The sequence below is a fragment of the Callithrix jacchus genome, chromosome 5, assembly GCF_049354715.1.
Source record: "Callithrix jacchus isolate 240 chromosome 5, calJac240_pri, whole genome shotgun sequence".
NCBI classification, from domain to species: domain Eukaryota; kingdom Metazoa; phylum Chordata; class Mammalia; order Primates; family Cebidae; genus Callithrix; species Callithrix jacchus.
Window position 1 is genome coordinate 79,807,966 of NC_133506.1, and position 72,089 is coordinate 79,880,054.

Below are 72,089 nucleotides of genomic sequence, written 5' to 3' on the forward strand. Positions count from 1 at the left end.
TATCTCATATGGAACAGCTTTTGAAGATTCCTGTGAGCCACAGCTGGAAAATTCCTTCTTTGAAGTGCCCCATTTATTCATCTTTTGTCCGTGGCAGGTTCTTTATGCTCAGACATTTTACACTTTTCACAGTTATTTCAAAATCTATTTCATTTGACGTAGAGTCAATTTATCATTCTGCACACATTCCCATTTTTCTTTTCCCTCATTTCTCTCATTTTGGCATTCTTCTAAGTTCCTCCGAGCGCCTTTTTTTTTTTCCTTTCAAGCTGTATTTTGGAGCCTTGAAAGACACTGAAAGCTGCTGCTTCAAAATGTCCAAACCTGCAGTTTTTCCAGAGCATACCAACAATGACTAGGAAAAGCTGAAGACTGGAACTTAAGAATTTGCCTAATAACAAGACCAACTGCTCTCTGACATAAATTGAAAAGTGAGTAGTTCATTGAAAACTATCAACTTGACTCTATTTAGAATTAATGTGTTGCTGTGATTGGTTAGTCTGGGAGCTAGATATGGTTCCCCCAGGCTTTCTCAATGGACCAGTTCTACACATGGGCAAGATTTGCATCAAGTTATCTAGGAGTGAAATGAACCAAGATGATAATCCCATGGTTCTGAGACTATTTCAATTTAAGCACAGAGTATCTTCTAGCAACAGCTATACAGAAGGACTTTTTTTTTCTAAATTCATTTTAGCTGAGTATGACTATTATCATTGACTTAATCAGGAGAAAAGGCAATTTAGTATAATGGAAATCCAGATAGTTGATACCTTGGGATCATTCTCTTATTTGATATGATAGCAGACATAACATAAACTCTGCAAAAAATGCTTACCTACTAGCTGACTTCTAGCTACTAACATTACAAATAACATTTAAATTGGCATAAATCTTTGGAAGCAATTATTTCATTGTACATTATGCACATTAGAACTCTGAGGAATTTCTTTTCACTTTAGAAAAATTCTTGTAAGAGCTTTTTATAAAAGATTTTATTAACATGATATATGGTCGACTTTCATCCATGTTCTATAGATGCTTGAAATGCAATATAATCTTTATATATAAATTCAAAATATTAAAAAAATTTCGATTCTTAATTTTTTTACCGTGCTCATTTACTTTTGTCTAATTGATCTATCAAAGTCCAAAAAGACATTAAAAAGTTTCATTCAAATTGATTTTTATTAATTTCTCTGTGTTTGTTTTATAGTTATAGTGGTATCTGTAATTTGGCATCTAAATATTGATGACCACGTCTTCCATGTGGGTTATATTTTGATTAATTTTCTGAAATCAGCCTCTTTCCAGCACTTATTATTATTAACATTTGCCTCAGCTTTCTATTTTTGCCACATCAGAAGGCAGCTCCTGTACATGAGGTAGAAGATTAGCTAAGTTGATTCCTGGTTGGAACAGACATTGGGACAATGAGTTATGGAAGAATATCACCTTCAAGCCACTCTTTCATGTCCTTTCTAATTTTTTTATTTTTATTTTATTTTATTTATTTATTTATTTATTTATTTATTTTGAGACAGAGTCTTGCTCTCTTGTCCAGGCTAGAGTACAGTGGCCAGTCTCGGCTCACTGCAACCTCCGCCTCCCAGGTGCAAGCAATTCTCCTTACTCAGCCTCCCTAGTAGCTGGGACTACAGGTGCCTCCTGCCAGTGTGCCCAGCTAATTTTTGTATTTTTGGTAGAGATGGGATTTCACCGTCTTGGCCAGGCCGGTCTTGAACTCAAGACCTCACGATCTGCCCACCTTGGCCTTCCAAAGTGCTGGGATTACAGGTGTGAGCCACCACACCCAGCCTCCTCTCTGATTTATTAGAAATACTCTCTCCTGGTGGCCTTTGAAGTAGATCTGCATATTGTTTTCTCAACCCAGCTCCACTGATCTTAAACTTAGCAGAAGTTCCTCTAGAGTTGTGTCACTACCTTGCCTGCTGGGCATAGTTTTCAGTGTTGTCATGATTTTTCTTGGTTTATTATAACAGAAAATGTGTATATTCAAATAACACAAAGTATGGCTGTGGGATCAGGAATGAGAATAGTCGTATCAGGAAACAGCACCTAAATGCAGGAATTAAAGCCCTCTTAGAACTCAGTAGAAAGTATCTTTTTATCTTAAGAACCAAGGAAGTAATACATTTACTCTGTAGATGAAACATATTGGATAATTTTTTTTTTTGAGATGGAATCTGCTCTGTCCCCCAGGCTGGTGTACAGTGGCGTGATGTCTGCTCACTGCAACCTCTGCCTCCTGGGTTCAAGCAATTCTCCTGTCTCAGCCTCCTGAGTAGCTGGAATGACAGGTGTGAACCAAGACACCCAGCTACTTTTTGTATTTTTAGTAGAGATGGGGTTTCATCATGTTGGTTAGGCTAGTCTTGAACTCCTGACCTCGTGATCCACCTGGCTCAGCCTCCCAAAGTGCTGGGATTGCAGGCATGAGCCACTGCACCTGGACCACATTGGAATTTAAAAACTAGGTATGTGGGTTAAGCTTCCCTTACCAGTACCCTATAATTATGAAATTCCAAATTTCCAATTAGTATGGCAGTGAAATCCTAGGATTCCCTACCATAGCTAAAAAATGGTTTTGCTCTTAAGATCTAGGTGACAGTATTTGGGAAGAAAATGAAGAGGTCAGGTTGTTTCCCCCGAGTTGCATCAGATTGGTAGAGGATGGTGAAGGTTTATGAGGGGCTGCATTTTAATCATATACATCAGCACATAAATAATTCTGAATTCCATGAATTCCTTTTCCTTAGGCAAGAAAACTTGAAAAATTTTCTTCACTCCTATCCATGCTGCAAGCCTATTTTTAGGCCTGTTTCTGCCCAGAAATACTCTGATTTCTTTTTTCCAAGTCAGAACTTTGCAAAAGTAAAGTATCTATTAAAAGAACATCTGAGAGATCTGAGAGTAAAAAGTCTGTCCCTCGATCAAAGGGGAATCAACCAAAATTGGGAAGAAATGAAGCATGAGTATAAGTCTTATTTTAGATACCATCAGATCTAGATATAATCTGAAAGTTGGAATTTAAACTATTTGGGCAATTCCTCTTCCTTATCTTCATCATTTGCATGCTTGGATTGGAGGTCTGGCTGGCTTACCATCCGCACCAAAGGAAATCCCAGATCTTTGCAGTACTTTGAGAAAACAGTCATCATCTTGACATACTATTTGTTATAGTGGAAAGTCTTCGTATAACCATCTGTTTCTTATAAACGTGTGTATTTGCTCACCCTGGAGGAGCAGGACTTTGGCTAAGGAGTCTCCAGTGGCATAAGGAACGTCATGATTATCATCAGCATCTTCAAGGGCTGATGATGAAAGCCATGCTGTTTAGTTTCTTCATTGTGTAAATCAAGAGACATAGACCTTACTAAATGTTTGTTCAATGACTCATGTCGGTGTAGTCAATGTCTTCAAAATTTGATTTCAATCTCACAAAGATCCAAAGGTAAAGGCATGAATATTTTTTAGCGTAGTGAGTCTGTGTGCATTATCAAAATAACTAGTTTAAAAGTGAAAATTTATAAACATATGGCAAAGGGCAGGACATGAGGGAATGGTATTCTTAAACACTGTGTTGAGGACATTGAATTGGTTTGACATTTGTGGAAAGGAATCTAGCAATGTCTACCTAAAAAAGATATGTGTGTTCTCTGACCCAGCAATCTACCTAAGCAAATTTGGTGCACAGAAGTAAGACCTAGGATTAAATACATATGTAGGGAGCACCTATTGGGTGCCGTATCTGAGTTGGTGGTTTCACATCTATCTCATTTAATACATCTGGTATAGTCAGAAATGCATCAGTTGATTTCATCAGTTTTAGGTAGTTGCAAAGAACATTTGGAACATATGATGTCTTGAAATTTTAAAATTTGTATCTGTGAATTTCACAGAACAGTGCCCAAAAAACAAACAAACAAAAAAAAAAAAAAAAAAACAAGGGCAGGAAGAAGGAAAAAAGAACCCGAAGATAATTGGGAGCTGAGAAAACAGAATCAGTTCTCCCTAGAGACTCGTTTTTAAACATTCACATCGTTTTAATAAAATCTACTCTGAACGGAGCTGTTTGTGACATACTGCCAGCTGTCAGTTATTTCACTTGAGGAATTTCCATGTTCTTTACTTCCTTTTTATTCCTTCGACTCATGCATGCCCACCTCAAAGCAAGGTTCTTTTCCTGAAAACACACCCACCCCCACCACACACACACCCCACCTTTGTTGGTCTATAGTGATATGTTGGTCTATAATAACTACAGAATTTGCTTTCACTTGTGGACATGAATATATGATCTGCTTTAGATCATAATCTTCCTGGTTTGTGCCCAACACTGTCTCCATAACATAAGTCTGGCTGACTTGCCAAGTCAGTTTGTATTTCCAAAGCTCTAGTTTTAACTCCCCTGGCAGTAAGGGGACATAACCACCAGATCATGGGGTTCTAGAATCCAATGGGAAGAATCCAAACCTGAGAGTCAAACACTCAATGTTATATCTTGCCTTGACCAGGGACTTTCTGCAGTGCCTTTCCCTTTTGTTTGATTTTCTTTTTCTCCACAATAATAATCACTAAGTCCACTCCCCACACCCTAGATGGTCTGGGAACTCAAAATCTTTGTTGTCTGGATATTTTCAATCTTTGGTTTGCCCTTGTCTTCCTTCCCATTAACATTTAAATAGAAATGGCTTGGGATATGACAGCATTTTCCCCCAAATCTCTAGGGTTAGGCAAAGGGGTGGGTGTTCCATTTTCACATTCACTTTGTGAGTTTCTGCCTCTCTGAATTCCCAGTGCCCCTGCCTCCTTCCATCACAGTTCCCAGAGTTGAGATCTCACTTCTGCCCTGCTCTGTCCCACTCATGGGAACCTGTCTTCCTCTTTCCTACAGAGCCCCAGATGATGAGAGCTTTAATGATGTTTAGCAGATAGGTGGTGAGAATTGATTATATTACAGAGAAGAGAACAAGTTCTGATCTAATGTCAAACATTATAGTTTTATAAATGTATTAGCTACTTCCTAAAAGAGGGACCCTCTTATAGGTTGTATCCATCTATGGAACCTTCTGCTTCAGTCTCTTTATATCATGGTTCTCAGTCTTGGCTGTGTATTAGAATCACCTAGAGACATTCCAAAAATCCTGGTGCATAAGCCTTACCCCAAACCAGTTAAATCAGAAGCATCTGGGGTGGGATCATCAACATTTTTAAAATTACCCAGTTGATTCTAGTGTTCAGCCACATTTGAGAACTGCTGCTTGAGAGCTGTTTTACATCTCTCTCATATCTTTTCTCACACCCTTGAAGTCTTCTCTCTGAATTCCCAAGAAAACCAAAAATTTATCTTATTTTATTAAAGTGAATCTGAGATCTTTTAGGTATGTCTGTATGTCCGTTTATACTTTTGGTCTCATACTAACTCATTCATGCTGTGTGCACGGGTCTTCATTTTTTCCCCCATAGGTTGGGGTGGGGGAGCAAAAATAGGCTGAAACAAAAGAACTATTTACCCCAAAGATGAATTATGTCACTGGCCAAGAAAGCAGACACAGCTGCAGTCAGGTTTTGTTTAAATAGAATTTTTTTTTCTTAACAGTACACATGGAAAAATTTCTTTCAGCCCCCTGAAAATAAAGGGCTTTGCACATTTAAAAGCTCTTTCTGTTTGTACAATGCCCACCTCTGCCTCCCTGGGAGATCAGAATTTCCTTCTGCGCAAGCAGTGCGATCTCAAAGAGAGCTGTCCTCACCCCAGACACACAAAACCAGACCCTCCAAAGTGAGACCCAGGACATTCTTGCATTGGTGCCTGGGGCTGGATAAAATGAGCTGTTAGGTCTTTTTGATCTTTAACTCCTAAGATTCTGACTCATCTGCACGTGGGAGGAGAACCTGGAGTGAGCTGACCCACAGGTGTGAACTGAACCTGACTAACCTCTCCTCCTGACATGTGTTCTCTTTGCATTGGTGTTATTTGGCGTTTTAATGGACACTTTTATTGAGAACTGGACAGAAACAGATGCCAATGAGAAAGTATGCATTTCTATAGCTTCATCTCTCCAAGCTTGCTCCATCGCCCAAAATTTGGCCTTTCCAGAACAAACATTTTCAGCCTCTATATCCAGGTGCTTTGGAAGTCTCATAAAGATGCCAGTGAGTGCCTGTGGTTGTGTTTTTGGAAGCCTAATTACTAAAGCAGCTAGCAGCTATCCAAGACACAGGATTCCTTCAGTCAATGGGACACCTTGTGCCTTCCACGCGGACAATATAGGTGGTCTTCTGAAGTCTCAGAAGGAAATATTAGTTGTCTTTTTTAGAAACCACCAGTTCTCAGCTAGAAAGTTGCAAAACACTGTTGCCTGATGATAATCAACTGTTGGGTATTTCTGTAATAGTAATGATTTAGTGACAATATGTGCAAATAATTTACCTTTTTCATATGTTTGAGTAAGTTCAAGATTATTTCTATTAAGAAAATCTGTCTGTTACCTATATTCCAATATACTTCCTCCAACCTGAAAGAAAGGCACAAAGTTACAGTGAGATCTTGGGAGTCCGGCACAGCATAGTGTATGCACACAGTAATGGGTCACACATGCCATCCATCATGTGTGTAGGGGATAATTAATGGGGTAAGTGGCAGTTAGGTTCAAGAAGACCTCAGTGAAAATCACATGAATGATCACCTTCTTTGCACACAAGCTGTTTCTTTGCTTGGGGTAAGATTTCTACACCTAGGACGTTGTGTTCTTTGTCCTCTCCAATTTAACAGTAATTTATCCCCTGTTCTTTGAGATGTTATGTACTTCACTGGGGGGCTTGGGCAAGAACAAAATCACTGATCAAATTTTCACTGAGTTCAATTTATTACCAAGTAAATCTTTCCCAGTCTAAACTGTAGCCAATAGAAAAAGACTATATAATTATGACTAAATATTTCTTGATGGAATAAATGAATTTCTATGGCAGATGACATGGAAAATGTGACCTAGGGAGTTTACTATTTCCTGTGAGCCCAGTGCACTCCTTTTTTTTCCCATTTTTACCTCCCTACCATAGTACATTGCCTTACATTTCTCTTACTTTCAGAGAAGAAAGTAAGACCGCTTTGATAAACTGCTAAGCGAAATGGCAAAAAACAAATCTCTTCTCTTGAAGTGAGAAAAGTAGAGTGACCCCAGCCCCAGGCCCTGAAAGGGATAGGATCTGGTAGGGCCCCTTACGGGTCCTGGTTTCTGCATGCCGGAATGATGCTTGCATCGTGACTGTTCTTGCAAAGTCTGTTCTCCTTCTCCTACTCAATACAGATTGTATTCTTTGATCTCTTTTCAGTCTTGGAAACTACCAACCTTTTCCTCCTTCAACACACCTCTGTGAGTTTCATGACAGTATTCTCTTCCAGACATGTCAAGTCCTCTGTGCTTCATGTCTGCCTTTCAAATCCCACTGATTTCTTTCTCTCCCTGCTTCCAGCTCTCCCCTAGAAAGTCCCATAGAGTCTAATTATCAGCCCTCTGTTTATTAATTCATGTATTCCCCCTAAGAAAACTCATGGCATTTTTCATCATCTCTGTTTCTTATCTTGGTATCCCATACTACTACATTAGTATTAAGAGATCTCAACATCCTTGAGCATCAGTCCTTTATCTCCAAATGAATGCTTCTACCTGGAAGACCCACCATCATTTTAAGATCAACTTACCACGGAAGGAAATTACCACTCACACCTTAGACTGAGGGTATTACCCAGGCTTCTGTCAGAGCAGGAGAAACACAGGGGAGGGTATGGAAGGGGTTCATTGCAGAGATGTCACTTTACTCCTTTGATCCTGCCTCTAGTGTTTGAGCTTGAATTCAATAGAACAAGTAGTTGGGAAGAAATGATGGCTGTGCTGTGTAAGAAAGCAAGGGAAACTGAAACCCACATCTTTTTCTTGTTCCTCTAAGCAGCCAAATTCAGGGATGCAATGGATCTGTCTCAGCACTGTCTCAGGAGCTAAATATCCAACTAGCCCAGTAGTCATCTGAGAAACTGAAGGAGATGCGGCAGGAACTGGAATTACTCTGGGCTCATGCACCGGGCACCAAAAACAGCTGATCATGAACACAGCTGTGCTTCATTTTTGCCTTTCGAATCCCACACAGGAATCTCTTGAGGCCAACTCCAACCCGGAACCATGCAGAGAAGAGAGATCTGGGACCACAGCTACAGCTTAGTCATGCCGACACTGTGCACAGTCACCCCAACAAGTGCTGTCCCTGGCCCTCCACATCATGTTTCACCTTTGTACTAAGCTAATTATTTAATCACCATGTTATTTAAAAAAAAAAAAAAAAAGCAAGAATTTGGCGCTGGCTGCTGTGGTGCTTTTTTGTTGCAAGTGTGTTTTCTCTAGACCGATTTTCGGTGTTCTACAGGAGGCACCCTGCGGGTTCTGAGTAAAGAAATCTCTGGGCCCCTCCTCCCTTCTTCAACCAGGATAGTTTTTCCTTCTTCTGCTTTATGTGTTCAACTTCTCAGTGAGAGTTCATTTGTAGAAAATTTATCTGTTGGTGCTTACAGAAAAGAAATAGGGAGAGGAAAGAAGAAAGGAAGGGAGAGAAGGTAGGAAAAAAGAGGGGAGGGAAGAAAGGAGAGAAGGAAGGGAAGGAGGGAGGAATGGAAGGAAGGAAGCAAACTAGTACCCACAGAATTAAGTCTTAATTCTCCCACGTTAATCCTCTCATCTTAATCCTCCATAGTCACCCAACTTTGTCTCTTAATCTAACTCCAATGGGATTCTTCTGCTTTAGCCTGACTGGGTCTCTTTTTCATTTCTCAAAAGACTGTATTTGTTACCAATTTTACACTTTGACTCTCACACTTCTTTTTCTTCTTTTTTTGGACCTAGAATGTCCCCTCTCCCTTGACCTTTTCTAAGACAACTGTAGGCCGGTGCTATTTCTGGATCAAAGTAGAGAGGTCCAGTCTTATCCCTAGAAAGGAGATGAAGACGGCAGTGGGGTTTCATTTCATTTAAACACACACATGCACACATAAAAACAAACGCATGCACACACACACATACGTGTATATATACACGGATATATATGATAATTTTATATTAAAACTCTTCTGTAAATGACTTTATATCCATAAACGTATACATACATAATGTTATTTCGTAGAGGTAAATAAAGATTAAGAGATACCAGAAACCATTTAGAAGAAGAGAGGAGGAATGTTAATAGCATGTATTAAGTGCCTCGTAGGCCTTAGTCTCATGACTTTAACCGCATTTAATTTTGAAAGTAACCATAAGATGTTGGAGTCATGAGCCTCATATAACCAGTTTAATGAGGAATCTAAACTCTTTGTAGGACAAACGTGAAACAGTTTTATTTTTTCTAATTATCTTGTCAACCACATTCTCTATTCTGGGCAGCGGGGACGTTTAATGACATCTCAGCTTGATTCTCTGACTTTTCGGTCTCTTGGTTTTTTGATGTGTCTCATTTGGGTTCTTAAGAGTCAGTCCTGTTTATTTAAAACCTTCCATCGAATTCCTAATAACCTCTGTCTTTTCCCTTCTGCCTGGGTGGGCTAGGCCTGTGGCTATGGTGGCTTTGGGAGCAGAAGGGGTGGGCTGGGTGGTCTCCTCTGACAGGGAGCCTCCTTCCCTCCCTGTCTTCTGCCCTCCTTCCTCCCTTTCAGTTGTGGTTGGAAGGAGAGAGTGAAGACACTGCCTTTTTACTAAATCCTGTAAATTAGGTCACAGTTCTTGAATTGGAGGATTCTATATGCTGTTTTGACTTCTTTCTTTGGACTCTGCATTTATGAGCAGCAGCTCCTGCATGCCTTCTTGACAGGGAAGTCATCCCTGGCAACTCCCTTAGGCATTTACAGTTCCCTGTAAGATCTGTTCCCATTGCTCTGGTATGTGCACCTTTTTGTCCTCAGGTGAGACTGTCCCTAGTAAAATAGTTACAGTAAATCACATCTATCGTCCATATTTACTTAGAGTTACAAGTGTCCATCTTGCATACTTCACTGAATCTGAGAACTTGAAGGCGGCTGCTATTGACTGAATGTTTTTGTCTCTCCCACCCCTAACTTATATATTAAAACCTAATCACCAAGATGATGGTATTGAAGGTGGAGACTTTGGGAGGTGATTAGGCCATGGGGGTAGAGCCTTTATCAACAGAATGAGTGCCCTTATAACATTGACCCCAGACCGGTTAGGTGGCTCATGCCTGTAATCCCAGCATTTTGGGAGGCCAAGGCAGACGGATCATGAGGTCAGGAGTTTGAGATCATTCTGGCCAACATGGTGAAGCCCTATCTCTACTAAAATACAAAAAGTTAGCCAGATGTGATGTTGAGTGCCTGTAATCCTGGTGGCAGGGGAATCACTTGAACCCAGGAGGCGGAGGTTGCGGTGAGCCAAGATTGTGCCACTGCACTCCAGCCTGGTAACAGAGCAAGACTCTGTCTCAAAAAAAAAAAGAGAGAGACCCCAGAGAGCTTCCTTCCCCTTCCACCATGAGAGGATACAATGAGAAGAGAGCTGTTTATGAACCAGGAAACAGGCTCTCACTGGACACTGAACCTGCTAGCACCTCTGTCTTGGACTTCCAGCCTCCAGAACTGTGAGAGATAAATTTCTGGTTTTTGTAAGTTACACAGTCTATGATATTTTTGTTACAGGAGCCCAAACAAATTGTAGGAGCAGTTACAAATAATAAAGACAAGCATGTGTGACATTTCATTAAAAAAGGTAACAGTATCATGTCTAACTACCTAATCCCTCATCAAAATGCTTCTGCTTCTGATGAGAAAAAAGGGAAGGGGCATGAGGTATTGGTTTTTATTGCCTTCTGTAACTCCATACCACAGAATCAGTGATGGCGTTCCCTGAGTCATTTAGCAAATATTTACCAAACATGTATATGTAATGCACATCATTTTGATGTTGGGTATGGAAAACTCCATAAAGAGAACTTGACATATAGGTAGAAAGGTAGAAAAATTTCAAACTCCACTACTCCAAAGTACAAAAAATAGTCTAGCTTTTTTCTTTTCCTTTTTTTGAGACAGAGTCTTGCTCTGTCACCAGGCTGGAGTGCAGTGGTGTGATCTCAGCTCACTGCAACCTCTGCCTGCTGGGTTCAAGCGATTCTCCCGCCTCAGCCTCTCGACTAGCTGGGACTTCAGATGCGTGCTACCACACCCATATAATTTTTCTATGTTTAGTAGAGACGGGGTTTCACCGTGTTAGCCAGAATGATCTCAATCTCTTGATCTCATGATCGGCCCACCTTGGCCTCCCAAAGTGCTGGGATTACAGGCCATGAGCCACCATGCCTGGCCTGATATAACATATTTCTTATATGCCCTTATCCTGCTGTATGTTGACTAGTGGCAGGGAGTGCTATCTAACTTTCCAATTAATATATCAGTGTTTGGGGTTCTAAACTGACCTTTTATACTTATTAGACCTTTTTGCATAATGTTCAATCTAATAAAGTGTCACTGACCCAACTCACCCACTCCTATCCATACGTATGAGGGCCCTTAGGTGACCTCATGGCAGTGGGAGGGACCTCAGAGCCATGTGCTGACCACGCAGCTGGCTGGGCTGGGCTGCGCTGGGGGTGGAGTTTGACCCCATTGAGTTTGTAGGTACCCAGAGCTGTAATCCATGATCTTGGTTCTTTATCTCTGGTAGCTAATTCTCAACAGTCTCTGTCTCTATTTCAATTCCAAGAGGATATAAATACCCTGACCCTTTTAGCACCTTGACATTTCATCATTTGAGGTATACAAATTTCTGGCTCTCTTTCACACTGTAGTCAGGACATGAGCCACATTCAACAGTGTGAACTCAAGCTTATTTGTCTAATTCTCTCCATCTATCAATGCTGCACCATTGATGACCTCTTACCTAGAAACAAGCCTGTGGTCTTCTCGGGGCACAGTTGCGAAGGCAGTCACTAGTCTTGATTTTCCAGGGTTCCCCACACTATGGAAATCTCTACAACCTCTTCTTTTTGTGTATCAGCCCCGCATGTGTGGAGGACAGGATTTATATCCGATCTTCTTCTTCTACTCAGTCACTCTTTTTCTTCCCCATACTTTTCTAGGCTAGAAGCAGGCAGTCTCCTACTCCCTGTCAATTTGGATATCCTCAACCTGATTCTTTCTTCTTCCTAGGGACTCTACACCTCATGGATTAGCTTCCTGCCTCAGTGGAATGATGCAATGCAGGAAGAGACATAAGCTTCTGATAAAGAAAAGGGAACACATCAGGCGCAGTTATTAAAAATATTCTTCTTATTTTTCAGAATAAAGAACTTTTTATATTTCATCTCCATGGAAGGTTAATCAAACTTTTAAAAAATTCCAAGGAGTTTAATAAAAGAGACTTTAGAAGGATAAATAACTCTGAGCCTCTGTAAATCCTATTGCTCTAGCACTTCAGCCAACTATAAAGAAGACCTAATACCCCGAACCAATGAAACATGAAGTTAGCTGTACTGCCTCTTCCTGACACACAAATGCACAGTCGTTTACAGAGACTTAGGGCAGCAATCTATTATAAGATGCCTTTGATGTTGCATTTTCAAAGTTAACATTTACAGGTGGTTCAATGGGAATTCAAATCAAGTGCAAATTTCTGAGGAGTTCCTGAGGAATAAGAATTCAAAGCCTATCTTTAAGTAGTAAATGTTTAAGCAGATGCATAGTTTTCTTTCTGTGTATAAGAATGGGGTAGAAATTTCTTATTCGCACTGTACATGATTCCTGTGATACAATCTGTATTAAAACTGAGAGACATAAAATTTATTATTAAAAGTTTACACTATTTCTGTGGAACTACAGCTGCTTTAGGAGATCAAAAATAAGCTAGGTTTAACAAACTCCAGAAAAATTGTTATCTCAGTAAATGGATGTTTTAATGTTCATTACCTATAAAAAAGTGGTTTGCTTATGGCTGGTAAAAATTTAGTCAAGTTCTGAGATCAGCTTCCTTACAAACCATCAGTTTTAACTTTGAATGAATGTAAATTCTGTTTAGCTTTATTACGTATTTAATAGTATCTTCCATGTGTGATCGTAGTCCCTGTCCTCAGAGAATTTCTGACCTTAGGAAAGAGACATGCCATTCAACTAAGAAATCACATGCTTTGACTCATTCATGTCTCATTCTTATGGTTCTATGGGACTGGGCCATCAAGGGATTTCAAGCAGGTATCATCTTAGATCTATTAAGAGCAAAGTGGCCAGGCACGGTGGCTCACACCTGTAGTCCCAACACTTCAGGAGGCCGAGGAGGGCGGATCACGAGGTCAGGAGATCAAAATCATCTTGGTCAACATGGCGAAACCCCATCTCTACTACAATACAAAAAATTAGCTGGGTGTGGTGGTGGGTGCCTGTAGTCATGGCTACTTGGGAGGCTGAGGTAGGAGAATCGCTTGAACCCGAGAGGCGGAGGTTGCAGTGAGCCAAGATCACAGCACTGCACTCCATTCTGGTGACAGAGAGAGACTCCCTAAAAAGAAAAACAAAAACAAAAACCTGAGTGTTCAGCATTTATCAGTGAATGAAAGATGAGGAACATGTGAAGCCCCCCACCCATCCTCATGTGAGCCACGCAGTGGATGGGAACAGAGGAGAAAATTTCAAAGAACGGCGGGGCCCCAATCACAGTGGACGGTAGTGATGTGCCAGTGTAGAGAAGCTCTGAAGTTCAGAATAGTATGTATTATAACTTCTGCTTGACATACAAAATGTATTTTTGAAGAAAAAGAGTGTGGATCTGGTAATTATGCAGTTAGAAAGATGTTATTTAGGCTTTGTTGCATACAGATAACACCAATTTTCATGCCCAAAATTTTTTACCTACTCATTTTTTTTCTATTCCAGGCACTCTCTTGAGTTGAATGAAGAGCAAACTGGCAGGCATGGTGGCTCATGCCTGTAATTCCAGCACTTTGGGAGGCCAAGATAGGTGGATCACCTGAGGATAGGAGCTCAAGACCAGCCTGGCCAACATGGTGAAACCCTCATCTCTACTAAAAATACAAAAATTAGCCAGGCATTTTTAGCGTGCCTGTAATCTCAGATACTCTGGAGGCTGAGGCAAGAGAATCGCTTGAACTTGGGAGGTGGAGGTCGCAGTGAGCCCAGATGGGACCAGTGCACTTCCACCAGGCAACATGGTGAGACTCCATCTAAAACAAAACAAGACTGTCCCAAACGGGTCCCAAAGTATAGACACTTAGGTAGGAATCTTATGCAGTTCTCACCAGGACACATGACTGTTGTGAGACAGTTTGATAGCAGCTGAGATGGACTGGGAGGCATCACAAAGGCAGAGTGTTGGGTCTTAGGAGGCAGAGAGTATATGGGGGGATAAAGAAAGGATATAGATTTTTTTAAAAACACTCAGGTTTTTAAATTTTATAAAAGGTACAGACAAAATTAACGTCGTGGGACAGATTTTATGGGAAGGAGTTGACTTATGCTGAAACACGTTCTCTATGAAGTGATGTCAAAGTTAAGTTGAGATATCTGTTGAAGGCATGGGGTCATGAAGACTGCAGAAAGAGATTTGGGACCTAAGTTGAAGAATGGCCCCCAAACTGCTTGCATCCTGATTCTCTGAACCTGTGAATGTCACCTTATGTGGCAAAAGGGAAATTGCGATGTGATGAACTTAAGGATCTTGAGATAAGAAGATTATCTTGCATTATCCTAGTGTGCCTGATGAATCACAGGGGTTCTTATAAAAGGAATAAGAGAGATCAGAGGTAAGTAAGCGGTAAAATGATGGAGGCAGGAGTTGAGTGATGTGTGGAAGGGGTCATGAGCTAAGGAACATGGGCAACCTCCAGAAAAAAACAGCCCAGCTGACACCTTGACTTTGGCTCTGTGAAACTGATTTCAAGCTTCCAACCTCCTGAACTGTAAGATAATCAGTGTGTGTTGTTTTGAGCCACCAAGTTTGTGGTAATTTGTCACAGCAGCCATGGGATATGAACCAAGGGCCTAGTGAACACTGAAAAGAGATCCTCATTTGCTGTAACTTAAACACATCCAACATTTGGAGGGCTTTTCAGTTCTGTTTCAATAGGCTGCAACAGAGTGGGGAGTGACAAAATTCCACTCAGGTCACTCAGAAATTCAGGATCATACACAGGCTCCATGAGAACACAGATGATCTGTTGCGCTATATTCCCTCTCTCTTTTTGGTGGAGAGGGAAATCCCGAATGAGCTTTGTAGACCCAGGGCCTGTTTCTGATATGTGGTAGGTAATTAAAGTACATCAGGCTGGGCATGGTTACACCTGTAACCCTAACGCTTTGGGAGGCTGAAGTGGGAATATCACTTCAGGCCAGAGTTTGAGACCAGCGGGGGCAACATAGCAAAATCCCATCTATTCAAAAAAATATATATATCTATAATTTCTCAAACTAAAGAGAAATATATATCTATAATTTCTCAAACTAAAGAGAATTTCAAAATTTTATGTTTTTTAGTTCTATGGAAATATTTTTCCCAGCATAAAATTAAATTGACTTACATTTTACATTGAACATTTTGCATTATAGGACATTTTCACAAAAATCAGACATCCAGTTCTTCAGCCAGTGTTTCTAAAGCAAATGTCCCTGTATCCTGTTTGTGGGGGGTGGATCTGTGGATATATTCTTGGAATTTTAAAGACATTTATAAATTACTGAAGTTTGAGGGACACTGAAATACACACATGTTGAAGGAGCAAAGGGATAAGGAATACATGCTTCAAGAAAACGCAATTCAGTAGTTAATTCAGTGGGAAAAAATGTAAAGCAAGTCGCTTTGTGGTGTGGAAATCAAATAACTAATTGGCGTGCTAAATTATTTTGCATTTCACACTGGAACAATCACGCAGGCATGGCCTTGCACCACTTCTTCCCTCACCGCTTGTTTTCTCTTTTACAATCCTAAGCATACTACAACAGTGAGAACTAATAGCACCAGAATACATCTTGCACCTATTATCTGTCCTGACAGTAAAAAGTTAATGGCAGCATCCCCCTTTGGACCCCTAATAGATGGCACATCATTGTTTCAGAACACCTGAAAGAATGTCTGGGTGCACCTCCCCAAGCACCTGACAAGGGAGAGGTGGGGGCCCAAGAGTAATTGCCATGTCATTGCCATGTGATTTATTGCAATGCTTAATTATGTCTACCAGGCACCATCTGGAGACCTAATTTGTGTGCTTTATGAGCAAAAATTGCAGTCAAAATGTTCCTTCTTCTGAACATAACTGGGTCCCACTTTGGACTTCTTGCACCTTATGCTTGATCCCAACACTATGTCCTAATTATTTTAGTTTAGAGCGTCCCAGCCACACAGAGCAACTCTTATTCTAGAGGCAATGGGCTTTTCCTTCTTATACTATGTTATTTAATGGGTTAAACATGTAGGGAGTTTTGCATTATACCAAAAATTCACTCCACAGTAGAGTGAATTCACAAGGAACATATTCCTCAACTATTACTGGCCATTAACCAAAAGCAGTATTGCATTTATTGGCATCTGATTTTTTTTTCTAATTACCAATTGGTAAGTAATTGTCCCCAAACAATTTGCTTAAAAGGGTTGATGGCAAATCAGCATTACATGATGCAGATTGTTTTTTATTCAGTTTTCAAGTAAATTTTAATCTATTATAGGAATCTTTTTAAAAAATCATATTACTCTGCTTAGTTGATTTAAGAAATGCTTACTCCTTTCAATTAAAACCCAGAGCATTAATCAAATGTTTGACACTATAAATGTTTCCAATTAACATCTAGCTTAAAACCACATGTGCTCCAAGTGAGATTCAAAAGATCTATCTGTACAGGTGACCTCAGAGAAACCATTAACACATGGCTGGAGACAGCAAGAAACTTTCTCCGTTTGCAAGCCTGAGATAAAGAATTACTGTATGACTGATTAATACTTCAAACATGCTTTTCTGATGTGGGTTTCTCCAACTGGAAGTTGAGTATTTCTCACTGAGTCAAAAAGGAAAATAAAATTAGGAAAATATATATAGAGAGAGTGAAGTTTAAAACAATCCTATCTGGATGAGCAGTTAGTAGTTCCAAAACCGAACAAAGGCAATGATTGGTCACAATGTGAGCCTAATCAGTAATCTTAGATCTAAGAGAAATTTTCCAAGTTCTTTTTCACTTCCTCACTCAGAGGTTGCAAACTCAGATACCTCCAGAGTCCAAGCAGATAGCGTAAATGAATGAAATGAGAGTGTCAGGTGTACTGGAGGCCTCAGCAAACTAAAGGGAATACCTCCTGCCTAAATGGGAGAGTTCCCATCCACCAGCAACCAACTATTGTCATGTGAAAATGACATCCCTGTAGGACTAAACATTCTGCTTTCCAAGAGAAGCCAGAAAAAAATCTTTTTCATGTGAATTCATAAATTTGAAATGATGGCAATTACTCTGTGGAAAACAAAAGCAACACAGACCTCTTTGCAGCCAGCCTGTGACCTTTGTGTCTGCTGCCGTGTAGAACTGGGAGCAGGGCTGACACAGTCAGAGATAGTCAAGGCCGGTATGAGGATGAAGGTGCGTGCCCTTCAGTAATATGTCAGCACATCATAAGCCTTGGAGAGTATGCTTTGGCTGGCTCACTGTTGAATCTACCAGTGCCTGGCGGAAAAAGAGAGCGCACACACTTCCCAAATAATTTCTCAATTGATCAGTCAAATGTAGTTAAATTATTCCAGGTGTGCTATGCAGGGAGTTATTATGGCCATAAGTAAAATGGTAACATTAAGACAAGCCCATTTGCCCAGTGACCTGATGAATTGCATTCTCTCTCTCCTGTCTCTCAGTGGCCTATCAACAGCTGGGGTTGTCAATCCCACAGTGAGGACTGCTAATAAACACCTAGGCCTAGTCTGTAGAAAGACATATATTTCTCTTTTTTTCCCCTTTCAAATATCTTTCCAAAAGAGAAAAAGCAGATGATCATAATAAGATAAATGGCTGGCAGTTTACACAGAGAGAAATATTTGACATTCAGAAACAATTTCAAGACCCCAAGAGCCATACATTCATGTTTGTGCAAAGATTTTTTTTTTTAATCTAAAGCAAAGCTAAGGTCTGTGTGCCTTTGGTGGAAATTGTTCAATGGCTTTGAAAGTAAGAAAGATGATCGATCATTTTGCTTTATCAAGGAGATGACTCAGGTCATAACTAGAGCCAGAAGACTTGGGATTTTGCCTTTTTTTCCTGCTTGCTAACTAGCTACGTGGTCGCTCAGTAACTTGCATTACTCTTCCCATCCTTAGTTTAAAAAAATTGATCAGATACCAAATTTTATATGTAAAATGTAACTAACAACAGCTGAGTAAATAAGATCAGACAAAATAAAGCCCATAAAGCAATTTGTAAACACTAGCTTGTTTCTTTATTTGAATTATTTTTCTGAAAATTTTTTCTGGGTTTCCTTGAGGACTCGTTTGATTGCAAATGTCAGGAAACCCAGGTAAAACTAGCTTAACAACAACAACAACAAAAAGATTATCTTTCACAACAGAAAAGTATGGATGTAGACTTTAGGCCTGGCTTCTCCGAGGTTCATAGTAATGCCACCATGACCCAGTCTTCACTGCATCATAATGAAGCAGGAGCCGCCTCAAACACCGACCTGGGAAGGAAGAAGTGTTGTTATTATTATTATTATTACTACTACGGAAAATTCGTCTAAATGACCAAGATTTCCTAGCAAAGAGAAGCTCTGCTTTTATATAGCCTTACATTCTAGATATTACACATGAAAGGATCTTAGGTTTATAGCCTTAGAAATTAGGAGCGAAAGGGTCTTGGGTTTACAGTTTTAGAAATCACATATGAAAGGGTCTTGGATTTACAGTTTTAGAAATTACATACGAAAGGGTCTTGGTTGATGGAGGAGTGGGGTGGGGTTTTGGTCTTGTTTAAGTAAGAACAATGTCTTCCAGAGAGATTCCCCCACACCTTCTATTTACGAGAAGGTGATTCAGGAGGCACCGCCAGTTGGCCAGCCTTTTCTTCTATTGAAATACAGTGTGGAGGTCAAGGTGGAGGTGATCCTAGATGCCTGGGTCTCCTTCCTCAATGGCACCGTATTGGCCTCATTCTCTACAGTTGGATTCTAGGAGTTCTAGGCCCATATACTATCAGGTTCAATTCTACTTGAAAGAAACACCCTCCTTTCCTTCATGTAGGAGTCTCACATTGGGCCAGAGTAAGGTTTAATTTTAGTGATAATTTGGTCTAAATGTTCTAGCCAATTTTTGTGTCTAAGGTAGTGTGATGCTTTGAATGGTCAGGTCTCAGTCCCCATGGGAACTCAGCCACCATGTAAAACAGGGGTAAAATTAGCCCCACCTCAGTATGTGGAGTATTTTGTCAAAAATTGGGGAGAATGGATATCCATTATACTCTACAACATGACATATGCTTTGTTTTAGAGTTTTGGCCTAGAGTGATAGTTTAGACACTTTATGTCTTAAATGAAAGTTAAAGAAAAATCTGCTTTCCTAAAGAAACTGACTTTGCCTAGTATTCTTTTATTTGACTATAGGAAAATTTTAAAGACACATTTTGTACAAAATGTATTCCGCTATAACCAGTTCTTCTGAATTAATGGGAATATTTTTTTTCACAGAATAGTTTTTCTCATAACAAACATAACTTTTTTTCCTTTCTTTTAAGATATAATTTATATAACACAAAATTCACCCTGTTGGAGTGAACAGTTCAGATTTTTAAAGTATATTTACAAAGTTCTGCAATCACAATCTCTAGCTAATTCTGGGACAATTTCATTGCCCTAAAAAGAAACCCCACATCCATGTGTGGTCAGCCTCCATTTACTTCACGCCCAGATCCTGATAACCATGAAGTTGCTTTTTGTCTCCATGGACTTGCCTAGGCTGGATATTTCATCTGTACCTGTATCAACCACATGGTTTACTTTCTGTATTCTGAGGCTTTAACATCTGGGGTCTTGCCGATCTGGAGGGACTGCTCCTTCTGGAGTTAGACACCCAGTTCCTACAGACAGTAAGTAATTGGCCTACTTTTCAAATGTGGATCAGCCAACCCACAGCCTATGCCCCAGCCACCTCCTCTGTGGGCCCCTTGGGATAATCATCTCAGGACTATGTACCAGGCAATTAGTGTCAGCCTTTGTACTCCAGAGCCTGATGAAATTCTTTGCAATAGCCAGTCTCAAGCCTATTTGCCTTATCTTGCCTGTTTCTTCCCATGGACACCACAATAAAGGTTCTTGTTCACATTTTCCCCTTCCTTCTGCTGCCTGAGTAACCCAGGTGCTTTCTCATGTGGCCCCCCTGTGGTGAGGCTTGCTCTCTCCTCTTGGGAACTGTGAATAACAAGCCATCTTTTCAATGGCAGTCATCTGATGCGTTGTTATTACTATATCTAAGTAATAATAAAACCTATAAAAACATTATACATATGAAGTCCTATAATATGTTTTATATCTGGTTGCTTTCAATTAACATAATGTCAAAACCTTGAAAAAGGTTTGTAAACCAAAAAGTATCTGAGACAAGTCTCAATCAATTCAGAAGTTTATTTGCCAAGGTTAAGGTCATGCCTGTGATACAGCCTCAGGAGCTCCTGACAACATGTGCCCAAGGTAATTGGTTTTATATATTTTAGGAAGATGTGGACATCAATCAGTACATTAAAGATGTACATTGGTTCCACCTGGAAAGGGGGACAATTGGAAGTGGGGACTTTCAGGTCATAGGCAGATTCAAAGATTTTCTGATTGGCAATTAGTTGAGTTACTATCTAAAGACCTGCAATCAACAGAAAGGAATGCCTCCCTAAGGTAAGGGGTTGTGGAGACCAAGGTATTATCATGCATATGAAGGCTCCAGACAACAAGCTTCGGAGAGAATAGATTGTAAATCTTATCAGACTTATAGAGTCTGTTCTATCAGTTGTTTTGTTTGTTTAGTTGGTTGGGGAGGGGACAGAATCTCAGTCTGTCGCCCAGGCTGGAGTGCAGTGGCACGATCTTGGCTTACTGCAGCCTCCCAAGTTCCAACACTTCTCCTGCCTCAGCCTCCCTAGTAACTGGGATTACACACATGTACCATCTGCCTGGCTAATTTTTGCATTTTTAGTAGAGATAGGGTTTCACCACATTGGCCAGGCTGGTCTTGAACTCCTGACCTCAAGTGATCCACCAGCCTCAGTTTCCCAAAGTGCTGGGATTACAGGTGTGAGCCACTGCACCCAGCCTGTTCTATCAGTCTTAAGGTCTCTGTTGATGTTAATGGTAATGAGGCATGTCTGACTCCCACTTCCTATCATGGCCTAAACTAGTTTTTCAGGTTAACTTTACAATGCCCTTGGACAAGAAGAGGAATCCATTAAGATGACTGGGGGGCTTAGAATTTTATTTTTGGTTTATAGGTTCATCCATGCTGTACCATATATCAGTACTTTCTTCCTTTTATGACTGAATAATATTTCACCTTATAGATGTATCACATTTTGTTTCTCCATTGGCCAGTTGATGGGAAGTTGGGTTCTTTCGGTATGTCGGCTATTATGAGTAATGCTCTGAAAAAATTTACAGCATAAGTTTTTGTGCGGACATATGTTCTTTTTTTTCTTTCTTTCCTTTTTTTTCCTTTGATATGGAGTTTCACTCTTGTTGCCTAGGCTGGAGTGCAATGGCGTGATCTTGGGTCACTGAAACCTCTGCCTCCTGAGTTCAAGCAATTCTCCTGCCTCAGCCTCCCAGGTAGCTAGCATTACAGGCATGCACCACCATGCCCAGCTAATTTTGTATCTTTTTTAGTAGAGACGGGGTTTATCCATGTTGGTCAGGCTGGTCTTGAACTCCTGACCTCAGGTGATCCTCCCACCTTGGCCTCCTAGAGTGCTGGGATTACAGTGTGAGCCACTGTGCCTGGCCAGACATATGTTGTCAGTTCTTTTGGGTGTATACCCATAATTGGAATTGTGATGTCATAAGATAACTCTATAGTTAACTTTCTGAGGAACTACAAAACTTTTCCAAAGGAGCTGTACCATTTTATATTCTCATCAGTAACGTGTTAGAGTTGCAATTTCTGGTTTTGATATGCCTTTCCTTAATGAATAGCAATGTTAAGCATCTGTTCATGTGCTTATTGTCCATATATATGTATATATTGGCCATATATTTATCCATATATAATTTCTGGACTCTCAATTATATTCCATTAATCTCTAGGTCTATCCTTACACCAATACCACACACAGCCTTGATTACTTCAGCTTTGTACATCATCTTTTGATGGGGTTCAGAACATGCTATCTACTTCAAAATATGGCACTCTGGCAATTGAGAAAATAGCAGTAGTTGGAAGGTCACTCTTACCTTCCCCCACCTTTCCCCTGAAGCAGGTCATAAAAACTAGAAGGAATTTTCTGATCTTCCCCTGAAACAGGTCATAAAATCTTCCCTCTCTATACCCAGAGGAAAGGTGCTAAAAACACAAAGATGCTCAGAAGAATCTGAACAAACTGGCTTTGCTAAGCTCCCCTTGATTTATTACCATTAGGACATACTCCCTTTGTTCAATTATACTTCCCCACAACTGTTTATGCTTCATCAAACCAAGGTATAAACATACACATGTTTCCTTATTTATTTGGTCCTCATTTTCTCATGAAGACTCCCTTATCATGTAAAACCTATATTAAATAAATTTGTATGGTGTTCTCCTGTCAGTCTGTCTTTTGATGTAGAAGCCTCATCCATGAAATTAGAGATGGGTGAGCAAAGTCAATCTCTTCTCTCTTATACTTTAAATTCCACCATAATATTTTGAGGTAAGTTTTGTTGTTTTATTGTCAAGGTAAATTAATTAAATTATTTTCTGCTTTTAGCAGATGATTTCTAGCTACTGCCAGTTTCTTTCATACATCTGATGAATTTTGTGTTCATAACTGTACAGTTCTCTCATTAGGGGCTTTAAGCTACAGTTTCACAATATTGTGATTTGACTCTCCTAAATTTTAAACTCAGGTTTTTATATTTCAGTGCAGGCCTGCAAAGATGCTTCCATACTTTTAATTTCAATATTTTGCTTTTGAAAACATTTAACTTCTTCATTGCCAAATTTAATGACTAAAGTCCATATTAAGGCTGGTTTCCATTTTTACTAGGTCTTGGTTAAAATTCAGAAAGCTTATTTACTCTCTAGTGACACTATTACTGACTAGTTGAATTGTTATTCAGGAGGGAATCTGGGGCTATAATTATTCCATATGATTTTCTAAAAATCAACTTTTTGAGTTATAACTTATATCATAAAATACACCCACTTGATGTATACAATTCAGTGGTTTTTAGAGTATTTTGTATATTTACAGAGTTGTCCAACTATCAGCATAATCCAACTTTTGGACATTTAGGATTTTCATCACTCCATGAAGAAACCTTCTGACTCATAGCCACTTCTCCTTCCCTCCACCCTCCAAGCCCAGGCTACCACCAGTTCATTTTCTCTGCCTATAGATTTGTGGGGCTTCCTAGGACTGGCTGCTGGGTCAGCATAGCTTAGTGTTCAGCCACTGATTTGTCAGAGGTGGTATATAAGCCCCCTTTAATGGACTGACTGAATGTTTGTATGTCTTTCTCCAAATTCATACATTGAAGTCCTAACTCCCAATGTAATGGTATTTGGAGATGGGGGCCTTTGGTAGTAATTAGGGTTAGATGAAGTCCTGATGATGGGATTAGTGCTTTATTCCATCAATGTGTGCACATGGAGCCAACTCTCCCCGCCCATCTCTTTCCATGTGCACACATTGAAAAAAGGCTGTGTGAGAACAGAGTGAGAAGGGGCCATCTGCAAGCCAGGAAGAGGGCCGTCATCAGAACCCAGCTTTGTTGATGCTCTGATCATTACTCGCAGCCTCCAGAACAGTGAAAAAATGATTTTTTGTTCTTTCAGCTACCCAGTCTATGACATTTTGTTAATGGCAGCTGGAGCTGACTAAGACACTTCCAGGAGAGTAAGATTTTCATCTTTTACTGTTGGATCAGTATGTAGCTTGGAGACTATGCCCACAGTTCATAGAATTTGTAAATTTGCTTTGCATGTAGCCTGGGATTATAGTTGCCTGAAGATTTCTTTCTACCTGCTGCACAGACAAAGCCAGTTCATTGGGACCACTGAAGTATTGTATTGAGGTACTGCAGGTATGATGGTAAACTAATTCCTCATTGTTGAATACAGTGAGTTTCAAATTTCTCTTTAGACAATCAGTATGCCAGTATGTCCAGTTTCTGTGTTCTTTGTTCTCCATCTTAAAGTTTTCTTTCCTCATTCTCTTTGTCTCCTTGTCCCTAGTTTCAGTAAGCAACTTTCCTGCCAGCTCTAATCAGTAGTTCACATCTGTTCCCCTGGTCACTTGATCCATCCTGAGTTACCCCTGGTCACCTGCTCTGACCTGAGTCACTTTTAGTCACCTGTTCTGTAACCATCTTTCCCACTGAAACTGCTCACCCTGACACTCTGGCTCTCTTTAAAAATACCCTGGCTGTCTTTAAAATAGCCAATAGAAATTAGCTTAGACTTTGCAATCCAACCCTAGCCAATAGGGGGACACAGTGGTAGGGACTACCTGCGTCAGGGATAAGAATGTCTTCCCCTCCCTTGTTCAAGTGTGCTCTCTACTCTATCCATGAGACACACCCTTCTATAGAAGTAAAAATTGCCTTGCTGAGAAAGTTTACTTTTGAGTGCTATTTCTTTTGCAGCACCAAAAAATTTGCTTCTAGCATCATTGAAGTATTTCAGTAAAGAAAGAGTTTAATTGACTCAAAGCTGGCCACTCCAGAGATGGAGTTATCACTCAAATCAGTCTTCAGAAAGGTTCAGGGGTTAGGATTGAATGTGGAATGTTGGTTGTTTGGGGATAAAACCATGGGGGTGTGTGGAAAACAATCCCTGTGTACTAAGTCCACCTCTTGTGTGGGAGCCACAGGACTCTTTGAGTGAGGAGTCATGGTTCTGGGTGGAGCCAGCTGGTTGTCATAAATGCAAAAGTCTGAAAAGACATCTCAAAAGGCCAGGTTTGTATGATAGTGATGTCATCTACAGCAATAATTGGGGAGGTTACAAATCTTGTGACCACCAGAACAATGGCTGGTTATCCTTTATGCCTAAATCTTAGCAGAATTCAGGCCCCTCCTTTAACCCCTCCTTGTGGACTTTTATTAGTTTTACAAAGACAGTTTAGGTTTGCAAAGGGCTATTATCATCTTTGCTTTAAGGTTAAACTGTAAACTAAATTCCTATCAAAGTTAGCTTGGTGTATGCTCACAAATGACCAAGGGCAGCTTGAAGGTCAGCAGCAAGATGGAATCAACTATGTCAGATATCTCTTACTGCCATAATGTTGCAAAATCATTTTCAGGGCTAGTAACTCATAAGTTCCCTTTCCCACTGCTACTGCCTTGGACATGCTCACGGTCTTCCCCAGACCACTAGACAAGGCTGTAATTTTAGCAGGGTCCTCTTTGACCATTTCTTACCTTGCACTTCCCGTTAAACATCTGGTTTTGCGCTGCCATTGGTGTTAACCTTGAGTTGATAGCTACCACTAATTGCCAGCTGATTGCTGTATTGTTTTTGACAACATCCTGAGCATACATTTCTCCTGAGTCTTATCCAAATTAAGTGAGGCCCTTTGGGCTTACTCAGATTACATCTGCTCCACCCTATGGAATAAGACCTGGGAAAAGAGATAGCTACTCTTTGCTGGCTGTCCCATGCAGAGTCCCCATCCCCTTTTCCAGTATAGACCGAATTATGTTGTCAATTCTTCTTATAGTACACTTCTCAAGGAACTTGCTCTGAAATACATGTGTCTTCTTAAAAGAAAGAGACTAAAGCACAAAATATTATTTGAAGGGTTTACCTGCACCAAGGGGAGGACAGCTGCTAGGGACATAATTCCAAATTGCCTTGGGGAGTGCTTCATCAGACTGTGTTATAGGCAGGTTTTTAAAGGCAAAGGGAACAAGGAGTGGGCCAATACAAAATTGTTTAACAGGAATTCTTGTTTGTTTACAGATAACACTGGTTAGTAATTGGCTGTACATTGTTGAACTATAGTTGTTCAACTATAGTTGAACATAAATATGAGTTACAGTGTCCAGCATATGTGTCTTATGGTTATTTGGCATCAGTTAGTCTAGAGCCCACACAGTAGGTGCATTCAAGAGATAATTATTTAGGTCAAGAGGAAATGAGGCATGACTGCTGTTTCATGCCAATGCCTGTCTGACCCAAAGGGGTTTATAGTCCTCAGATGAAAATACTGATTTTTCTTCTTTCTCATTTTCTCCTTTTGAAAAGGTCTTTCTTTTTGAAAGCACTAGCAACAAAAATGTGAGTGTCACGATGTCCCTCTTTACTGGGAAGGTTCATTTCCAGATAGTCCTGAAGAACCTTTAAGAGTTCCCCCAAGCCAAATTAACATCCTAGATTGGCATAAGTGAGACTCAACCAAATCATTGATTTATATAACTGCTTTGTTTATTGAGTCCCTTCTGATATTTGGAATTCCATGATTTTAGTTTTCTTGGAAGAAGTAAAATGAGAGATACATAACATTAGTAATGTACTTACAAATTACAATTTAAAAAAAGTATTTGTATACAAGAACCTATTCCATTAGGAAGCCAACTAAAAACTTGTGAAGAAAATTAAAAACCAGTTTTTCTTTAGAGATTTGTAGAGGGAAATAATTCAAGATTCAGTCTAAATTGTAGGAAACAAATAAAAACTCAAAAATAATGGTCAGGGCTTAGAATGTTATAACAGGTATGCTATCCTTTTCTTCTGAAATATACTTTTTCATTCTTAGAGGTCAGTCTGCCATTATCTTCCTTTTGCTTGAATTTTCATTCTATTCAATCCATCTGATTTGTCTTTTAAAGCTATTGGTGATGTTGTTAAAGGTAGGTGAATTGAAACTGGATAACGTCATCCATAAACGTACTTGACCTGGCCCTTGGAAACTTCAGGATGTCACAAGCAGGCAGACAAATGGGTGCCATTGTGTCCCCATCCATGCAGTGATTTTCACTCTCATCCCTCAGGACATTTCAGGTGAAGCATGACATGTGACTGGAGGAACACTCAGCCCATGTAAAGAGAAAGGCATCCACCTACACTTTAAGTATGGATAAAAATTCATACACATTTTTGGAATAAAAATTAATACAGATAGGTTAAATTTTTTCTTTTACTTCAATAGATTATCTTGTGTTCTTCATGGGTTGTCCACACCTCAGGCAATTTGAAGATCATTCATCTCAAAGTCTGTGCACCAGTGTTTCTTAGTCTTGGCACTGTTAATATTTTGGACAAGATAATCCTGTGCTGTGAAATCTGGCCTGTGCCTTGCAAGATGTTCAGCAGCATCCTTGGCCCTCATCCACTTGACACTAGGAGCATCTTCCCCAGCTGTGACAACCAGAAATGTCTCCAGACATTGCCAAATGTCCCTCCAGGGTGGGGAGCAGAAAACACAATCATGCTTGGTTAAGAACCCCTGTTATGTACAGATTAAAGCCATAGAGAGTTGCTCACACTCAACATCTTCTGTGGTAGAAAGATAGATCCACTGCTCACACAGATCTATTAAATAACCACAGTCTGCACTCCCTGACGTTCACCTGTATTTTCTGATCTCACCATGTAAACACATATGACTATAGAAAATTTGAAAAATAGAAGATACAAAAAAGAAAATTTTTTAAACTTATCATTGAACCTAAACGTGTTGTGTTTTCTTATAATTATTTATGTAGAATTCATTGGCTGGTCAACTCTTCCTTCAATTTGGTCTTGCTTATCACATCTTTTAGAAATTTGTTTACATTTCTATCACATAATTTGGAAATTCTATCATATGAAATTTATACTTTTCCAAGGTCAGCACTGATAGAAATCCCCCATTTATATAGTCTTTTAGTGGGACTTTTGGAGAGAAAGAGAATTAAAGACAGAACCTAAGCATGACATGGAGGGCAACCCTTAAAAATACAATTGTATTTTACTACGATGAAAAAACTAATTAGCTCTACCTCCAAAACACAGTTAACAAAATTAATATCCAAATGACAAAACCTTGAGAAAATATTTACAATATCTGTAAAATCAATATTAATATTTTCTTAACACATAGAATAAAAATAAAATAGCAATATATATATATAATAGACTTTAAAAAGTTTAAAAAGAAATATTCTACTAGAAAAAAGACAAAGTAACAATCAATTCACAGAATAAGAAATATGAGATATTTTCTTGTAAGATAGAAAAGATTTTTATAATAATGCCCCTTGTTAAATGAAAAATCTCTTACACTGGTGTTAGAAATATAAATTGATAGAAAATGTCCAGAGAATAATTTGAGAATAGGTACCAAATGCTTTCAAAACTTACATATACAGCCTTAGAAATGTACTCAATAATTCTACTACTAGAAACTTATCCTAAGGAAATATGTATGAATTGATGTGAAAAACATCATAACAAAATTCATCAGACCTATCTTTATAATAGTAAAAAATTTAATAAATACTTAAGTGTTTAATATTAAGGTATTTAAAAATAAGTTATAGCACCCTAAACCATAATTAAATTTGTATCTTAGAAAACTATGTATTGTTATGAGGACTATTAACATGTATTAAGAGAAAAATATCATATAGTATTATGGAATAATGCCAAATGGTAAATATTATACATATTTGTAATGTTAAAAGTTTTAATGTGGAAAGATCTACACCAAAATATTGACACCCATGAGTAGTGAATGTCCTAGTTTAAACTGTCTTCTGTTTTCCCATTTATATTTTCAAATATTTCTACAGTAAACATTGGTAATAAAAATGCTATAAGTTGTTATAATAATACAGCAAGCCTCTTGAAAATTTTTTTGGTTCAGAAAGAAAGAGCAGGACAGTGTTTTCTTTTCCAAACTGCTACCAGCTGGGAAAATCATCATGTAAGTTGTTTCACACAACATGCTTCATCTGAGAAGGAAGCAAATCTTGAGAAGGACCTTATGTTCATGGTCAGCGACATTCACTGAGGGATCCTTTTCATCGTTCTCCCCACCTGAGCCAAGCACGTCCACCCTCTGCTGAAGCAAAACTCTTTCTCAGCCAGGAGCACGTTGGTATATTGAAAAGATGACAGCAGTTTTTGGACTGAAATTTGAATGGATTCTCAGAGAAAATGTAGTTATTCAGTAGCTAGTGGCATTTAATGGGGTTGTGGTTTACAAGAGATACTAGGTTCCTGAAACAGTCAGTTCTGACTATCCACCTGAAAATAATTCTGATGAGATAAAAGGTGTCTAAAGAAACCAATGAACTGTCCAAGGACCTAATTTCGTACCAACTGTGGCCACACCTGTCTTGCTTATGACTGTATTTACTAGGCCAAGCAAAATTCCTGGCATATAATTAGTGGTCAAAAATAGTTATTAAAGAAATGAGGCTGGGAGGACTCAAGATGGCGCTGTGAGAACAACCCAGGATTGGAGCTCTTCTCGTTGAATCTGCAAACGGTGAGTCAAAGCGGCATTTCCAGACTGATCTTTGTTGCCCACAGAACGGGGAAACTCCCAAGTATAAAAAAGACACGGGACGCCAGGCAGTAGGTCTGCCTGGCGAAGCCAGCAGCCGGGGCGGCGGCGGCCGGCCCTACCCAGCAATCCCCACAGGGCGCGCTTGTCCGGGTGCCCTGTTGAACCGGCAACCTGAGACTTGAGAGGGCTGGACTTGAGACTGAACGAGACTTGGACAATAGGCCAGCCCAGGGGATTGCAGGGATTGGGATACCCAGTGGGACGAACAAAACCGCGATTTCAAACTATCCCGAGCAGACGGTCCGAGACGCTCTGTGGGGGAGGGGCGTCCACCACTACCGAGGCAACCCGCCCCAACTGAGATACACGCCCACTGCTGACGCAGCCAGCCGTTGCCGAGGCAACCCGCCCCAACTGAGATACACGCCCACTGCTGACGCAGCCAGCCGTTGCCGAGGCAACCCGCCCCAACTGAGATACACGCCCACTGCTGACGCAGCCAGCCGTTGCCGAGGCAACCCGTCCCTACTGAGATACACGCCCACTGCTGACGCAGCCTGCCGTTGCTGAGGCAACACGCTACAACGAAGAGACTCCGCCGCAGGGTGTGGCGGAGACCACAGCAGAGCCGGCAGGAACAGCGCGAATCACACAACAGCAGGGCGGAGCCTCGGCAGCCAAACAGTGGCTAGTCTGCCTTCTAGCTGGGCAGGACACCTGATCGGACATCCAAAAATAAAGCCCAAACCCCTCAACACAGAGCATTTGAGAAAAAAAAAAAAAAGGGTTTTTTAATGAGCTGTGTTGCAGCAGAATCAAACATAGCAGCCTAACAGCCCTGAATGAACAACAGAGTGCATAGCTCAGCAATTAAACCCCTATAAAGTACAAACTGTCTCCTCAAGCAGCTCCCTGACCCTCTATATCCAAAAGACTGACATTAGGCAGGCATCATCCTGGGACAAAGAGAGCAGAAAAAGAAACTGGTAGCATCCCTCGCTGTGCCACAGCTACTAGAGGTGCACCCCAGACAAGCAGGGTCTGGAGCGGACCTCAACAGTCGTACAGCGAAGGGGCTAGACTGGTAGAAGGAAAACCAAGCAACAGAAATACTTCATCATCAACATTCTGGGTGTCCACTCAGAGACCCAAACGAAAAGTCAGCAACTACGCAGACGACCAGCGGACAAATCCACAAAGATGGGAAGAAACCAGCGAAAAAAGGAGGAAAACACCCAAAACCAGAACACCTCGCCTCCTAGAAAGGACCAAAACTCCTCACCAGCAAGGGAGCAAAGCTGTATGGAGAATGACTGTGACGAAATGACGGAATTAGACTTCAGAAGATGGATAATGAGAAACTTTTGTGAGCTAAAAGATCATGTATTAAATCAATGCAAAGAAACTAAGAACCTTGAAAAAAGATTTGAAAAAAGATTTGAGGAAATGATAACAAGAATGGATACCTTAGAGAGGAATATGAATGAATTAAAGGAGCTGAAAAACACAATACGAGAACTTCGCGAAGCAAACACAAGTTTCAATAGCCGAATTGACCAAGCAGAAGAAAGAATATCTGAATTCGAAGACCAACTCAATGAAATAAAACGAGAAACCAAGATCAGAGAAAAAAGCGCAAAAAGGAATGAACAAAGTCTCCAAGAAATGTGGGACTATGTGAAAAGACCTAACCTACGTTTGATAGGTGTACCAGAAGGGGAGGAAGAGAATGAATCCAAGCTGGAAAATACTCTTCAGGACATCATCCAGGAAAATTTCCCCCACCTAGCAAGACAAGCCAACACTCAATTGCAGGAAATACAGAGAACACCACAAAGATATTCTGCAAGAAGAGCAACCCCAAGGCACATAATCGTCAGATTCAACAGGGTTGAAATAAAGGAGAGAATACTAAGGGCAGCCAGAGAGAAAGGTCGGGTCACCCACAAAGGGAAGCCCATCAGACTCACAGCAGATCTCTCGGCAGAAACACTACAAGCCAGAAGAGAGTGGGGGCCAATATTCAACATTCTTAAAGAAAAGAACTTTCAACCCAGAATTTCATATCCAGCCAAACTGAGCTTCAGAAGTGAAGGAAGAATAAAATCCTTTGGGAACAAGCAAGTACTCAGAGATTTTGTCACCACCAGGCCTGCTTTACAAGAGCTCCTAAAAGAGGCACTACACATAGAAAGGATCAATCAGTACCAGCCATTCCAAAATCACACTGAATGCTAAAGAGTTTCAACATAATGAAGAATCTACAACAACTAACAGGCAAAACAGCCACTTAACATCAAAATGGCAGTATCAAATTCACACATAACAATATTAACCCTAAATGTAAATGGACTAAATGCACCAATCAAAAGACACAGACTGGCAAATTGGATAAAAATCCAAAACCCATCAGTGTGCTGTATCCAGGAAACCCATCTCACATGCAAGGATACACAAAGGCTCAAAATAAAGGGATGGAGGAAGATTTACCAAGCTAATGGAAAGCAAAAAAAAGCAGGAGTTGCAATTCTCATCTCTGATAAAATAGACTTTAAAGCAACAAAGATCAAAAGAGACAAAGAAGGCCATTACATAATGGTAAAAGGATTGATACAACAAGAAGAGCTAACGATCCTAAACATATATGGACCCAACACAGGAGCACCCAGATACATAAGGCAAGTTCTTAATGACTTACAAAAGGACTTAGACTCCCACACAATAATAGTGGGAGACTTTAACACTCCACTGTCAATACTAGACAGATCAACCAGACAGAAAATCAACAAGAATATCCAGGGCTTGAACTCAGACCTGGAGCAAGCAAACCTGGTGGACATTTACAGAACTCTCCACCCCAAATCCACAGAATACACATTCTTCTCAGCACCACATCACACCTACTCTAAAATTGACCACATAATTGGAAGTAAAGCACTGCTCAACAAATGCAAAACAACTGAAATCATAACAAACAGCCTCTCAGACCATAGTGCAATCAAGTTAGAACTCAGAATTCAGAAACCGACCCAGAACCGCACAGCTTCATGGAAACTGAACAACTGGCTCTTGAATGTTGACTGGGTAAACAACGAAATGAAGGCAGAAATAAAGAAGTTCTTTGAAACCAATGAGAACGAAGACACAACGTGCCAGAACCTCTGGGACACATTTAAAGCAGTCTCTAGAGGAAAGTATATAGCAATAAGTGCCCATATGAGGAGAATGGAGAGATCCAAAATTGACACCCTATCGTCAAAATTGAAAGAGTTAGAGGAGCAAGATCAAAAAAACTCAAAACCCAGCAGAAGACAAGAAATAACTAAGATCAGAGCTGAGCTGAAGGAGATTGAGACACGAAAAACCCTTCAAAAAATTAATAAATCCAAGAGCTGGTTTTTTGAAAAGATCAACAAAATAGACAGACCGCTAGCCAGATTGATTAAAAATAAAAGAGAGAACAACCAAATAGATGCAATAAAAAATGATAAAGGGGAAATCACCACAGATTCCACAGAAATTCAAACCATCATCAGAGAATATTACAAACAACTCTATGCGCATAAACTAGTAAACCTGGAAGAAATGGATAAATTCCTGGACTCCTGTGTCCTCCCAAGCCTAAACCAGGAGGAAGCTGAAACTATGAATAGACCAATAACAAGGTCTGAAGTTGAGGCAGCAATTAAGAGCCTACCTCACAAAAAAAGCCCAGGTCCAGACGGGTTCACAGCCGAATTCTACCAGACACACAAGGAGGAGCTGGTAGCATTCCTTCTAAAACTATTTCAAACAATCCAAAAAGAGGGAATCCTTCCCAAATCATTTTATGAGACCAACATCATCCTGATACCAAAACCCGGCAGAGACCCAACGAGAAAAGAAAACTTCAGGCCAATATCCATGATGAACATAGATGCAAAACTCTTCAATAAAATATTGGCAAGCCAATTGCAACAGCAAATCAAAAAACTTATTCATCATGATCAAGTAGGCTTCATCCTGGGGATGCAAGGCTGGTTCAACATACGCAAGTCTATCAACGTAATTCACCACATAAACAGAACCAAAAACAAAAACCACATGATTATCTCAATTGACGCAGAGAAGGCATTTGACAAAATTCAACAGCCCTTTATGCTAAAAACCCTCAATAAACTCGGTATCGATGGAACGTATCTCAAAGTAATAAAAGCTATTTATGACAAACCAACAGCCAATATCATACTGAATGGGCAAAAACTGGAAGCATTCCCTTTGAAATCTGGCACTAGACAAGGATGCCCTCTCTCACCACTCCTATTCAATATAGTACTGGAAGTTCTAGCCAGAGCAATCAGGCAAGAAAAAGAAATAAAGGGTATTCAAATAGGAAAGGTGGAAGCCAAATTGTCTCTATTTGCAGACGACATGATAGTATACCTAGAAGACCCCATTGCCTCAGCCCAAAAACTCCTGAAACTGATAAACAACTTCAGCAAAGTCTCAGGATATAAAATCAATGTGCAAAAATCACAAGCATTCGTCTACACCAATAACAGACTTAAAGAAAGCCAAATCAAGAGCGAACTGCCATTCGCAATTGCTACAAAAAGAATAAAATACCTTGGAATACAACTCACAAGGAACGTAAGGGACCTCTTCAAGGAGAACTACAAACCACTGCTCAACGAAATCAGAGAGGACACAAACCGTTGGGGAAACATTCCATGTTCATGGTTAGGAAGAATTAATATCGTGAAAATGGCTATACTGCCCAAAGTAATTTACAGAATCAACGCTATCCCCATCAAGCTACCATTGACTTTCTTCACAGAACTGGAAAAAACCACCATGAACTTCATATGGAACCAAAAGAGAGCCCGCATAGCCAAGTCAATTCTAAGCAAAAAGAACACAGCGGGGGGCATCACACTACCGGATTTCAAACTATACTACAAGGCTACAGTAATCAAAACAGCATGGTACTGGTACCAAAACAGAGATATAGACCAATGGAACAAAACAGAGGCACCGGAGGCAACACAACATACGTACAACTATACAATCTTTGATAAACCTGACAAAAACAAGCAATGGGGAAAGGATTCCCTGTTTAACAAATGGTGTTGGGAAAACTGGCTAGCCATGTGCAGAAAGCAGAAACTGGACCCCTTCCTGACACCTTACACTAAAATTAACTCCATATGGATTAAAGACTTAAACACAAGACCTGGCACCATAAAAACCCTAGAAGGAAATCTAGGCAAAACTATCCAGGACATAGGAGTAGGCAAGGACTTCATGAACAAAACACCAAAAGCATTGGCAACAAAAGCCAAAATAGACAAATGGGACCTAATGAAACTCCACAGCTTCTGCACGGCAAAAGAAACAGTCACTAGAGTGGATCGGCAACCAACAGAATGGGAAAAAATATTCGCAGTCTACCCATCTGACAAAGGGCTGATATCCAGAATTTACAAACAACTCAAGCAGATTTACAGGAAAAAAACAAACAAGCCCATTCAAAAGTGGGCAAAGGATATGAACAGATACTTTACGAAAGAAGACATATATGAGGCCAACAATCATATGAAAAAATGCTCATCATCACTGGTCATCAGAGAGATGCAAATCAAAACCACATTGAGATACCATCTCACGCCAGTTAGAATGGCGATCATTAAAAAATCTGGAGACAACAGATGCTGGAGAGGATGTGGAGAAAAAGGAACACTTTTACACTGTTGGTGGGAGTGTAAATTAGTTCAACCATTGTGGAAGACAGTGTGGCGATTCCTCAAGGCCTTAGAAATAGAAATTCCATTTGACCCAGCAATCCCATTACTGGGTATATATCCAAAAGACTATAAATCGTTCTACTATAAGGACACATGTACACGAATGTTCATTGCAGCACTGTTTACAATAGCAAAGACCTGGAATCAACCCAAATGCCCATTGATAATAGACTGGATTGGGAAAATGTGGCACATATACACCATGGAATATTATGCAGCAATCAGAAATGATGAGTTCGTGTCGTTTGTAGGGACATGGATGAATCTGGAGAACATCATCCTCAGCAAACTGACACAAGAACAGAAAATGAAACACCGCATATTCTCACTCATAGGTGGGTGATGAAAAATGAGAACACATGGACACAGAAAGGGGAGTACTAAACACTGGGGTCTATTGGGGGGAAAAGGGGAGGGCCAGTGGGAGGGGGAGGTGGGGAGGGATAGCTTGGGGAGAAATGCCAAATGTGGGTGAAGGGGAGAAGAAAAGCAAAGCACACTGCCATGTGTGTACCTATGCAACTGTCTCGCATGCTCTGTTCATGTACCCCAAAACCCATAATCAAATAAAAAATTAAAAAAAAAAAAGAAATGAGGCCATATTTTAACACAGCACAATATATGTAATTCAATACAAAGAAGGGAGTATAGGAAAATGAAATGAAGGGGGAAGAAATTAAATAATTTGAAAAATACTATAGAATGAGAGATTCAAATATTCAATGAAAATTAAATAAGTATATGTTAGAAACAGAAAATAGTATCATAAATAAAGTATCGTTTTGGAGATAGATAGTGTAATGTGAGCCAAAGATAGACTTCAGGTATTCTTACATTTATTCATTCTTCCATTTTATGCTTTTCTCTTCCTATGCTCCCTTTCTTCTTTTCTTCTCTTCCTCCTACCCTTCCTACCACCTTCTCTTTCTTTCCCTTCCTCCCTCTTTTTCTCCTTCTTTGTGCCTCCCTCCCTTCCTCTCTCTCTTCCTTCCCTCCTTCCTTTCTTCCTTCCCTTCTTTCTCCCCTCCTTCCTTCCCTCTCTCCCTCCCTCCCTCTTCTTCGTTTCTCTTTCCCTTCCTTCCTTTTCCTTTTTTCCTTCCTTCCCTTCTTCCCTTCTCTCTCCCTTTCTTTCTTCCTGCCTTCCTTCTCTTCCTTCTCTCCCTCCCTCCTTTTCTTTCCTTCCTTTCTTTCTGTTTTCTTTCATCTTCTCTTTTATTTTTTCAAATGAAATCTGTCCCACCCCAGGCACAAGATAAACACTGTACTTTATCTGGTATCAGTTTTACTCAAAGAATCTGAAGGAAATCATGCCACAATAATCATTAATACATTTTATGTTGAATGAAAAAATAAACGCATGAATTATGTTTTAAAAATCAACGAATGCCATATCGGCTTTGAGTGAATCCAATCTCTACGAGATTATTTTGGACCCCTCAATGATTAAGGATTCCCCAGTGGTTGATTTTGAGAAGCCCTGGTTTATACAAAGACCAAGAATGCATGCATATCCAATATATGAGAAACAAAGCTTGGAGAGAGAGTTTCATGTTGCATGAAAGAGTCAGGATTTATAAAGTATCTACAGGCTGACCTTAAACAGTAATATAAAAAGATTAAAATTGTTCAAGTACAGCAAATGATCGTCTACTGAAGGAAAAGATGGAAAAGGCCAGGCTTCAACAAAAGTCACAAGACAAGGATCTTGAGTAATACATATTTGATAAGGTCCAACAATGGGATGAACTAAAGAAAGGCTTGTGAATTGTAGCCTTAGTTCATAGAGATGGAGAGAAACTGTTTGATTCCAGTCACATCTGGTGGGTTATATTCATCTCTGAACATCATATTTTAAGAAAGCCCTTGACAAATTAGAACATGCTCACAGAAGAGTTGTCAAGGTAATGACAAAGCCTTGAAGTCATGCTACATGGCGCAGTAAAGAAAGCTGCCATCACTGCTGTGGCCAGTTTAATGGTTCTTCTTTTACTACCTTGCTGCTTCACTAACTATCCCAAAACAGTGAATTAACACAACAAAAATTTATTTCTCATTCATATTATGCATCTGTCATGGGTGAATGGGAGTTTTGCTCTATACAGTCACTCAGGTACCCAGACTGATGGAGGGTCCACCATCTACTACCTGTATCGTCTGGAACATTCAGCCTTGTCAGTCACATGGCAAGTCAATGGGAAAGTTGCATGCAAGCTGCAGAATGCTCCTGCATCACAATAACATGACCCCACTGACCTGTAGCCTGTAATCCCAGCACTTTGGGAGGCCGAGACAAGTGGATCACAAGGTCAGGAGTTCAAGACCAGCCTGGCTAATATGGTGAAACCCCGTCTCTACTAAAAAATACAAAAATTAGCTGGGCATAGTGGTGGGCACCTGTAGTCCCACCTACTCAGGAGGTGGAGGCAGGAGAATTGCTTGAACCTGGGAGGCGGAGGTTGCGGCGAGCTGAGATTGCGCCATTGCACTCCAGCCTGGGCAAAAAGAGCAAGACTCTGTCTCAAAAAAATAAAAAAATTAAAAAACTGGGAAAATATGAGCAAGTACATAACACCTAATCAATCTTTTATTTCATCATTTTAAAATGGCGTAATACTTAGCTTTCTATTACTTTATGGGAAATCATGGATTTGGTCTGCTATTATATTTTCTCTAATACATGTTAAAATACGTGAATTTTAGAATTACAGAATTTCATCCACATGCCACCTAAAATCATTCTACCTACTACACAGTGCGTCAGTTTTAGAGGAAAAACTAGCTTGCTGATTGCAATCAATTCCAAGAGAGGAAGAAGAAAATGATGTTACATGGGAAGGCCTGCTCAAAGAGACTGTGAAATGCTCTGGGGTTCCTGAGTGGAAATTTGATGCCAAATTTTAGGAAAAAAGAAAATGACAATTATGTCCCCAGACTAGGACAATCATTCTTTTTGTGTTCTTGAGATGGAGTCTCCTTCTGTTGCCCAGGCTGGAGTACAGTGGCATGATCTCAGCTCACTACAACCTCTGCCTCCCAGGCTCAAGTGATTCTCCTGCCTCAGCCTCATAAGTAGCTGGGATTACAGGCACCCACCACCACACCCAGCTAATTTTTAAAAATTTTTAGTAGAGATGGGACTTCACCATGTTGGCCAGTTAGTCTCGAGCTCCTGATCTCAGGTGATCTGCCCACCTAGGCCTCCCAAAGTGTTGGGATTATAAGTGTGAGCCACCATGCCTAGCCAGGGAAATCATTCTAACTTGGAAATATTAAAGAAGATGGAAATGCAGAAGAATTAAGTTAAGGAAGGTTAATAATAACATTAAATAAGTGGAACATCAAAGTGAGTTTAAAAATCTGGGTTTTAAATTTCCACTTTTCTTTTTTTTTTTAATGGAGACAGGGTCTCACTCTGTTGCCCAGCCTGGAATACAGTGGTGATAACACTGTTCCAATGGCTCGCTGCGGCCTTGATCTCCCAGACTCAAGCGATTCCCCTGCCTCAGCCTCCTGAGTAGTTGGGACTGCAGGTGGGTGCCACCATGCCTGGCTAACACATTTACCTCTTTCAGAGATTTGAATGAGTCATTGAACCAAGGTGAGTAGTTGAATAAGTAAAGCTGCTTCACTCAGAAACCACTTTGCTTTGATAACAATCAGCGGTATTTATTACCACGTGTTGTGAAAAATTCTTTTCTCACATTATCTCATTTGATCTTTGCAACAATGCTTTCTATTATATTCTATTAATATTCCCACTGTATAGATGAGAAATCTGGGCTCTATTTACAGTGAAATACTTGCCCAAGGTCATAGAGTTAAAGCTGAATCCTAGGTCTTTAACTAAAATCCAACCCTTAAAAGGAACTTGAATTTCTCACTTGGTTTTAGGGGATTTTATTATAATCTTTCCACCAATTTCTTGTCTTTTTCTATCCTTTTGGATATGAGCAAGGCGTAAACAGCAGTAGTTGAAAATTTACAGAGTCAGTTTTAGGTTGTCCCTCACTAAGGACCTTACTTAGATTGAAGTGGGTGGCTGGGATGGGAAGAACTTTTCTATTTAATTTAGGACTGTCAGATAGATTTTCTGAGTGGTTATTCTGTCTCGTTTCATTTTCTTACTTTTATATTTTCTTTCTTTCTTTCTTTTAAACATTTTTCCAGTCTAAAAGCCAGAATCAACAGGATCAAAAATCAAACAAAAATTCTGAGCTTCCCTAAGGACACACATGGGGGATTTGAGAATGTCAGCTGTACAAATATGACGCCACCTTTAGACAAACTGTCTGGAAGGATGGGTTTGTGGGGGTGGATCCAGCCTCTGTGTGTTGCATGCAGATGTCATGTGGCCATGCGTTTAGCCAGCTTTATTATCTGACAGATACGGAGCACAAATATTGACTTTTGCTATTTTTACTGTAACTGCAGCCATAAACATTGATTACTTCAGGAGAGTGCAGACGGGGAAGAAGGCAGCAGTGTCTCCATGACCCAAGAGAGCTTTTGTCTTTGCCTCAGGGTGGCCCAAAAAAGAGTAGGACTCTGCATACGATCCTCGTGGGATGATTCAATACAGAAATAGTAAAATGGTGATGATGTGAAAGATCCCGCAGGTTTGAGGGACTTAAAATATATCCCTATGGGTTCTGTACTGTCATCTGTGTTCATTTAGCCCAAGCAAATTCTGAATGCAGGAAAAAGGGGAATTTAATAGCATTTGAAAGCCTCCCTCCTTCCACGGTGCACGCCTCTCCTCTAGGCAGACTTCCTCCTCTTCCGATGGCAACACACAGTAATTGATGATTACATCTTCCAATTTCTTCCCCTCTGCATCCCAGAATTATTTGCTTGGCAAGAGAAATAATCAATCAATTAATCAATCAATCAATGCATATTGTGTTGTTGGTCCTTTGTAGGAAATGAACGGATGCCTCTTTTAGTGACAATCTGTTTATTTGGCAGATGCAAAAAAAGCAAGGGAGATTTTCTGATCTAGCGCTTTTGTTGTTGTCGTTGTTTTAGATTCAGAGTGTAAAATGTATGTCTCCAGTGTGGAGTAACCCAGATTTCCTGTTTGATTAGGTCTAATGTGTTCTGCATGAACTTCTGGAGCCAGAAGCATCGTAGTACACATTACAGACACTAACTGGATGATGGTGGGGTGGACAGCAAGAAACTTGAAAATGGGTCTAGAGGATGACTGCTTTCCATCTGCAAGAAAAGGTTTGTTTATCCCTTAGTATTCACTTCAGCTGAACTCAGCATCTCAGCCAGGCACTCAAAGGCTTCCATAAGTTTAAAGCAGAAGAGACTCCATCTCAAATTGCATCTCATGCCAGCGTCCAACTCTGACCTAAGTTGGCCCAAAGCAAAGAGACTTGCACTTTCTCTAGAGATTCAGGGAGTAGGAATGTAACCAACTTAGACACCTTTAGGGGTCAAAAATCATTCAGATAGATACTGAAGAACAAAGCAATGAATGGTTCCTCATGCCCCGGAGAGGGAAGAGGGCAGTGTGTTGAAAATGGAAGTATGTATTATAGGTTTTTTTTGAGATTGAGTCTTGCTCTGTTGCCCAGGATGGAGTTCAGGGGCACAATCTCAGCTCACTCCAACCTCCGCCTCCCAGGTTTAAGCAATTCTCTGCCTCAGCCTCCAAGTAGCTGGGATTACAGGCACCCGCCACCATGCCAGGCTAATTTTTGTATTCTTAGTAGAGACTAAAAGGGGTTTCACCATCTTGTCTAGGCTGGTCTTGAACTCCTAACCTCATGATCCACCCACCTCGGACTCCCAAAGTGTTGGGATTACAGACAAGAGCCACCGAGCCCGGCCTATTATAGGCATTTTCATGAGAAGTTGAACCTTTTCCTTTGGAGTCAGGCTGCCAGGTGGCTTAAAACATGGAGCATTTTTGCAGTACTGGCTTTACCACCAAATCTGCTGGTATCTGCCTTTGGAGGAGTCATTCATTCATTGATTAAATAAAGTTGACTGAGGAGTTTCCACCCATAAGTGGGGTAGAGCATACGAATATATCACACAGGGGAAAGGGCGTGGTTTTCAGAGTCAAGCAGAGTTGGACGCAAATCCAGGTTCAAACACATACACTTTGTGTAATTTCGTAAAGGTTTCTTGTTTTTATTTTGAGCCTTGTTGTCATTATCATAGTAGAGAAATACAGCATAATTGTTGCTAGGCTGAAATAAAATAGTATTTGTACAGTGTTTAGCATATACTCTAACCAAAACACCTAAATCCCCACTCACTGCTATAATTGCATACCAACTTCCTCATTTCCCTTTACCGATATCTACTGAACTCTCTTACTTTGGATAACTGTTATTAGCTAACAATGAAACAATTTTTGTATTCAAAGTATATTTTATTTATGTATTTTGGTTATCAAAAATGTTGGATTATTTTGTAAGTCTGTGGACTGATATTGACATTAATTATTAGGCCAATTGGTTACAGTAAGAGTAAAGAAGCTTTACTCCTCTTCATTTTCATCCATCCCTGTAATAAATATTAATCAGTAAAATTCAGAATGGTATCTATTAGGCAGTTTATAGCATAATGTGGGCCTAAACTTAAATTTAAGGCAATTCAGTGGGGCCATTTACAATGTCTTAGAAAACTAGCTGACATGTTCTGTGTGTAGAGAAGACTGAAGAAGTGCCTTGTTTATTTAACATAAAATATTATTTTGCTTATCTACCTTTGCATTTACCTTGTAGAACACCTTCTTTGAACTTTTTTTTTGGTAAGATGAGTAGAAAGATGCTATAGTTTGCAGTTACTCTCCACCACTGGTTGTAAAAATCCGCCATGATGGGGAGGGTCTTTTCCAGTTCTCAGCCTGTAGATGCTTGTTCTAATTTCACACTTGGTAATATGAGCTTGTTTTCTGGATCATCAGTGTTGAAAAAAAAAAACCTTCTGTTAATGGATGACAGTCTCTAGGATTTTCCATTGAAATTGAATAATACTTCTCATTATCCTAGTTCTACGTTACATCTCTACTTGGAATCATGAAGTTTTTTAAACTAAAATACCTAAATCCCCATTTACTGTTATAATTACATAAGAACTTCCTCATTTCCCCTTTATCAATATCCACTGAACTCTCTTCCTTTGGATAATTGTGATTAGATAACAACAAAACAATTTTTGTGTTCAAAAGTATGTTTTATTTAAATTTTCATTTTGACTATCAAACATACCAAAACTGTTGGGCTATTTTTGTAAGTTTATACACCGATGTTGGCATTCATCATTAGGTCAATTGTCTACAGTAACCAGTTTCTTCCAATATCTAGTACTACCCTCAACCAAACTATTAATATAATGTGTTATCCCTTAATAAGATAGGCAGATGGAAGGGGCAAGGCCAGGGTCAAGATATGTGATAAACTTACTTAAGTCAATCAGTTAGAACCCAGAGTAAGGGTCTAGTCCTAGCAGGGGCAAATTGGTGAAGACAATCATACATGCTTGGTAGACACGCAGTTCACTGAATTCCTAGGCCTAAGCTTATGCTCAGCTTCATACAGTAGAAAGCTATTTGTAGACCTTTCTCTACGCCAGTGGGGAAGGAGTGTATCTTTCCAGGGTTTCAGACAAATACTACCATAATGTGGCTTGACATGGATAGAAGTGGTCTTACAAGGATACAGAACTATTTAAATAATATGAAAATGAACACTGCATTTGGAATCAAAATATCTGTCTTTGTTTCAAGTTCCACCAGGTGACCAGCTTAAAGCTCTGTCAGCCCTGGTTTGCTCATCTGTAAAATGTGAATAGCCATTTATGCTGCATAATGTTCACAGGGTTAGGTAAAATTATGTATGAGAAATAAAAATACAACATTCGTATATGGTCCATTTCCCTCCTCTGTCCTTCTTATTCTCCCACCACCTTCACTAAACATTCAAAAACTTTGGATGATTTTCTGCTAAAGACAGTTAAAACCAAAGATAGTAGCCTGCCATTTGGGATCTTAACTTGCCCATCGTTATTTCCCATTATTTTTTCCCATACAAATTTTTAGCTGACAACAGCAAATCTATGTTTCCCTCGATGAGCCAGTTGTAGTTGAAAGGTCTCTTCAGGGAATCTGCTTGGTCAGTTAAGCAGGACCTCATCTCTCATTTTACACCTGGGAAAGAGAGGGCCCTTGAATTTCAGATGTGGGCGCCCCATGTCCTCAGGATCCTGGCCTGATGCCTGCCTGTGGCTCATTCGAAACAAGTCCAGGAGAGTTTGCTGTGTGAGCCTGAAGGCCAGTTCCTTAATTGTCGAATATTGTCAAATTTTTATATTCTCCTACATCAGTATCCTCATGAAAGTTCATACTATAATAGGTTTGCTAGAAGACTATAAAATCAGAGCACTCATGCCTGTAATCCTAGCACTTTGGGAGGCTGAGGTGGTGGATCACCGGAGGTTGGGAGTTAGAGAATAGCCTGACCAACAGAGAGAAACCCCGTCTCTACTAAAAATACAAAATTAGTGGGGCCTGGTGGCACATGCCTATAGTCCCAGCTACTTGGGAGGCTGAGGCAGGAGAATTGTTTGAACCTGGGAGGCAGAGGTTACAGTGAGCCGGGATCATGCCATTGTACTCTAACCTGGGCAACAAGAGCAAAACTCCATCTAAAAAAAGAAAAGAAAAGAAAAAAAATCATCTGATAGTATCACTAGTGAGTTTTTCCTACTTCAATTATGTTTCATCAACATGGAGGCCTAGACCTCAGTGGAAAATAGATTTGTGGGTGCTCCTGAGAGGCTTTAGCTCTCTTGACAGAGTTCAAGGGGGTACAGTTGTCACTGGGTGGGTGATATGAGTGGGTGGGACCTCGAACTGCTCTCAGGCAAGCAGAGTCTGATAGACAGGAGACACACAAGAAATTAAATGTGTGTGTTTGCAGGGGTCCGTCTTGACCAATCCCCCAAGTGGCTTGTCCTGGAGAAAAAAAAAATGTTGTATTTGGTTGTGGACAAGTGTAGAGATGGAGGCTGAGAGAAATCCCTGCATACCTTTCTTTGGTCAGTTCATGAGTCATTTTTCTCCCAGTAAACAAAAACCCCACCTAAAACAAATTAGATCACATTGCTTTTCTTAGTAGCATTTCATATATTTTCTTCCCCACTTGCCCATGTTCTGTCAAAGATGAGAAATGATCTTGCAGAACTCTTGGAGCCGAGATCAGAGTGGAGCCAACTTGTTCCCGTAAGCTGACCTGGAAGCCTCATGGGAAATTCTTGAAACATCCCAGCCCCATTTCAGGGCCTCTGTGGTTAATCTGCAGATAGCAATCTCAGCTCCTTACAGCTTGCCCATCACCTCATCTATAGTGTTTGCCACTCTTAGTTTGTGTCAAACTCTAAGGAGTTGGGGGAAGGAAAACATTTCGGGGCAGATAGTTCAAGGAAAAGTCAAAGTTGAGAGGTGACTTTGTTTTTCTCCTTTTTCCCACACTATAGACCAGAAAACTAAACTCTAAATAACACTACGAATAAAAAGAAAATCACAGCATCCTGACTTTTCTGCCATGTTTAAATAATCTTGAGGAATTGTATAGGAGTTTTCCATAAATTCAGAAGGCAGCTGACTCCAGCTTTTCTGAATGAGTTTATCAGTCATTATATTGTTGTAATGTCTATTATTTGTTCTCCAATATTCTAAAATGCAGCTGCATTATCACTGTATATGGAATATAAATGTTTAGTCACCTCTGAGTTATCAACTGGAATGTTCGTCAGAGAAATGTCACACTAGGTGAGGTGGGGGTCGCTGAGTGGAGTGGCAACTATCTGGTTATGTTGAACACGCGGTGACTGGGAGAAAACACTATATGAGAAAATGTAGCTTAAAAAGGTGTATTTATTGCATATTTGTTTTCATTTGTTTTATCTGTTTTGAAATTTCAAATAACATTAAGGAAGAACTCAGTGTTTTAGATTTCTGATAGAAGGCATAGATTTAAAAGACTGGAAGATACCACTTAACAAGCTAATCCCAGAGCAAATACAGAGACAATTCTTAACTATAATAAATGCTTTGCCTGAAAATAGCTTTATCAATGAGAGTGTGTGAAGATAATAAAATACAGAACACGAAGTTTTAAAGAGGAAAAGCTCACTCTGTTGCCCAGGCTGGAATGCAGTGGTGTGATCTTGGTTCACTGCAACCTCTGCCTCCCAGGTTCAAGCAATTCTCTCATGTTTCAGCCTCCTGAGTAGCTGGGATTACAGCTGTGCACCACCACACCTGGCTATTTTTGTATTTTTAGTAGAGACAGGGTTTGACCATGTTGGCCAGGCTGGTTACAGATTCCTGACCTCAAGTGATCTGCCTGCCTCAGCCTCCTAAAGTGCTGGAACTAGAGATGTGAGCCACCTCACCCGGCCTTGAAGGTTGTTTTTTACTTTTCTATAATGCTTTGTTCTCAAAGTTCAGCACTCTGAGGGAACAATGTAGCCTGGGGAGAAATGCCAAATGTGGGTGAAGGGGAGAAGCAAAGCAAAGCACACTGCCATGTGCGTACCTACGCAACTGTCTTGCATGCTCTGCTCAGGTACCCCAAAACCTAAAATCCAATAAAAAATTAAAAGAAAAAAAAAAAAGACATGGGAATTATTCTGCAAGAACTGATCTGCAACTCACTATGCAAATGATATGCACAGAATAATGCTATTTTTTAAATATAATATCCCTTGAAGGGATACTCTGTATCTCTGCAGATACACACATGAAAGACCCAGGAAGTGAATGTTCCATGCTAATAACTATGTAGTTCCTCCTTCGGAGACAGGAGAGTTCAGAGGAACTTTATTTTTAGACTATTGGACTATTTTTTAAAAATATGATACTGTTAACATGTATTTATATATTACTTGTAGACATTAAGTATTGATAAAATACTTTTTAAATATGACAATAGTCATCAAATGACTTCCTAACAGTGCTAAGCCTGACTGGTTGGGCAACTTAAGGAATTTCCTCAAGGTTTTTGGACCTCAGTTTCCCCATCTGCAGGAGAGGGCACTTGGTCAAAATTAGAAAACTTTTCTTGGGGTGCTGTGGGTCTCCCACAGCTCCTCAAAACAACCTCAGCCACTGGGAAGGGAGGAGCAGAGAGGTATGGGAAGGCTGAAGAGAAAACTGAGTATGTGTGTCGAATCCAAGCAGCTCTGCTCTCCTTTTAGTTTTTAGAGCAATCCTCTACCTTCAACCAAGTTTGAACAATAGTGGAGTAAAAAATTACCTGTTGATAATTCCAACTCTACAAAATGCAACACCAAATAAAAAACAACCTCTAAGAGAAACATCTAAATCGGCAAGTAGCATGCTCTGAACTTCAATGTACAATTTACACAGAAGTCACAAGGAAGCTCTAACTTCTATTTCAGCCTTTGTTTTCTGCCCCTGGAGAGAGGCAGCAAAGCAAGTGAAGGCAAACGTGTGTGTCCAGCCCTCCTTCATGCTGCTTCTTTCGGCTATAGCAATGAGCTTGTGTGCGGAAGTATCATTCTGATGTATTGTGATTCTTTGTTTTAAAACTCAAACTTAGCAATTTCTTTTTTAATCAGTTGAAACTCTTTTTGTGGCAAATGGTGGAAAGCCCAAAAAATTTACAAAGGAAAAAAAGAGATGGCATTGTTTCACATAACTGAGAAGCTCAAGGCTTTAAGCATTGATCCATCCAGTGCCTCAAGTGACATAATTGTCACTTCATTTCTCAGCTCTGTGTTCTATGTTCCATGCAGTGACAAAGTGGTTGCCTCCCAGGTTCAGTTCAACCTAAGAGGAAACATTGCCTTCTACTTATATCTGCCCACTCCCATGAAAATCGAGGGATTTATTGATTGCCCAACTTGAGTCATTGGCCATGGAGACCCCAGTCACCAGGAGAGGAAGTTCGTGCTCTGATTAGCCAACGTGGACCAAATTGACTGGGGTTGGGGATAGGGGATACTCAAGGAAAACGTAGGGCAGTGTGTCTTGAAAAATGTAGAGTAAATAGTGAATCCATTATAATAACGTCACAGCTGGCCTTATGATTGTTATTACAAAGCATTTTGAAGACAGAAGGAAATATGAATAACCACTCCTGGGCTTCCCTTGTCCTCTGTGAGCTGTAAGAACAGGAACAAATGTCATCTCGCTGCAGCTTAAGTTTCTTCATGGAGCTTGCTTTTTAAAAAGATTTTTTAAAACAATACACTCTTTTTTCAAAACATCATTATTTTCAAATGATGTAGATGTGTGTCAGAACTTAATTACATAGACTGCCATAGCCAGACTCTACAGAGGGGTGAAGATGCAAAATAAGTCTAACGTCGAATAAAAGGAGAACCAAGAAGAAAATGAGAGTCTGATTTCATGAAAAATAGTAACTATGCCTGATTCACATAATGAAAACCACTGAGCATGTTATCCTTAACATAATAATTTTATTAAGCAAAGTCTCTCTATTTAGCACAAGGAAAACATTATTTTTAGTCAATTATTAATTCCCAGAATGTTTTCTTAATATTTTGACAGTAATTTCAAATGGATGTGCATGCATAGAAATAATTATTAAACTAAGGCATAGACACAGGCACACACATACTCACACTCAGATGATTATTGTTACTACTAGTTGAAACTATAGCCTGAGGTAAGAAGGAAAGGAGAGGTCAGACTTCGAAACAGAAAACACATGTATGGTGAGAGCACCATAAGCTGCAAGGGAAAAACAAATTTATTCTCATTTTTTTCATCAATTTTTTTCTTTGAGTCATGAACAACAGAGACCTCTCTTATTGATTAAATTTCATAATGTTGAATTTGATGAAATCATAAGACACCAATTAGACTATAATTTTTAAACCATTATGGATGATAATAAAGGACAAATGGAATTATTAACAAAGAATTCCCTGATTATTAAATTATCCCATCTTTATCTTGTTAAGAAAAAATAGAAATTGTGTTTGGGTGCGGGTGTGCTTTCAATCACAAAGAGTGTTTCTTCATCTCATAAACTCACTGAAGCCATTTTCCAACCCTCCAAGAGCAGGATTGCTACAGGTGGACAGAAAACATTCTTTTCCATGTGCTATCTAGGCATACCTTCGCAGTGCACAGAGTTTGTGTTTCCCTGTTGACCTTTTAAAGAGTGCAGACCAAGGCAGGACCATCCTTAAGCTGACTTCAAGAGTTCCCCTGATCCACATCAAATTGTTGCTGGCTGTTGTACTCAAATTCCTGCTGGCAGTTTCTTTAAGAAACGCTAAACGCTCCTTAGGAATCTGAAGTAACCATTCAGTAGAGAGTGTCTTTCTCCAACTGGGAATTTCTCCACTTTCCTCAAGCCTAATCAGTATTCTAGGAGATAGATTTTAAGTACAGGACAGACTTACTGCTCATTGTAGAACCAGAAGGGGGAGCCATAGTGCAAAGGAATCTTAGGCCATTTAGACTGTTTCCACAGGGACGAGTAACAGTCACAACACGGATTACGTAACTTCCGGCACACCACGGATGAAATAAAAGCAATGAACGTGAGATTCTCTAAAGAACATTTGGGTTATGATGGCTGTTTTTACTTTCCAATTTATGTGGCAAAGAATGAACAGAGAAAAATCTTTACCAAACAGAAATTATTGATTGTTGCCATCAACGTGATGGAAATCGTAAGGCACGTTTACAACACGAAGTGAAGAGGGGAAGGGATTGGCTAATGGGCTTCACTGCTTGAAGGAAAAGCCTAGTTGAGGAATAAGTTGAAGGTCCTCTGGACGAACTCCATGTTATCTGGAAATGACTCCTGAGCTTGGACAGATTGGCCCCAGGGAAGGATGAGCCTTGATTTTGGCAAAAGATCAAAGTACAAGAGATCATTCAGGGCAGAGAAGCCAGGTGTGGCACTCTTTCTTCACATACGCCTAGCAGGGATGGAGCCAATATTGCACGGGGTGCTGATCCAGCTGACTTCTCATTCTACAACAAACCCAGGAGCGCAACCTGCAGCACGCAGGCAGTGCTCCCACTTGCTGTTTTCTATTACTTACTGAAAAGCGGATCTCAGCCTCAGCAAACACTTCCAGATTTTTCATCCGTCTTTTTCCTGGATCCGAGAGATTTAAAAGTATTGTACTTAGCAATTCAAACAGAACCTGTTTGAAACGCACTCTGTAGGTCTAAGTAAACAGAAAAAAATTTAAACATAGACAAAGAAAAGATTCTGCAAAACAAGGGAAACAACATGAGAAACCCAGCAAATATAGACTGTTAAGTGAAATTACTAACATGAGATAGAATAAAGTATCAGAAAATCTCTAATTGATATTTTTGACCGAAGTTTGAGAGGATGTGGCATCTGGGGAGCTAGAGTCGACAGTCATGAAAACGTACAGATCTGAGGCGGTGTCTCACGCCTGTAATCCCAGCACTTTGGGAGGCCGAGGCAGGCATATCACGAGGTCAGGAGTTCAACACCAGCCTTACCAACATGGTGAAACCCTGTCTTTACTGAAAATATAAAAATACAAAAATTAGCTGGGCATGGTGGCATGCACCTGTAATCCTAGCCACTGAGGAGGGTGAGACAGGAGAATTGCTTGAACCCAGGAAGCGGAGGTTGCAGTGAGCTGAGATCATGCCATTTGCACTCTAGCACTCTGGGCGACAGAGAGAAACCGTTTCAAAAAACGAAAAAAAAAAGACACTGATGTAAAGTCAGGATTTTGTTTTATTTTATTTTAATCAACTTTTATTTTAAAGTCATGGGGTACATGTGCAGGTTTTTTACCTAAGTATATTGCATGATGCTGAGATTTTTGGGTACCAGTGATGCTGCCATCTAGGTACTAAGGTTGGTACCCAGCAGTTTTCAACTCTTGCCCCAACCCCCAGTAGTCCCCAGTGTGTAGTGTTGCCATCTTTATGTCCAATGTTCGTTTCTCACTTATAAGTAAGAACATGCAGTATTTGGTTTTCTCTTCTTGGGTTAATTTGCTTACGATAAGCCTAAGCCTCCATGGATGGCCTCCAGCTACCTCTCTGTTGTGTCAGAGGACATGTTTTCATTATTTTTGCAGACACATACCATTCCATAATGTATATACTATATTTTATTTATCCAATTCACTGTTAACGAGTACCTAGGTTGATTCCATGTCTTTGCTATTTTGAATAGTGCTGTGATAAACATGTGAGTGCATGTGTCTTTTTGGTTAGAATGATTTGTTTTCTTTCAGGGTATATACCCAGTAATTGGATTTCTGGGTCAAATGGTAGTTCTGTTTTAAGTTCTTTGAGAAATTGCCAAACTGCTTTCCACAGTGGCTGGACTAATTTACATTCTCACCAACAGTGCATAAGCATTCCCTTTCCTCTACAGCCTTGCCAAGCTGGTTATATTTTAAAACGTCATGAAAGAAGTGAACTGGACATAGGCTGTGCAGAATATTGAATCACTCAAGTAGAAGTTTAAGAAACTCTCCTGGCGCTCAGAGAGAAAGCAAAGCAAATACCCGTTTGATGGATATTAGAAATTCCAAAAGTGAAAAAGAAAGCAAATTAGGAAGAAGAAATAATCAAAATAGTGATGGAAGATAATGTTGCTAAAATGAGGAAGGGTTATGATCTTATTTTAAAAGGCTTAGCAAGTAACAGAAACAACTTATTTTAAAGAGCCACTGACTGGAAATTATTGAGCACATTTATATTACAGGTACTGAGAAAAGCAAAAAAAAAAAATGTATTAGATGAAACAAACATGATACCTATTCCAACTCTATCTACCTTAGATGACAAGCAAATCACAATCAGTAGCATAGAGCATGGGAAGTGCTATTACAGAATTGAAAAGCTTACCAGAGGTGCACTTTAATTGGCTTGGGGATCATGAAAATATCACTTTCCAGAAGAAGTGATATTTGAGCAGACTTGAGGAATACCTAGGCATTATCTAGATGAAGAAAAATGTCTTGGGTGAGATGGGAAGTAATCCAGACAGAAGTAAAAGCCTGGGTAAAGTCACAAACCTGAAAAAGAAACTGTCACATTTAAACAACTAAGAACATTTCTGTAAGGCTGAAAAATCAGAGAAAAGTTGAGTTAATGAGGTTGAAGGAAAAGCAGAGGCTAACTTACAAAAGATTTGGTCCACTATATGAATTGCTTTAATTATAATCCTGATGAAAATAAGGACAATGCAACACACGGACAAGGACTTTCCGTAATGATTGTATGTATTTTTCAAAAAGGCTCTCTAGTGAATGTGGACAATCAATAGTAGAAGAGACAGACAAATGGTGAGAGACTGATTAGAGGCCATCACAGGAATTTAGGGAGGAAAAGGCAATGTAAACTAGGAGAGTGACCATGGGAATGGATAAAAATAGATAGATATGAGACTTTTTTATAATTAAAATTAACCTTAATTGGATGTGAACATCAAGGAGAAGTATGACAGTCAGATATCTGGTTTGGAGCAATTAAATGCCATTCTCTGAGATGGAAATCTCAGGAGAAAGGTTGGATGATGACTTCTGCTTTGAACATGTTAAGTTTAATGCATTGAATAGGCAATTGGAACGGGGAAAGGAGAAACTAGGGTGAAGATAGGGCCTTCTGAGAGTTTAGCATATACATGGTTAATGTTTCCATGGGAGAAAAGATCTTTGTCTAAGCAAATATGGAAAGTGAGCAGAGAATAATACTAAGAGCAGAAGAGAAATCTACTAAGAACAGAAGAGAAATCTACTAAGACGATGCTGATGATACCTGCAATTGGAGGCATGGGGAAGGCTTTGCAACTCTTCTCCAACAGTGAAGGGGTGATAACCTGGAGATGAGGCATTAGGAGGCTGCCAGGATGTAATTGAAAGGCTTAGCCTTTAAATAGCATATGGAAAATCTTGGCCCTTTAAGTATTTGGAAAGGCTGCAGGGAAGGGTTTTCTAAGGGGAGAATAGGATTTCAAACATGGCATGAATATGAAGTGATTAGAGGAAGTAGAAGAGTTTTTTGTTGAAGGGGAGTTCAATGGATAGAGTAGGTATGCCTTGGAAGAAGGGAAGAGATTTGAGAAAATGTACAAGAACTATATGGAAGAGAGAAGACAAATGAATGGCAGAGAGTTGTATCTTCTGCATTGCAAAATGACAGCAGAGATATGAGGGATGATGAAGTATGACAAGAACCACATTGAGTTATATTCTAAATATGGTTTTGAAATTTCCTGTTTAGTGGAAAAAATACATTAAGCATCTGAGTGGAAGGAAAACAGCTACCTAAATGAGAACTGAAAGCAGTTGGTCACCAGAATGCACCCCCTAATATCAGATAATTATGGTGCAACACCCAAGGAATTATGAGATGAAAAGATTGTGAGACATAATTTTATACCCAGCTGTTGTTTATGTGAGAAGGTGCTAAAATTCTCAGATATGCAAGATGCATACACATCTAGCATGTGTATGGATGCAGTATAGTAACCAACACATACATCTTGGAAATTTATTCAAGAAACTCTAGTAAATTAAGAAACTAATCAGTTAGGAACCTAATCTCCATATCATGAGGGTGGACAAAGCACACATATACCTCTTCATTTCCTCTTCAGATTCCAGGAAAATGACTAACAAAGTATAAGAATGAGATTAAATTCTTAGCAGTCCTGAAAAACAGAGAAGGTTTTATCAGCAGATCAAACATTTTAAGGAATTTTGGGAAACTATAAGTAGATTGGTTTGACAGGGAAAATAGTGCCAAGAAAATCACAAACAAATAGGGACATCTGGAATGGGTCACTGAAGAAGCAAGTACCAGCCTTCCCCACAGAGCCCTGGAAAAACTCCAAGATCATCATCAGCCAGGGCTGGAAATATTTGTTGAATGATGTTGAATGAATGAGCAGCCTGTGTGGCAATTAGCAACATAATTAATTGAAGGACTGCCAGCCCAGCTGGGCTGGTCCTCAGCTCTGGTACACAGAGAGCTGGCTGTGGTATTTTCTCCTAAGATACAATGAATGAGATGAAGTCCTTCTGTAAAGTGGTGGCTCTTTCTTTAGGAAAGGGAAAAATAATAGGAAAGCATCTTTGGAGAGGAACGAAATGTTCTGAAACTCCCTACTCACAGAGAAATGTCTTCCCTGGCTTACTTGGATTTATTGAGGCAAATCCTTAACATGCTGTTTGTTTGCTCAATCTGGAAAGAAATCCATTTGCAGGAACATTCCATCCACCCACCCAAAGAGGACTGGAGCATGCTCCCATTCAGGGGAGAGGTCTGCTGTAGGGATGGTAACCTCTACTATTGCTGAAGAAAGCTAGTTGAATGATCAACAGTGACCACTCTAATCCTTCAATTGTAATTACAAATAGACAAACAGACATTGAGGAAAACCAAACCATTAATTAGAAACATCTACAGGAACAGGTGGAACAGATGGTCCTTGAGAGATTGACAATGGCAATAGGCGTTAACTTAACATTTCCATTAAAATTATTAAGAATATTTGAAAGAATATTAAGTATGTGAAAAAGGACATAATTTTTTGAAAATGAATCAAGTGAATAAGAAAGTTTAATGAATTAGAAGCATGAATAATTGGAGAGAAAAACTGAAAAGGGCTGATTATTACAATATACAAAGCTAAAATTAGTGATAAATTCTCCTAGAATATGTAACAGTAGCAAAGATTAAAAATATTACTGTTGCTTTGTTATTAACCTCTTCCTCCCAAAACATACTAGACTTTCTGTTTTGGGGATTCAGTAGTTTCTCTATGAGTATAAATTGTATGGTGTTATATTCCTATAGTTTATCTTTTTTTGAACAGATGCAATTTATATTAGAATACTGTGATTTTCTTTCCTCTTCTAACAACTTCATTTTCTCCTTGTGAAACTTCGAATTTACGGTTTTTGAACTACTGGATACGTTTGTCATGTGTCTTAACTTGTCTATAGAAACAGCACTGTCTCACTTTTATTTTAAAATATTTAAGGATGTTCATGTGTCTGGAAGACAAAGTTAAAGATTTTTATTAATCGTATTTTCTGTTGGTTTATCTGAAATTTTGAAAACAGCAATATCACAAAAATTTAAGTAAAAATGAACATACTATTTACAAAAGTACATGTTTGAGTTCAACTCTCTACTGTTTTTATTGTTATTCTTTTCTCTTTTCCTTTTGCAGTGAGAGCGTGGCTATTTTATTGTAGATAAATAGACGCACACTCCAGAGAGCTAGACAGAGCTACAAGGTTTGTTATGCAAATTGTCTGTCCCCTTCCAGCCCATTTACCCCTTCACCACAAAACCACTATCAACCCTTTTAGTTAATCCCTGTGGTGTTTTCCTGTTTGTCTCCAAATAATGCTTTGGTCTTCCTGCTTAGTGATTTTTCAGCTTTACATATTATTTATTGACTTCCCATTATGTCAGATGAAGATTTAACTTTGTTTTATACATTCCTTTGGCCTCTCCAAAGAAACTCTCCCTTATCTACCCTTCAATCTTTCAATGCAATTATACTGTAATTTTAATTTCCCCAAATATTCATTGCTTAAATTATTACAATCATGTAAATGTTATTGAGTGCTGAGCCTAATAAACTCTGATAACTTTTCATTTCTTGCACAAATTTTTACATCTTCTGGAATCAGTCATTATCTTTTTGTTCAATATTTGTTTGGTTTTCTATATACTTATCAGCAATTTATTTATTTATTTATTTATTGAGATGGAGTTTCGCTTTTGTTACCCAGGCTGGAGTGCAATGGCGCAATCTCGGCTCACAGCAACCTCCGCCTCCTGGGTTCAGGTAATTCTCCTGCCTCAGCCTCCTAAGTAGCTGGGATTACAGGCATGCACCACCATGCCCAGCTAACTTTTGTATTTTTAGTAGAGATGGGGTTTCACCTCGTTGACCAGGATGGTCTCGATTTCTTGACCTCGTGATCCACCCTCCTCGGCCTCCCAAAGTGCTGGGATTACAGGCGTGAGCCACAGCGCCTGGCACGTATCAGCAATTTACCCTTAACTTTCCAGCAGTTATCTGAATCTCTTTTCAATAAGTTCATTCACATTAGGTATTTTAATGCTTTCATCTTCTTGAAAACATTTCTCTGTGACCCATCTGACCTATCAATATTGAGAATGGTTGTCCTTTCCAAGGGTTATGTTAGCTTCTCTGACTTTCATCACGAATCTGGGATTTTTCTTTATTTCTCTTTTGTACTAGGTGCCTTTTTTCTTGGATCTCATGTATTCTTCTTTTAGGGTTCCTTTGGAAGAATATATAAGAAGTAACATTTCAAAAACCTTGCATTTCTGAAACTTTTATTTTCCCTGACACCAGATAGTTTAGCTAGATACATAGTTTTAAGACTAAGAATAGGAAAATATTACTTATTTCTCTTCTGGTTTTCAATATTTGCTATAGAGTAATCTGAAGCCACTGAGATTCCTACTGTGTTGTATAAAACTTGATTTCATTTTTTTTTTCTTCTTTGGGAACCTATAGGATTTCCTCTTTATCTTCAGTCTTCTGAAACAGCAAAAGCAAGAGCTCTTCAAGTAAAGAGCCTTAACATATGCCTCTTTTCATTCACTCTCCTGGAGACCCAGATGATGGGTCCTTTGAATCTGGAAGCTTATGTCCTCAGTTCTGTCAAATATTCTTGAATTATTTTGTTGATAATTGCTTCCCCTTTATTTCATCTGTTTGTTTTTTCTTGAATTGTCATTAGATAATTATTGAATCTTTTAAACTGATTTCCCCAATTTCTTACTATTTTTAGTTCCCAATCACTTGGCCCCCTTCAGTCTGTTTTCTAGAAGACTATCTAAACTTTGTCTTCCTATTTTTCTGTGTACTTTTAAATTTTACTTCTAATTTCCCAGAACTCTTATTTCTGAATATTTATCTGTATAGCATTTTTAATGATTGTAATACATTCTCTTACCTATCTGAGAATGTAGTGATAGGTTTTATTTATTTTTTTCCATATCGTCTCTGATTTCTCCAAGTTGTTTTTGTCTATCAGTTTGGTTTGGTCTCTATTTTTCATCCCAGGCTTTCTTTACATGTCTGATAATTTTTTTTCTACTCAGATTTGATGGGCAACCTATAAGCTGTTTGGAAGCACTGAGATGGCCAGCCTGTCTTATTAAAAAACTCCAGTGTCTTTCCTCTTGAATTGGGCAAACCCTTTAGCTTGGACTCTTCTAAGGAAGCTGGGTGAGGAAAAAGGTTGGGTGCTGTATTAGTCCATTTTCTCACTGCCATAAAGACATACATGAGACTGGGATATTTATAAAGAAAAGAGGTTTAATTGACTCACAGTTCTACATGGCTGGGAGGCCTCAGGAAAATTACAATCATGGTGGAAGGGAAAGAGGCACATCTTATATGGTGGCAGGCAGGCAAGAGAGAGTGAGCAAAAACAGGGAAAACTGCCTTATAAAACTATCAGATCTTGTGAGAACTATCACTCACTATCCCGAGAACAGCATGGAGGAAAACACACTCATGATCCAATAACCTCCCACCTGGTTCCTCCCTTGACGTGGAAATTATGGGGGTTACAATTTGAGGTGAGATTTGAATGGGGACACAGAGCCAAAAAATATCAGGGGCATCTCAGAATTTTTTGTATAGATTCTCATTTAACCCATCTATCTAAAATCCAAAAGTTTTACTTAACAATCCATTGCCTAGAGACTCTCTGATTTACTGTCTTCAGAACATAACCTCCAATTTTCTGCCAGGGAAGGGAATTGGCCCAGACATTGAATAGAAACTAATTTCTAAAATGTCCCCCCTGCCGCCCTTTTTTTAAGACTGAGTTTCACACCGTTGCCAGGCTGGAGTGCAGTGGCACAATCACAGCTCTCTACAGCCTTTACCTCCCAGGCTCAAGTGGTCCTCCCACCTCAACTTCTCAAGCAGTTAAGACAGCAGTTGTGTGCCACCATGCCTAGCTAATTTTTAGGTAGAGATGAGGTTTCTCCAGGTTGCTCAGGCTGGTCTTGAACTCCTGGGCTCCAGTGATCTGCCTGCCTCAGCTTCCCAAAGTGCTGGGATTGCAGGTGTGAGCCATCACACTGGGCCTCTAACTGCTTTTAACCATGTCTTGTTATTTTAGCCTCCTACTCTTTCTTTTTCTCCACTTCTGGGGTAGCTGGTTCGCACACTTGCTGAGTCTTTTGAGGGTTCTGTGGCATAATCTCAGCTTTTTCTATTGCTGGCTTAGATTCAACCTTCTTAAATAATAAGCCCTCTATTATTTATTTATTTGTTTTTGGGATTCCAAAATTCTGTTGCTGTTGTCCCCTCTGCTATATCCTTGTGGGAATATATCTTACAAAATCTCCCTTATTTGCATTTTAATGGAGTATCAGGAGAGATAGAAAGTACATACCTGTGTTTAATCTATTATCTTTATCTGGAAATTGATTTTCAAGTATATTCACTAATTGAAATACTTACACGATATTGTACTTGATAATATCTGACCCTCTAAATAAAGTTTTGAGCATCTGTATGACTTGGTGTAGGCTAAGAGTGTGCTATAGCAAGAGCAACCCCCAAACTTCAGTGTTTAACACAACAACAGTTTAATTCTCACTATTACTAAATGTCCATTATGGGTAGAGTGTAGTTGTGTTTCGCTGTGACTGGCGATTGACAGAGGTGGACAGAGACTCAATTATTTTGCAGTTGTCCAATCTGAAATGTATGACCTTCTTGGTTCGCATAGTAGGGACAGAGAGCTGGAGGGCCTCACATCAGCAAATAAATATTTGAGCCTGAAAGTGACATGTTCACATTTCATTGGCCAAAATGTTTCATGACCCTGATTTACTGAAAGAAACAGGAAAGTATAATCCCTGAAGGTATTTGAAAGAAAGAGATATTGTGAGCACTAGAAGTCTCCAGCCTGTCACTTTCAGATATGCAGCCATGCACTGCGTAATGACTTTTTAGTTAATAAACCAAGTGTAAGATGGTGATCTCATAAGATTACAATATTGTATTTTTGCTGTTCCTTTTCTAGGTTTAGACACACAAATACTTACCATTGTGCTACAACTGCCTCCAGTATTCAGTACAGTAACATACTGTCCAGGTTTCTAGCTTATGGCAATAGGTTAGACCATTGTGCATAACCTATTAGTATTAGACATTGCCTAAGGATACATTTCTCAGAACCTATTCTTGTTGTTAAGCAACACATGACTGTACATTGAGCTGAGAGAATGTATTTGCTAGGATAAAACTAGGCTGCTTTAAAAAATAGACCCAACTCAATGCAGTGGCTTAGAAGGAAATGCAGTTTATTCATTTTCACTGAAACATACCAAAGGGAGCAACCAATGTTGACAGGTGGCCATGGTCCCAACCAGATGCTTTGACTGTGTTCATGCATTTTACTCTTACAACTCTGTTCTAGGTGAATAACATGTATGCTAATATTCACTTAAAAAGCCTAGGATTCACATATAATGAAAGGATAAAGACAAAATCTTCTCATGAAGGACTTAGTGTTGAAAATCCCAACACTCAGTCTCAAACCTTTCTTCTTCCATATACCTATTTGTCTTGCAGTCGTTCATGGGAGATGCGCTGTTATGTCTGAAAACACGAGAAAAAGTGTTGATGGAGAAAGATGGAAGCTGCTTGTGAGAGACAAGACAGACCCTGTGGAGGTTTAGTCATGAAGAAGATAAAGAAGATTCTGTGGAGGGATTCTCTAAAACCAAAACACAAATTGTAATGCATCTACAGTTAGACTGCTACGAACTTTGACTCGATGGAGCGAAAGCTTCAGGCTTTTCTCTTTATCTGTGCTACTTCCAAAGAATGTGAACAGTGGGCCATTTTTGCAAGTAGAAGTTGTTTAACCATGAGATGAATGTTCCATGATTTCAAATGATAGATAATAAACATTTTTCTTTTGAGTTTCGAATTTAGTTTCTTTTAACACTTATCACCGTAGTGGATCAATCCATTTTAACACTGATTTAAAGAATATCCAAAGCTGCGTAATTTATAAAGAAAAGAGATTCAATTGACTCACAGTTCCACATTGCTTGGGAGGCCTTAGAAAACTTATAATTATGGTAGAAGGGGAAGCAGGCACATCTTAAATGGCAGCAGGTGAGGGAGAGAGTGGATGAGTATGGAGGAGGGACTGTCAAACACTTATAAAACCATCAGATCTCATGAGAACTCACTATCATTCGAACAGCATGGAGGAAACTGCCCCCATGATCCAATCACCTCCCTCCTTTGACATGTGGGAATTACAGGTTCTTCCCTTGACACATGGGGTTTGCAATTTGAGATGAGATTTGGGTGGAGACACATAGCCAAATTATATCCTTTGGATAAAAGTGATAATCAAATTTCTAATTGTATACAATTGAAATATAAAGTCTTAAAAATACTTGAATTCAGAAATGTCAAGGAAAATAATGGAGAATTGAGATATTTCTGCACTGTTAACCAGCTTTCCCCATTCCCACTTCTTCCTTAGTGTCTCTTGGGAATCTGCAGCTTTGACCTGATTCTAATCCCCAATTAATTATAAAAGGCACCATGAAGTGGAGAAACACACCCATTAAATATAATCTCAGATAATAAGATGCTTTGACTTCAAGTTTGGAAATGTTGTAATAGGAGAAAATGTGAGTTCGGAATAGAAAGCACTATATTAAGTGGATGGTGATGGCCACTACTGGGAGGTAATTATCAATTGATTAAAAGCAGGTCAGCTAGAAATAGTTTGGCGCAATGTATACAGAAGCGTTTCTGGATCAGCTGGAGCTTAAGATCCAGGAGATCCTTTTTCTGGGAAGGCAGAGAATGGCTGTGGGAGTGAAAGAAGAATCTGCAGAATCTGAAAGTGAACTCAGAGCTTTAGAAACTGGATCTTCAAGCGTAACCCAGACTGAGAAAAGAAAATATCAAGTGGATGAGCTAGATGGTCTCTTCAGTCATCGAAGTTTAATTTTGATCAGAGTTTAAAACAACAGGATGTTAAAAAGAAATCCCATATTTTTCTGGGGGCTAAAAGCCTGAGGGTTTTTTTTTTTTTTGAGATGGAGTTTCCTTCCTGTCACCCAGGCTAGAGTGCAATAGCACGATCTCAACTCACTGCCACCTTTGCCTTCCAGGTTCAAGCAGTTCTCTGGCCTCAGCCTCCCTACTAGCTGGAACTACAGGCGCACACCACCACGCCTGCTAACTTTTGTTATTTTTAGTCGAGACTAGGTTTCACCATGTTGGCCAGGCTGGTCTTGAACTCCTGACCTCAGGTAATCCACCCACCTTGGCCTACCAAAGTACTGGAATACCAGGCATGAGCCACTGTCCCCAGCCTAAGCTTGGAGTCTTTAGAGATTTCACAATTGCTCATAATTCTCAATTTTTGAGTTTTATAACACACTGTATGATAAACATGGTTGCTTTCACTGTTGAAAACAAAAATAATTTCAGAAATAAAGATGGGACAGCAAATCACCTGTCCAGAGTGATTACTGGGCTTACATGTCTGTGTCTACCCAGATCAAAATGGAAAAGTAGACAAAAATGGCACCTTTACTTACCCTACATGGTCTCCTCCCTCTCTTCAGACAGTCCCCCCTCTCACCCAGGCACTCTGTCTACTTCAGCGATTATCACACCTCCAAAAGTGAATCTTATGCGAGGCATGAACTCATGTGCTTATTGACAGAACATTTCCCAGAACGTAAGAGAGTTTCAAAAGAAAATAGTCTTCAGAAAAAGAAATGGAAGTTTTAGCATAGCAAGATGGATTTTTGGCCTAAGTTGAATGGTGTGTTCATCAAAACTGTGGAATAAAGAAGAGATCAGGTGCTGTGGGACTCCCAGGCAGATACCAAGAGTGACCTACACTGAACATTTGATGATCAACCCTGAACTATGCACCATTTCATTTAACCCATCCAAGAAAAGCCTGCTGAGGTAGGTGTGTTGCTCTCTCTATTTCATAGATTAGGGAAATCTGAGGCGTAGGGACCTTAATGTCATTTTCAGTGTCTTCAACAGGTTAAGTGACTCAGATCAGCTTTGAACAAAATATCACCTGACAACAGAGCCCGCGTTCTTCTTTCTCCATAAGAAACCAAGGTCAGAACAATGGACAGAGGCCAACCCAGTCATCTCATGAAAAGTACCATTCCCCACTGTTATAGGATTGCCTGGGGGTGATCCCTCGGAGGCTGAGGGTTTCAGTGATGTCCTGAAGCCTTACATGCCTACTGAATACAACAATTACTGACAATTTTTATTAATTAAATGTATTTCTAAAAATATTGCAGAGAAGTGGGGTTCCCTGCTGATTAGAGTTCATATTTTGCAGGCAGGAAATCTTGCATTATCCAAATGTTGGGTATTTTGCATTGTCTCATCCTACATATCCTCCCCACCCCGCTTCCTGTCCCCACCCAACACTTCCCAAATCAATGGCCAGACTTTGGTAGACTCATGCAGAGCTGGAGCAGTCAGTGTAAACTATTCTGGGAAGCCAGGCTCTGCAAATGTTTCTGGCGTTGGCATTTGCCTGTGTATTGGAAGTTCCCCCCAGAATGTCCCCTGTTCTTTGGAAAATAGTGTCTGCTGTTAGCAGTAGCAGTGATTCTAGAGTAGATTGCTGGTCACTTGATGTGACAGAGGTAGGAACTGTAAGGAAATGAATAAGCTTCTTGAATATGTAACCCCACAAAGAAGTCCAGGTTTCTTAGGAGAAACCCTTGTCTTGCCAGCTTCCTTCCTCTGCTTCAGCTAAATGTATACGTAGGGAGGTTAGCCTTTGTTCCTCCAGCATGTTTCTAAGTCCTATACAAGACACATCCAAAGACTTACTGAAATAAACACGTGAAAATATTAGTGTTTGTTTTACCAGAAAGCCAGTTAATATCTTATCTACGATAGCATTTTGGACCCTGTAAGGCACTGCTCAAAAGTGAGGTACATTTTTTTCTATCTTTCAAAGTCCCTGCACCCATTATTGTGTTCAATCCTCTGTCTATCCTAAATTGAGATCCTTCCTTTCTTATTGTAGTTTGGTAGAGTATTGACAAAGCTAACTAGAATTTTAACAAACCAAGTTAATTGCCTATGTATCAGCCCTTGCTTTGCTAACTGAAGAGAAGTGACTCTGCTAGGGCTGAGGAATTTAGGGATGAGGTAGGAAAGGAGCCCTTGACATATGGGACTGACCTGATGTTGACAGATGGACCTTAATATGATTACAAGCCAATCTGATGTTCATAGCTAGGTCATTTTGTTCTCCTGTCTCATATAATCACAAACTACCAACTTCAGACAACGTTACTGTGAAATCGTAATAAAATAAAACAAAGCAAGTCCACTTTACAATTTTGTCTTCGCATAGACAAACAAGGTCACTGTGACATTTGCAAAATACACAGATTGTACAATTACCCTCCTTTCTGCCAGCATCCAAGCTAGAACAAACACCCACTTCTTTAGATCCTTCTCCAAATCACTTGACCAAAGCTCAAATCCTATAATAAGTTCTTTCTAATATTCTGTTGCTGAGATAACCCACAATTTTCTGTTGCATATGTTCTCTCTCTCATGCAATGAGTAATAAACTCAGCTTTTTAAAGCCTAGATTTATTCTTCTAGGACTTTGGCTGTAGGGCATTTTGGTAATCTCACAGTAAACACTCAGCTTCACCATTGCTAAGCCAGAGTGATTAAGACTTTCCCTCTTATTATCCTCACTCACCCCATCCAACGCCTATGATGTTCATGTGTATAAAGGCTGTAAGGGTAGAGCATGCAATTTTCCTTGCACTCTTAAAGACAACAGAGGTTGATTTAAAGCCTCTTATATCTAGGCAGGTGGTGAAGGTTACTGCTTACCACGATGGAGCCTACAGTCTTTCTCCGTCTCCTTCAGAAGGACTCCCTTGGTGACCCTTGAGAATGACCTTCATTCTAGAAGGCATATATACTCCCCTCTTCTCTCCATAATGAGAAACAGCAGCCTTGTGTAAAGATTCTTACAGAGATGGTGAGTGGAATAATGAGAGGTACATGCTATTGGGTCTCCTCATACACACAGAAATGTTTGTAGTTGGGCTTAGGGTCAGGAAGTCAAATGACTGCAGGGGCAAGGCTTACCTGTGCGTGAATGAAGTGGGCCAGGTCTGAGACAATACAAGAGCATGCGGTCTTTGGTAAACTGGCAAGAGCATGTCCTCTCTAAAAAGGCACAACTTAGTTTCCTAATTTAACTGTTGCCGGTGGCTGCCATGAGGCAGTGCGATTCGAGCATGGCCAGACCTTTTGATTTTTTCCTTCCTTCCTCTTTTCCCTCTTTCCTCCCTCCTTCCTTCCCTCCCTCTCTTTCTCTTTCTCTCTTTCTTTTTTTCCTCTCTCCCCCACCTTTCTTTATCTTTTCTGGGGGAATGGAGTTTCACTTTGTTTCCCAGGCTTCATAATTACATGTGCCCATTTTCATAACGAATCTCATCTTATTTATTTACATATATCCCAGTGGTTCTGTTCTTCTGGATGACCCCTACTAACACACCTTGCAAATCCTTTCCCCAGGGCTTGTTATTATGACTATTGTTATTGGTGGCTTGTTTAATAACTTTTCTGAAGTAATTCTGTAGAATGTATATGCTTTGTCATGCATTGCCACTGAAGTCTTGCTTGGCTGGCTTAGTGGTGAGCTCATGATTGAACGAAGATTCGCTGAAGCAAATCCATAAATCTCCCTGTGCTTGCTGTTGGGTCTTCTGTGCATATTGGGGTGTGGCTCACAACTCTGTCTTAGCTTTCACTTCCTCCTTGTGCAGAGCCTCAAGGTCAGCCAGAGCGAAACCTTAGGGCCTTCCCACAGCCCTAGGAGGGTATACAATCCTTCCCGAGCATATTCTTTCCTCAGCATGTCCACAACCCTAGTAGGTATACAATCCTATGCATGCATGTAGCCCTTCTGACTCCTAGCAACATGACAGAGCTGTTCGAAGTCCCCTCGAGATATTTTATCCCCTGGATTTTTCTTTTAAGCTTTTCTGTGCCCCAAGGGGTACTGCTGCCTCTGCCAGTCATGTTATTTAAAAAATTATCTCTGAAGGGCTGGGCGCGGTGGCTCACGCCTGTAATCCCAGCACTTTGGGAGGCCGAGGCAGGGGAATCACGATGTCAAGAGATCGAGACCATCCTGGTCAAAATGGTGAAACCCCGTCTCTACTACAAATACAAAAAATTAGCTGGGCACGGTGGCGCACGCCTGTAATCCCAGCTACTCGCGCGGCTGAGGCAGGAGAATTGCCTGAACCCAGGAGGCGGAGGTTGCGGTGAGCCGAGTAACAAGCACTCCAGCCTGGGTAACAAGAGTGAAACTCGGTCTCAAAAAAAAAAAAAAAAATTATCGCTGATTATTTTCAACAAAAGTTTCCAGGCAAAAGGCTGTTCACACTGGGATGGCTCTAAGTCAAGTCAAATAAAGACAGTTCTTTTCAAAGGGGGTCTTCTAGAAAACCAGCAGGCAGGAGAAGGGTCTTTTAAGGAGTCTACCTGATCTGCACTTTCTAGTGGTTGCTGGAAGGTTGGTTTTCACCGTGGTTGGAGTCTGGTGACTACTGCAAACATGCGGAGCTGCTGTGGAAATAGAAATAGCTGCAGCTCCATAAAGCTTGCTGTTCTTACCAAGATTCAGCCATTTTATTCTTGAATAAATACTCCCTGCATTACTAGAAGTCTTTGGTTAATTTCCAATGTTGTGAAACAGCTGATTCCGACAACTTTGCAAGTGTTACGGCTTTCATGGAAAAGAGAATTTTTGGAAGTCCTTAGTCTACCATTTTTATTGATATCATTTTAAATTAAGGTTTGAAAATGTTAAGATCGTTAATTACAATCCTAAAACTGTCTAACGTGAAAATTAATCAAAGTTCCAAAAGGTATTAGATAAACAACACAGCCATAAAAGCTTCCTAAGCAACTTAACAAGATTTGCTTTCAAAGTAATAAATGTAGACACTGCTTGGTCAAGATGAGCAGCTCTGTCTTCTTCTATTTCTGATTTCTGAGTTTTCAGCGATATCTAAACATTGTTAAGTGCTTCTGATTTCTTGATTATTATTATGCCTAGCAAGTCTACATGCCGCTATTTATCCCAGAGAAATACTCACGCTTACCATAAAGACCTGAGCCCAAGGATTTACAGAGTAGAAACAGTTGGTAAGAAGTTGAATTTCTATCTATATGAGGATAGTTAAATAATTTGTGAATTGATGCAGCTAATAAAAGACTTAATGGAACTTCGGGGGGTTGACATGGAAAAATATTTGTGACATACTTTTAGGTTTAAAAAGGTGAAGAATTGTATATATAATGTCTTTTGATGCTAATTGTAAGATAAAATATCATTTCTACATGTGCATATCAGTTTGTAACTATCTGTAAAAACACTTTGAAATGAGTGCCTAAAGTTAATATTACCGGTTATTTTCTAATGATATTGTGGAACTGAGGCCAGGTCTGGGCTGAAATAGGGGAGGAAGAATGCAAGAAAAGGAATAGCAACTTTGCTTTGTTTGAGATTTTTAAACATCAATTATAGGTGTAATTAAATTAACAAATTAAATCTAACATGGGTATAACAAAAATAAAACACTATATGTGAACCTACAAAATTACTGTCAAATATCCAGCAAAAGTCAAATAGTAATTACCTCTATGGCTCTTGGGGACCAAAGGTACACTTACTTTTCTTCTAAATGCTTTTCTGTTTTTCCATAGTTTTCTATAATAAACATGGATTACTTTGGAATAAGAAACATGTAAAAATTGATACAAGTGTGTATAAATAATAAACAGTAAACAATAAATTTCCAAAAGTTATTATAAAATATTGCTTACTAGTTGGGACAAAAAATATGGTTTTCATTCAAAATTAAACACTAATTCCTCTTCTATCTTGGAGAACATGTATAATACTTTGAAAAGCTGATTTGTATAAAACTAACTCCTCCCCCTATAAAGTTATTTGATTAGTAAAATAATGGCCAAAATTTTTTTTCTTTGTCTTTGAATGGGACTTCTACCTATTATGACTGAGAGTTACTTAGAAATTCATGAAAGGTTCTCCTTGAAAATTATAACTCTAATCCTAGGACATATTAAAATCCAGCAATGGGGACTGGTATAAAATAATATATACTTTAATTTAGTATATGTGATTAAATCCCATAAGATGAACAGAAGTTTACTCAAATTTTCCATCAGAAGTTCTTAAGCCCTTTGAGGTTATAGACTGAAATATATTTTATATACACATGACAAATGTGACTCAAGAAAGTTCACTAAATTTTTGTAAGTTTCTGAATTCCTTGCCCAACCCCCAAAAGCAATCTCTTACACGTTTGGATTTTGTTGTTTCTTTCAAGAAGCAGATATCCTTTTTACAAAAATCACTGTAATCACAGGACTGGCATCAAAGACTTTCTAAAGATGCCTTGCAATGTAGCAATCTAATTACAGTCTATTCTCTAATCCCTCCTGATGTGCCCTGGTTATTATATCCGCCACAGCTTTGCTGAAAGAAGATGACAGCACCATCTCTCCTTGCCCCAGAAGAACATCGAGTTGATTTAAATGTTTTGGGTATCCCAGTGCTACTCATCTCCTCCTCTCTTCCAAACAAATGAGTGTGAACTAATGTCAACTCCCTTCCTGGGGTGGTAGGAAAGAAAACGTGACCCCAGTGAAAAAATGTATTGCAGATGTCAAAATAAATTTTAGCTCAAAGTGACATTTTCTCAAGGAGATGTACCGAGAAAACTGTTCAAAAGACAGAGTTAAAGTTTTCTGGTTCCATATTTGATTAACCGAATCTGCCTTTTATTATGCTTTGTATTGTGTTTCCCTGTTCAGTAAACAAACAGCAGAAAATTAAACTAGGACAACTGCCAACTAGCAGTAAATTGCATTGAAAAATAATAAATTGCCATGGGGTGCCATAGGGTCTTGGGCAGATAAACTTATTTTTCCTGGAAAGTTTCCACTTGCATTTGTCACAACTTGATATATCAAAGGAACAAAAGAAATGAAATATAGCAGTCCGTTGTAGATGTATAAATGTGAAATGGCCTTGGAGAAAATAATTCAGCGGCTGGTTTCTGGGATTTTCAACAGATTAGTCCTATTTCCTCTTGAGGAACATGGTTGGATGCCAGGGGAATTCTCACTCTGCTTTTATGGATCTGCAGAACCTGCTCTATCGACTTCCAGCCAAAGGGGAGCTTGCTGCGGAAGAAGAAGGATGACCCTGAAAACAAGGAGTGTACGTGATTTAGAAAAAAGAGAGACTTCAAACCAAAAAAAGGATACTCCCAAATAACTCTATGCTATGTGACTAATAATGCTTAAGTCCTTCAAACTTGAAGACATCAAAGCTATTTCCAAACATTCAGCTATTTGGTTTTCCAACTTGGTATCTTTTCCTGATATCTAGGTACTCTTCTAATGATCCCTTGTTTGAGTTTATGTCCAGGCAAGACAAGGTTTGGATTAAATCAGGAAAATATAAGGTCTCTTTGAGGAATATGAAAATGAGTTCATTGGATTTTCTGTCTCACGGTTTAAAGGGCAGGTGTCTGTTTATCTGATGGTAGGGTCTATTTTCCAGGTTCAAGTACTGATGCGGGAACAAAATTCTGATTTTATCCCCACCAACATCCCTCTGGCAAGAGTAGAACCACTGGGTTCCACAGAAGTGTAATCATTACAGCTGCTTAGGAGGATGTTAGTCAGTTATTCTCCCAGATTTCCAGCAGTAAGTCCCATGAATGGACCATGATTCTTTTCAGCTTCTCTTGGAAGGCTATTTGGCATGAAAGCACCCACTATTTGGCATTAGATACCAGTTTAGAGTCTACATTTATTCCTTAATAGCTACATAGATTTTGAAGAGTCATTCAATAAATAGTTTCTAAGCACTAATTATGGGCCTGTCCCTATTTGAGGTACTGGGGCCATGTCACTGAGCTAAAATTAAAATAAATAAATAAATAAAAGCCCTGACTTCAGGGAACTTACTTCTTCTTGGGGAAAGATGGACTAGCAAAATAAGTGAATACAGCGTTTCATAAAGTGATAATTACTAAGGAGAGATACCGAGTTTGAGAAATCAGCTTGCTGCTGTGGTAGACCTTCCTGAGAAGGTAGCACTTGAGAAAAGACTTGAAGAAAGGAAGGGCATGGCTTGAGGGTCTCTTAGGGCACAGGGTTCAGGCAGAGAAAACAGCTGCCTGCACCTTTGCAAGGTTCTGGTCGGGAGCATGCCTGGAGCTCCCGGAAATAGCACAGAGGCCTGTGTGGCAGAGCTGGAGTGAAGGAGGAAGCGGGTAATCTGGAGAGGTAACAGTGGCAGGGCCTTTGCAGCCACTGTAAGGATTCTGTTTATTTTTCTTTTTAATTATACTTTAAGTTCTGGGGTACATGTGCAGGTTGTGCAGGATTGTGACATAGGTACACACATGCCATGGTGGTTTGCTGCATCCATCCCCTCACCACATATATTAGATATTTCTCCTAATGTTATCCCTCCTCAATCCCCCCACCCACTGCTATCCCTCCCTAACAGACCCCTGTGTGTGATGCTCCCCTCCCTGTGTCCACGTGTTCTCATTGTTCAACTCCCACTTATGAGTGAGAACGTGTGATGTTCAGTTTTCTGTTCTTGTATTAGTTTGCTGAGAATGATGGTTTCTGGCTTCATCCATATCCCTGCAAAGGACATGAACTCATGCTTTTTTATGGCTCCATAGTATTCCCTGGTGTATATGTGCATATTTGTTTCACTCTAAGCAAGATGCGAAGCTACGAGGGGGCCTTGAAAAGAAGTGACAAGATGTTATTCTGGCTTCCATGTGGGGAACAGACCATAGGAGGTACAGGGAGATGCAGGCAAAACAATTAGGTCCTGCTGCAGGCATGCAGTGGAGAGATGGTGGCTTGGTCCACAGTGTTCACTGGGAGACATGAAGAGCTTGGAATCACCTAAACTTTTCAGCCAAGTTCATAATCTAGACAAGGAAGAGATGAAAGCTGTTGTCTTTGGATACCTTGCATTTTGAAATACTATATGGAAAGTGCTTGCCACATAATAGGGGATCGATAAATGTCTGTTCTCCTTTATTCCAAAACTTCTCACCTAAAAAGTTACTAATGGAAAAAAAGACTTTGAAGGTAAAATTTGTAATTTATATACAAATTTTTAAAAACACAAAGAACAATACTGATGCCCATAGAGAGTGAAGAAACACATATATGTAATGCAATTATATATTTTTAAGCAGTACTAGAGTTTATAAACCAAATTCAGGATAGTGGGTGCATGAGGAAGGGGTAAAGGGAAAGGGACAAAAGTTAGTACTCAAAAGTGAATTCTCTCCCTCCTTCCCTTTCTTCCTTCCTTCTTTCCCTCCTTCCTTCCTTCCTCCCTCCCTTCCTTCCCTCCCTCCCCCTCTTTTCCTCCCTACCCCTTCCCTTCTCCCTCCCTTTCTTCCTTGCTTCCTCTCTTCCTTCTTTCCTCCCTCCCTTCTTCCCTCCCTCCCTCCCTCCCTCCCTCCTTTCCTTCCCTCCTTTTCTTCCCTCTCTCCCTTCTTTCCTTCCTTCCTTCTTTGGTTTTTAAAAAAGTAACTAAAAGTATCAACAATTGTTAAGTTTGAGTGGTATTAACAAGAGCCTTTATTATATTAATCTTTGTTTTAAAATAACATACAATTTGATTTTTAAACTTAGTAGAACATTAAAATAGAAAAAATAGGCAGCAAGAAGGAAAGAAGAATAAAGGGAAGAAAGAAGGCAGGGAGAGAGGTTCAGAGAGAGAGAGAGATCATCAGTCAGATTCATCATCTACTTTAAGTAGATTTTATAGTAGTCTGGAATTTGGTTATTTAAATATCTACCAAAAACTAGATGTTAATTGACAATTATCTGCATAATTAGTAACAGTTTTTAACTGATATTGAAATGGCATGTTATAAACTGGAAAATGCCTTTGTGTAATTTAATGCATTCAGTTCTGAAAGCAGCCCTAAAGGATAATGTGCCCGTGATGAAATTTCTATTTTTTGGAGATGAAGAAATTAACATTTGGTGTTGCTCAATGGTTTTCTCAAGGTCTCCTGGAATGCCACAGAGCCGGGCCTGGAACCCAAGCTTTTGAGTCTGAGGATTCACGTAGCTTGCTCTCTTCTCAAGCCTCCATCAATGTAGTAACTCTAATTTACAGTTTAATAGTCAATTTAATAGTGATTTTGTTCTTTTTACTTCATGAGAAACATATGGATTCTATTCTCACTGTAAAAATTCGAACAGCAAAGGAAAGCTAAGTCCCCTCTTGAGTCTCCAGCATCTCCTCCCAAGCCCTGTGACCTAATCCAGTTCCACTCACCTAGGAGGTAATTGCCCTTAGCATTTGGGTGTGCACCTTGTAGACACATTCCAGAACAGTTTCATCATGCAATTGCACCTATGGAGAGAGAATCTTATCTTATTTTTTAACATAAGTAGGAAAAAATTATATCTCACTCTGTAATAGCTATTACTTGATTGCCTTCCAATGGCTAAACGGATGGTAATACCACATAAGAATCAGTCGTCTTACAAGCTTGCCAGTACTTGCTCTGAATGGTCTCTTTTATTTTATCAGTTTGAGAGTGGAAAACCCAATGCTATTTTAAATTGTATCTCCTGAATTGCAAGAGAAATGGAACATCTTTTTATTTGTAACATTGGCCATTTGCATTTCGTCTCGGTCTTTTGCTAATTTGTCTTTTGGATTGCAGGATTTTTATATTTTTTGGTGGCTAATTCTTTATGTTTAAATGCGTTTCAGATATTTTTTAGTCTTTGTGTTTTAACATCTTTATGGTATCTTTTCTTATATAAGTGAATTTTACATATTAATGTAGCCAGGCTCTCTGTTTGTACATTCTTTTTGGGTCATGTTTTAGGTCATTATTATCTGGAAATAATAAACACTTTTTACTTTTATATGATTTTGCTTTTATGTTTAGTTCCTAAACTATACTTAGAATTTATTTCTGTGAGAACTCAAAAATCTATTTTCTAAATGAAAATACAGCAATTTCTGAACTTTAAATGAAAAATCGATACTTTCCTCAATGATCTAAAATGCCACCTTTATTCTGTACAAAATTCTCAAATAAACTGAATCTATTATGAACTCCCTACGTGCTAGAATTGACACCACATTTAGACTGACACATTTTAGAATTCATTTGTTAAATTATGTAAGACTCCTGTGCATTTGAAAACTCAAGTAATTCAGATTACAGAGCTAACCCTTCGATTCCTCTTTCACCTCTCTCCACCTGCTGCAGTTCTAGGCTCTTCTCTAGCAATAACAATTACTATTTGTTATTATTATTGGTTTTTATGTCTTCAGACATATATCAGTCTTAAATTTAAGAACATCAACAGTATATGCATAGAACCTCTTTGTATAAAATGAAAATGTTAAGA

General features: G+C 39.5%; 2 long non-coding RNA genes across 3 annotated transcripts; one reads left to right on the forward strand and one right to left on the reverse strand.

The window, feature by feature from the left end:
• Nucleotides 1–18,481: 18,481 nt before the first annotated feature.
• On the reverse strand, nucleotides 18,482–49,000 carry LOC118153727 (uncharacterized). 2 transcript variants are annotated; one of them, XR_004743236.3, is made up of 3 exons: nucleotides 48,922–49,000; nucleotides 42,236–42,412; nucleotides 18,482–18,728 (listed from the first exon to the last, which is right to left on the reverse strand). It is a non-coding gene; the product is annotated as an uncharacterized LOC118153727 (long non-coding RNA). The 2 variants fall into 2 exon arrangements; XR_004743235.3 differs by having other exon boundaries at nucleotides 48,632–49,000.
• A 40-nt stretch (nucleotides 49,001–49,040) lies between these two features.
• LOC144582871 (uncharacterized) lies at nucleotides 49,041–59,447 on the forward strand. Its single transcript, XR_013536391.1, has 3 exons — nucleotides 49,041–49,420; nucleotides 54,714–54,780; nucleotides 59,130–59,447. It is a non-coding gene; the product is annotated as an uncharacterized LOC144582871 (long non-coding RNA).
• The last annotated feature ends 12,642 nt before the right edge of the window (nucleotides 59,448–72,089 follow it).